The sequence below is a fragment of the Bombus fervidus genome, chromosome 12 (assembly GCF_041682495.2).
Source record: "Bombus fervidus isolate BK054 chromosome 12, iyBomFerv1, whole genome shotgun sequence".
Classification (NCBI taxonomy): domain Eukaryota; kingdom Metazoa; phylum Arthropoda; class Insecta; order Hymenoptera; family Apidae; genus Bombus; species Bombus fervidus.
The window spans coordinates 3311227-3362288 of record NC_091528.1 but is presented as its reverse complement, the minus strand read 5'-3'; the positions used below and the strand labels follow the sequence as shown (position 1 = coordinate 3362288).

General features: G+C 39.3%; 1 protein-coding gene across 2 annotated transcripts; it reads right to left on the bottom strand.

The window, feature by feature from the left end:
* Window positions 1–3093: 3093 nt before the first annotated feature.
* On the bottom strand, window positions 3094–49380 carry LOC139992764 (uncharacterized). 2 transcript variants are annotated; one of them, XM_072013943.1, is made up of 5 exons: window positions 46285–46432; window positions 16341–16401; window positions 12743–12915; window positions 5555–5758; window positions 3094–5024 (listed from the first exon to the last, which is right to left on the bottom strand). In XM_072013943.1, exons 1-5 carry the CDS (start codon window positions 46297–46299, stop codon window positions 4284–4286), a joined length of 1194 nt encoding a protein of 397 aa, XP_071870044.1. In that variant the 5' UTR covers window positions 46300–46432; the 3' UTR covers window positions 3094–4283. The 2 variants fall into 2 exon arrangements, with proteins under 2 accessions (XP_071870044.1, XP_071870043.1); XM_072013942.1 differs by lacking the exon at window positions 16341–16401 and having other exon boundaries at window positions 46285–49380.
* Window positions 49381–51062: the final 1682 nt, after the last annotated feature.

Sequence of the window (51062 nt, the reverse complement as noted above, 5' to 3'; positions counted from 1 at the left end):
TCTAACTCATAATCCTCCACTAATTATTCTGTAGAGGCAACATGAGTGCAACTTCCTCTGAAAGTTGCACGATCACGTCACAGACTTCTGCCAATCAACTCCACGCTAGGAACAATCGTTTCGCTAATTGTTTCGCGTTCGCCGCTTATCAACTTTGTTTGTCAGGGATTTTATGAATTACAATGATACTATTATCGTCATCGAACGGCGGACACATCAAGAGTAAGCTTGTTTCATCGACGCCGCACAATGCACAACGAGGAAGAGAAAGAAAAGCCGATTCTCTCTTTTTGAAACGTTATCATCTCGACGAAGACAGTGAACCGTACTCTGATCGCGAATAAATTATAACTTCCCTTGATTCCGCGCTCGAGCCGTGGCAATTTTATCCCCGCGAGACGTTCTTTCATTGAAATGACAAATAAATAGCGGAAGTAGTGTGGAAACGTAGGAGTCAGACAATGAGGCACTTGTACGTCACGTGTGGATTATTATTATCATCGCTACGATTATTATGGCTTTATGAGAGTTTCAGCGGATAGAGAGAAGCCTGTGCATTTATGAAGTGCCTTTTAGCTCGATTACAATAGATGTTGATGCGCGTGACGATGTTTGAAAGAGATTTGATTAGATTAGAAAAAGCTAAGTGATTTATTGGTTAAAATAATTGATTGATTGCGTGTATGTAGAATATAACTAGAATAGAATTAATATGAGAATTATTTCCTATTTTGGTGATTATAGAAATTTTAAAAAGTTAAGTTTTGAAGAGAACTATGCAGGCGAAGATTACATCGTTGTATTGTTAATGGACATTTTAAGGATATTCAGTAGAAACTTTATTCTTCAATTTCAATTTAATTTTTTTGTCATTCACTACGTAGTCTTCCACTACGATAATATATTCTTTTCGAAATCTATTCTTCAAACACTCTAAAGAATTCCTTAATGTATATGTATCTCCAAAATAAAAGGTAAAGAAGAAATAGGGAGGAAGGTGTTGTTAATTTTCCAAGCATAATGTTGATGGAACAAAGCGTGTAATGCTCAGTAATTTCCTAAATGAAATATATTTACGTATTTCTGTCTAAGGACTATAGAATAATTAGAGAAACTATCAAATGAGCTCCTTTCTTGTAATGATGCAGATTTCTAAATAAGCGTGCGATTATTATTGTTCACTGGTTATGAAAGGGTTAATGAAAGGATCGCTGAACACGGTTAATAGAACACACAAGTGTTTTAATTATACTAAATCCTCAAAAGAACTTCAAATGGAAAAATGTAGCTGTTTCTGCTCAGTGAATACGAAATGATTAATAAAACATTCTTGCAACATAATCGATAAGGTATAAAATGTAGTTTCCTGTGAAACGTGAAATGTGAATAAAATTTTAAACGAAACCAGTGTAAATTATTCAATCGCGCGAATAATATTTCTCATTTCTACATCTAAATCTCATGACTGAAACATTTTGGTCATAAAACTAATTAGTAATAACGTTTGTAATAAATACAATTTATTGCAACCGTAAAGAAATTATCCACGACTAAATAATCCTGAACCTCAACTTTTGGAACGTACAAAATAAAAGTCGATGATTTTTGTTGTATGTCGAGAATACGCAACCAGTTTCCGCGTGCATTATCAATTTCGTTCTCCATCACGTTGAACGAACTCGGTAGCGAGCATATTCGCGATTGCTCCAATCGAAAGTCGCGAATTAAATTCATAAATATTTATTAAATGATCCGGCCCGTTATAATCGACACCCGGGAGGGGGGAGGCGACCAAAAGCGTTAAATAAATATCCGTTTTTCTCGTGAATAATAATTGCATCGTGGTTAGCCTGAATTTTTCACGCGAATTCCGACCTCCAAGCGAAAATCAACGAAAATTTGCCATGAAATAAAAAGGGAAAAAATAGAAAAAAAAGAAAGGGAAGGGAACAGGTAAAAAGAAGAAGAAAGGGGGAAACAGCAAAAAATTGGCGGAATGTAATCTAGAATAAAGTGCCATATATAAAATTAACAGATCGCGCTTTGTATGTAAATTTGATATACGACGACGGAAAGTTGATATATCATTTTCTATGCATATTCATACGCGAATTCATACGTGGCCTCGGTATTTGTTTTACGAGGACGCCTATGGCTCCATTATTCTTCCTATTCCGCGAATTTATAAACGGTACGAATGTCTCTTTTAGTTTCTGCTGCAATTTTATCATACGTATAAACCATATTTTGTATCGTGTTTCATTGCAGTTTAGAAAAACATTTCTACCACACGGCTGTGAATATCATGCACTTTAAAAATAATGAGAGTATAAAATTGCAAAAAAAATTGAAGGATTTTGCGAAACGAAATTGAGGAAAATCGTAACGATATCCTCATGGTAATTCGAAGACAATGTGGAAGATTTAACGACAGACAGTGATTTATTTCAATGGAAGCTTTCTATTCAACTTTCACGATTTTCTGTTACTTTTCATTTTGTCCTTCCCTCCTGGCGAAATCCACGAAAATTGTGCAATTCGTACGGTCAACCGGTCGGCTAAAGTTATGCTAATTAAGTTATCAGGATTCATTCGGTTTCATTCCAATTAATTTCTGTCGTTTCGTTTAATAAACAATAGTGTATCGTGCTTTCACGTTGATGAATCTTTAAACGTAATTAAATATTAATCCTATATATGATATTTCGTGTTGCACCAACATATTCACGATATGACAAACAACTCGTATAAATAAATTTAGGAACGCGGCAAATTTTACAACTATATGGAGAGCATATTATGCCGGTTGGTTTGTTTTACCAATGCATCGATATGTAATATAAATTATGAAATAAATTTGATGCCCCCATAAATAAGTAAAATGATACATTATTGCTAACAGAAGGAAAAATTCGGACGTTCTCTGCATTTTTCATTTAATCATTTTCTTCGATAATCCTTCATCTTTTCCAATTTCTTTGTTTCAATGAAATAAGTTATTCGCACTTACCTTTTACACAAATCGATACGGATAATGCACAGGAAAGAGGAGGATCGAATGATGGATATATTCATCACACGACACTATGTATATAGTGTTGAGAATAAATTAATATATTTGAAATGAATATACGGTAGATACTGTCTCGCATCCCAGATTTTATGGCATCTCGTAACATCTTCTCTCTCTCTCTCACACACACACACACACACTCTTTCTCTGTCCCTCTCTTCTCCTCTTCGAATCCCCTTATCGATCTTCGATATCCCTCTCTCTCTCACACGCACACAAAATGCACCCTGGTATGACACACACAAAAAAAAAAAAGAAAAAAAAAAGAAGAGGAGAAACACCCCGTAATTCAGCTTTGTACCGCTTGTCATTATTTTCAGCATCCTTCACGCACTGTCTAAAACTTTCCTTTTATTCTCTATGTTATATACACGCGTACCAGGCGAAATCTCTATTGCTTTAAATAATATTCGCGACTCGACGAACACTTGGGTATCGACTACGATCAATTAAATAAAACGAAATCGTCCATACTTCGAGCTATTTACATTAAATACACGCGCAGTCTGTCGCTCTCTCGCACACGCATCCTTACTATCTCTATCTATCTCTCATCCTCCGTCATATCTCCCGAACAAAATCGTTCTAGAGCGAAAAAGAGGAAGATGATGCTTGTTTTATTGCACATTCTCGTCTCGATCTCTACACTCGAACACGCAGGACAAAGAAGAAAGTCGAACATCCTGGATAGACTCAACGTCACTCACGCACTCGATGCAGATATGTCGAAACTGATATAAGCTTCCCTTTATTCAGTCAAAAAATTCGTCGCTTTTCTCTTTGTCTCTTTCGAGCCACGCGACCGATGAAAACAGTCACGCTTCGACTGCGAAAACTCTCTGGAATCTCCAACTGGATTGTGGAATGTAAATCGAATCACTGTTCGTCATCCTTCGTTAAAGATCCTTTCTTCTTGACCAATCGAACGATACTAAACAATGTTAACCTTGCTCGACCTATCACGAAACCGTGACAAGTCTTCTAAGAAACGAAAGATCTAGGCTCGCCATCACGGGAACTCTTCTGTTCCACCTCGAACAGCGATAATAGGGTACAGTCCTAAACGTGTGGATCTCCCTAACCTCAACCTTCTCGTTGTTCACGATAATGTTCTCACGAAACTGGCCCATTACTTCGTTGTCTAACACTGAAACTCGCGTCGTTTGTCACCGGACAATCTCGACTGGAAGGAATTCGACTTCTTGACTCACTACGTGGTGGATGGCGAAGTGGGTACGGAGATCGGCGACGTGGGGCTGCTCGACTCCCTTCCGTTAGAAAGGGTCGGCGTCGAAGCTCTGTATTCGTTGTGGATTCCAGGGGTGCTGGTTCTGTTATTGCCCAGGAGACTGTCGATGGAGAAGGGGTTCAGCCTCTTTCTTTCTTCTCTCCCTTTCACGGACAAGTCTATGCTACTGCTTTGGACCTCTTCTTCGTTGGTCTGTTGCCTAACGGATGTTCTGCCAGGGTTGCTGCTACTGTTCGTTGTCTGGCGCGGTCCACCTGCACTGTTGATGTTCACTAGCTCTCTTCTTCTCTCTAGAAGGCTTAGACCCCAATGATGAATCCCTTGCTGATGGTTCAAGTGATCGAGGCTCAGGCTGGAGTTGGGACTCTGAAGACTCCCTGAGACCTGGTTCACCGATCTCCGAGGATCGTTCTGCTCGTTGCTGGTATTTGCTAGCCTTGGATAACACTCTCCGTCGATAGAGCCATCCGCAGCCGAATCGACTCTTTCGCTGCCGCTCTCGCTGCAAGAATCCAGACCACCCACCACGTCAATCTCCTCGTTCGCGTCGTTTCCGGAACCTGACACGCTGCTGCTCTCGTTGTTGTTTGTCAAGTGGTTGAACGAACTTCCTAGGCTGCCGTTCAGGGAATTTCCGCTGGATGCCGCGGCGCTTCGGGACTCCCATTCGGCGCGAAGCGTCGAGAGGTCCACGGTGATTCCCTGAAATCAGAATATTGCGTTCTTCCCTTCTGAGCTTATATTTTGGATTGCAGTAATCTGCGGATATTACGGAACTTGGATAGACTTAATTTTTTAACGAAAGAAATTTTATTTAAGTGATCGCCTATCCTTTGATGAAACGCGCTGAAGATTAAATTGATACTCGATAAGTAATAAGATTTGTTCCACTTTAACAGAATCTACAGTACGATCTTGATATGATGTAAGTTTTAATTGAAAAGAAATACTATCAAACTGATCGAAGGTAATAACATTTTTTCTGTTGAATTCTGTGAAGATTGAAATTATATTCGATAGATAATAAGATTCGTTTCATTTTAATAGAAATATAGATTATAATAATATTCATTTGCAAGTGACTAAATTGCTTTCGATTGTAATCAGATACTAGAAATTAATCTACGATAGAATTACAATTTCAGAGATTACCATCAATTGCTTTTTATACGTTCGTTGTATTCTGTAACTTAATATTGGATAACGCAGATTGTATTAAGTCTAGGAGTTACCTTCGCAGCTAATTTCCTCTGCTGTCGTTCAAGAGCTTTCAACAATTTCTTCTGCCGCCTTTCCCTCTCCTTTCTTCTTAGCTCTTCAGGTGGAATGGGTTCGCCGCTACAACTCTGAGGATGAGCGTTATGCGCCGGCCTTCCTGGACCCTTCTTCGTGTGCTCCTTCTTTCTCCATTTTGCCCTTCTGTTTTGGAACCATACCTGCAAGCAAACAAATCAGATTTGTTAACTGAAGAAAGAATCCCACTTCAGAAGCGTAATGTTTCTTAGAAGTTTATTTAAAATTCCCTAATTTTTAATTCATTTCTTTTAAGCAAACGCTCAACTTGTATGAAACATGAATGTTCCCTGAGAATGATAAATTTTCTGAAACTGCTACATTTTCTGAACCAAATGAAAAACAGTTCTCAACTTTGATCTTAAACCTTTGAAAGATGAATCTTCATCGGAAAGGGCGGATCTATTAAATTCTTACTCTCTATAAACCAAACGAGAAACAACCCTCAACTTTGACCTTACACTTTTGAAAGATGAGTCTTCTGTGAGAAAATCTATGTTCTGTTAAATATGCTTGCAATTCTACCGTCGAGTGTTTCATGGAATACCGCAGGATCAAAAGGGAGAACGCAGTATTTCACCGCGACGACTGCGACTTTATCTGTTTTACCTGGAGTAATTAAAAGCACGTCCAAACGTGGAGCGGTCACAACGGTTAAATATCGAAATTACACGAAGGAGGGCAGTCCGGGCGGAGGAACCAACGACCCCCTAGGGTGTCTTGATTCATGGTGAGTTTCAACCCTTTGCTCGCGTGAACGCTCGCGGCGTAAAGCACGATTTAAAGCCGGCGTGAATTTCGCCGCTCGACTAAGAGAGGAAGAAACATGGAAACAGAGGAGAAAGGGGTTGAAAAGGTGGTTGAAAACGATGAAGACATTAGTTGTGGCTGCGGCCCGGTATGTGGCGCTGTTCTCACGCGAGCTACAGATCAATACACCCCCGCCAACCCCTCTAACTATCCTTTGCACGTCACGTGCCCTTACAATTTTCTTCGCTTTCCTTTCTTCTCTTCGCTTCTTACTTTCCAAACGGAAACGAGATTCAATCGGAGGAACGATCGGATTGTTCCACGCGCAGCTGGCCATTTTTCACCGAATTCTGCCGGAGTTTGACGGAACTTTGTTTGCTCGAACTCGGTGAAACGAAAGTGAGGTGTGTTATCTTGAAAACTAGAAAATAGTTAATTGATGTATTTCTCACGCAATAATGGATTGTGAAATGCAATTCAATGTATTTGCAAAAGTATTTCTATACGATTCAGATGACAGAAATATTATAAACCGTAGAAAGCACTGAAATTTTTTAGCTTCGGATAGAGAAGTTTGCAGGGTTCAAGCAAAGTAATTTCTAAAATATTAATTTCTAAAATATTTCATACTGATGTGTAATATTGAGCGAAAGTGAATCATTTCAATGCAAGGAACTACGCCGTTCGACATTTGATAAAATATCAGACAGTCGCAAGTTCATCGTCAATCGTATGTCATTATCAGAAATAATAAGCGATGTCAATTGGTTGTTGAACATCATTCAATCTTATTCTCTGTCCTAACCCGAGATAAACCATTGTTTACGATCTACATACATACATTTTTCTTGGGAATATTTACTCGCCTAAACAGTGATAAATTCGTTGATATAAACGTCTGCATAAATAAAACGATAATCGCCAGGCTTCATGTTCGCAGAGTCTTTTAGTAATATAGGAAACAAAATAAATAGAATAAAAAATACAGAAATAAAGTGTTAGAAAATTTTCCCACGGATCATGTCCTGGTATCGCAGATGTTTCTATTTTCATTATTATCAAGGAAGAACGACTTACAGCTGCTCCACGTTAACTCGACCATCGAGAAACGTTATTTCGGCATTATTTCCACTATTCGTTAGGAATTATCGCCGGTTGATAACCGCTAACAAGCTACTCCATCGATTATTATGTGCTTTGACTGATGCCAAATGTGTAACATCTTTTTTTCTAGCCAGTTTACGACCGCCTTTCTTCTCCAGAGAAGCATTCATAAAACGACTGTATGGATAAGAAAACCGCCTTAAAACGTTGATATTCTCGAAATTCTAGAAAAAAAGGATATAGGATGTATTTCTACATCTTCACAAATATATAACACGAATAGAACGAGTAATTAGCTGAAAACACTCTCAACCTGATTTACGTCAATGATATCGTGAAGTGTGTCTCATAAAATATAATACACTATCCGAAACATCTTTCATGCGTGTATTCTAAGCTAATCGTTGTATCGATGTGATATGTTTTTGCGCCTTTACATTAAAATAAAGTTTCGTTTCGTGGAGATTATCGACTGGAATATTATCGATAAGATTAGCTACTGGCGGTTTTGATTTTTTGACCGGTGAAAATAATAAAGAGATCTGAACGTAAAAAAAATTTGACACTGCGATAATTACCCTGACGCCGTGCTAATTAATATTCAGCTCTCGTCGCTCGGTTTATTACATGCCGGCAATTCGTATGCACGAAACGTAGAACGCGTCGTGTGTTCTGTCGAATCGATTTACGCCGACAAAACAACGAACGCTCGTGAAACATCCATATAAAAAAGGTATAACTAGTAATTAGCCTTAGACAGAGGCAAGCGAGTGAATTATTTTTTAATCGACATACATCTTCATTGAGATTGTTTCAACGTTGCAGTTTTCTCCTTCGATTATTCTTCCAAGTTTATACTTACATTTATAAAGAACTTGTATTTCAACATATTAGTAAATACAATACGTTTAATTATGTTGTAATGTTGTAATTTAACAAATGAAGAATGCAGTGTGTGCTTTTAATCGATACAGATACGTATGTACGTATTTTCCATTTCACGCTTATACATCCAAATCGTACGGCGGCCGAACCAAAAAGAATGGCGAGAATCGTTACGATCCTCGGTGGTTATGCCGCAATACATAACACGCTCATGACAACAACAGGTGTCACCACTACACAAATATTGTATTTGTCCTAACAAATTAAGCAATGCTACAAAAAATGTAGAATAAAGGCTTGCAAAAGAAATTTTCGAAGAATTCAATGTTATATGAAAATTATTAATATTTGTCCCTATAATTATTCCTTCTCGTAATTTTCAAAACACTGAAACGGAAATTCAAGATATTCTCTCTAAATGAAGATGTATATTTTAATTAGAAAATTCCACCTTCTTACCTAATAAAGAGACAAAAAAAAAAAAAAAAAAAAAATAAAGAAAAGAAAGAAAGAAATAAAATTTCTCTTCACAAGATCAAGGATCATCTCCCTGAAAGCAACACAGGATTGAGAGGCCTTGGAAAATTTCTGAGCGGTTATTAAAATTGTCCCCATTCCACCCAAATGGACGCCAATCGTCGGACAACGTTAACGAAGTGGATCAAAGAGGACCAGTTCTGACACGACATCGTAAAAGAGTATTGAAAAAGGGAGAAGACCGTCGATCGTTCGTGTCGTTCGGAGTGCAATTGATTTTTAAGCAGCATTCCGCCTCCCCTGCACCAGTTTGTCCGATCTTCCTTCTTCTTTCACGTTCCCTCTTTCATGTCGAGGACAAAAAGCGTACAAGGGGGCACCTTGTTCGCTGGTTTTAAGTAAATATGATAATGATACCACAAGATCGTTCAACGACGCGTGCAACGATCGACAATCAACGAGCATGATACGTAGCCCTTCATTTAAATATAAACGGAACGGAACATGGTGGGCGAGAAAATAGCGCTGCTTCAACGAGCTGTCCGCCAGTTGATACTTTCGACCCTATCTTTAAACGCTTCAAGATTTCCTGCATACTGTTACTTTGTTAAGTAATTGATTTTTTAAGGTATCGCATAATTGAACCGGGAGAATAACGACTCAACTGCAAAATCGCAAATTTTTAATTAAGCCATTATGTTACTGTTCATAAACATATCTAATATTTTCGGCATGGAAATTCTACGATTTTAGTTTAGTAATTTAAGGAAATTAATTAAAGATACAAAAATATTTTCAACGTTTTGGAAGATCAGTTCTAAAGATTTATTAAATGAGTAATTATTATATGTATATTCGTTAGAATAAGCGCGGCACAAAAATACTTTTATCATTTAAAAAAAGTGCATCGAAAGAAGGGACGAAACTTCGGAATAATACAACCAACTACCAAGATTCTCGCTTTTCGAAGAAACCCACCCACGCTTATTTCAAGCTTCCCAGGAAGCAGAGGTACCCGTTTAAAGTCACAAAACGCTTCGTGTTCGCACGAGACTAATGAATTCGTTGCGATCGAGTAAGATACCGATCGTTTTCGAAAACGCACCCTTTCCGAAAGGCGACACCCACGTGTAAACCGACATGGGTCCCAGGCTGTCCTCGGCTTCCAGTTGCCCGTGGCGAACCGTGTCATCGATTTATCTCGTCGTGACAATATTTTTTAAAAGCCTTGACTAGCATCCGCAGGAGTTATCTAGCATGGGTATCAAATATCTAATCTAAGGACAGTCCCTACGAGAAGACGCACCGGCTGCAGCGTGACATCGTGTCACCAGCTTGGGTTATCTCAGGATCACCCCTGTCACCAAGGTCGCTCGGTTTTCGGCCCTACAAAGGGGATAGTCTATGTTCAGCTAGCAAAGAAGCGATCGAATCGCATATCGCGTGGGTTTCGCGCGGTGATTTCAACGCCTGGTTTCGCGTGTCGACCTACTACTACATTTGTACTACGCTCTCTATTATGTGAAATGAGAGAGAGATTTGAGTTATTATATAATATGACATGAATAATTCGACGATTATAAATTGATTGTTATTATGCGTATTATGAAAACTGTATTTATAATAATATTTTTCTATTGTTTAAATGATGGAATGATTATTAATAAGATGGTTTAGTATAATTGTAATAAAGTCGATGACTGACGAAGATTCGATTCAAGTGGGTTAAAGAAACTAAATTCGGAACAAATGATGTATTGCATGTGAGAATTAGGAGAGAAAATGAGGTACGATTAATTGTTAGAAAACAGTGGACGATTGGCTAGTACGTAGCATATGAAGCGTGTCTAAGCACATAAATATAAATATCTTATCGAGTTGGGGAGATGTGAGGGTAGCTTCGTATCCGATGGGCCGTGAAATTGAGGGTCCACCCTTCTTCGTCGGTCCCACAAAAGGCTACCAGCGTGTTATGGTGTCGAGTTCTAACAGAAGCGAAAGGATGTTGCGAATCTTTTCATCCGTTTATCGTAATAAACGAATGAATGCAACATTGTAGAATAATTCATATTTTAAAAAGTTCTTAATAATATTTAAGCTTATCTACTATTTAAAATCTACCAATAATTTATTAGAAATATAATAAGTCAACAGAAGCAAATCTTATCTTGCATAATTAATTTTGTGATGAGTAACAAAGCAGCGAACAGAACTTCACTTGGAAAAGAGAAAATCTGTTCTTTTTTCAAATTATAATGATACAATTTTCTGTAATGGAATGACTTAAGGAACCACCGTGGATGGTTTTTAGAAATATGGTCCGTCAATTAAAAGCAGAACATCGCTAATTATTTGAGAAACGGGCGCTAGTCATGAAAACAATTGTTAAATCGTATGCGTTTTTTTAGTTACATGCAATTCTACGACTTTCACGGAAAATGATTCGCGTGGTTCGCCAATTTATCCTGGCATCACGAGCTTCCGGAAGAATAAATTAAGAGAATGTTATCGTTTACTATTATTTTATTCCACGACGTACAAGATGGGCGTGTTACGTGTTAAAGTAGAAAAGAAAGAGTTCCGTCTGGCGATAACATTAAAAAACGTTTTCCCGCGAAATCGATTTCCTGCGACTGACGAATTGCCCTTTCACATGAAACGTTTCTCTATGCATGCGCCATGATGCATCATTCCTAATGTCATCCGAAGAATTTATAACTTTTAACCTTCTCATATTGAAAGTTTTTTATAACATTTTTCGTTTCAAGAGCATCTATTGTATGTGTAACAAAGTCGTAGTATCAACTCTTTCAACCATTTTCGAAAATATTTCAACGTGATTATCAATCTTTCCATTTGCGAAATATCTTTGTGATCAAAGAATTAAAAAATTTCTAAAAAATTTTACGGACCCTCTTCTTTTAGTACAAACGGCTTGACGAAAGAAACGACGTACATATAAAATTCAGTTCATTATTCAAATGGATACGGTCGACGAATCGAAGCTGCTGGTCCCGAGATAGATCTTCCTCAGTTTACTACCCTCCAACACCATTCGACCAGCACACGGCTCGGCCTTTGCTAAGGTAACCGCACTCAGAATCGAGCAGATGGACTAACTACTCCCGGGAGAGTAGCTCAAGGGCCGACGGTACCGAGATCAAACCACCCCCGTCCTCTGTCGGGCATCAACCCTCGAAAAATGACAACGAATTCGCTATAAATTCTCGCCTATCGGTATAGCCGATCTGGGGCACCAGATAATGCTACGCCAAACGTTAAATCAGGTCGCAATAAAAATGCATTTTTTTCGATGTTTTTCGATGTACATGCTCCTTTTCAAAGAAAATTGGGCCACTTAGGCAGAAAACAAAGCAGGAAGCAAAGTAATCGACTCTTTTTCTAAAAATTCTTTAATTCGGAATAAGATTCGATTAGAGATAATTCGATTAGAGATAATTCGATCAAAAATTAGATTTTTTACTTTGACTTGATTCTAGTGAAGGCTTTACATTTTTTCTGAATTTCAACTTAAGTTGTTGAGATAAAACTGCATTCGTGGAATATAAAGAATCAAAGAAAAATGTAAAAGCCTTCCTTTCAGGAAGAATAAGCGTAATCTTAATTTGTGTACTTAAGTTGACATCAATTTGCCACTATTTGTACCCAAGAGTCTTATAAATCCTCTTACATATTCTCAAATAATCTCTTCATTTCCTACCACGCAGTCAACTTCACTGACTTCGTAAAGTTCGGCGGATGTAAATTTAATGCCATTCGTTCAACCCTTCGTCGACTGGTTTCTTTTTCATAAGATCCGAGTTGCCTTTTATACCCGTTTTCCTCACAAGGGATTATCCTCCGAAGATTCGAGCGTTGAGTTTGTAAAAATACGAACGAAATATACTCACGGCCACGCGGCTCTCTTTCAGCTCGAGTCTCACAGCCAGAGCTTCTCGCATAAACACATCAGGATAATGACTCGAGAGAAATGCCCGTTCCAATTCTTCCAGTTGCCAGCTATTAAAGTTGGTCCTGCTCCTTCGCCTTTTGCTTCCACCTTCGTCCGATTCACCATCGCAGCCTGAAATTATGAACGTACCCATGTTAGAACCTCTGTAGATTTTTCGACAAAAAAGTTAAGCTACTTAGTCACTTATTATCCTTTCATTTCGGGATTAAGATCTTAAGCTTCACCTGATATTTGTTGGAGAATAATATTCAATTACATATTCGATATTATACGTGTTTCTTCTAAAAGCATCGTACATAGATTCGAAGGTTGTCTGGAGAGTGTTTTCTAGCTTTTCAAAAGGATAGTTAAGAAAATTGGTATTTATTCTTTTCGTTAGATTGTTATTGGAATTTTTAAATAGGATAATTTCGAAATAAAAGTTGATACACGGAATTTAGATGTTTCTTATTTCAGCAGTATGTGTTCTAATAATTCGACTTCAACCTTCTTTGTCTTAGATAAACTTCCACTAAAAATAATAATTATAGTATAGAAAACAGTTATTAGAACTCCGATAGAGAATAATTACCTACAGAAAAATGTTTTCAAATTTCTTAATAGAAATCAATACAACTATACATTGCTCGAAAAATTCTATCGAAATCTATTTCTCCCAAGTACGATCTGATTCGATATTTCCGTAAAAGCTGCACGTCTGGTAATTGCATAGAGACGTCAGTTTCCATGTGAAAGGGAGAAACATGCTAAGGCTTATCGTCGCGAAATTGTTCAAGCTATCGTATCATTCGGACCTATCGTCTCGTCGCAGATAAGACCGGGAAGTAAAATCCCGACATATTGAATAAACATAGAATTTCAGTGATTTTACGAGGGCTCACGTCTACCCTCCACCCTATCACAAGCAAAAATCTGCGGATCCTCGATTGTTTTGGCAGACGTCTCCGTCCAAGTATGCGCTGATACGTATGCTAATGCGGACGGAGTGGAATTGAAAAAAGATCGGCAATTATGATTGACTCTGCAATAAGGTCGCCGTTATCTGGATGGGGAAATGAAATAGCACGAGACGAAACGTTTCCCTAGATCGAGATGATTCGAAAGGAGCTTCATGTATAACATTTAATATCCTTCTAAATATTTTGGTGAAATTGTTAGGAATTGGATCGATAAGGATTTTATGAGGTAAAATTTAAATTTTTATGATTAACAATGTTAAGTATTATCAATGATTTTCATGCTATTTTAAGGTTCATTTTGGATTTGCGCAACAATCGATGAAATTTTTGTTCTTACTTAATAATGACAAGTATTATTAATGATTTCAGATAATTCAATTTCAAAAAAATTCTCCTTACAAAATTCATCGAAAAAGGGATAGATTGTAATCTCTGTTAATTCGTTATTTAATTTATCCAAAGATAAATGACTAAAAATCGTATTAGCGCAGAGAATTGAGCACTTACGTTGGCGAAAGAAGGAATTCGTGGTTGAGAGACACATTGGAGCGTTCGCTGGCGAAAAGTGTAGCCTGACACAGGCAATTTTTCTTCTTTCACGTCCGCGGCACGGTATTATTATCGGAAACGACTATCAAACTTGATAGATGATACAGGTAGCACGTTAAATAATTTATGAGAGAACGAGTTAAACAATTTTCACGTCCGGCTTGATCGCCGAACGTCCTCTCAATCTATTTTCGTCGCGTTCAACGGGACAGAATTACGTTTTCCTCTTTCCAGACGAGAAAGCACTGCCCATCTCCTGATAATATAGCCGATCGCATAATGAACTTGACATGATGATAATGATTCGCTTAATTCCGCGGCACAAGCATGACGCGTTCGGACACAATGATCAGCCGCCTCGTAATCATCGCTTCCGTAAATGGTATCTCTCAATTTATCTAAGAACGCATGACCATTTACTCGTCATTTATCGAAACAAAATATGTAATTGAGAGGATTGCCCGCCGCCATACTTGACATCCGACTTTTATTGCTTTGATTGGACGTTGATAGTCTTTAACTCGAACCGATCTATTGTTCCTGATTTAATTATATTCATTATGGATTAAGACGTTCTTCAGAATTATCCAAGTAAATTTTTATTACGGTAGAGGATTTTGCATATTTCTTGCCGGAGAATTAAAAATTCTGATCGAAAGAAACGATTGAACATAACACGTAATAGGTGTAGCGGCACATGAGGTAGAGGACAATTCAAATCATATTGTTGTTTTGCCTCGGAGTATCAGTATCGTTAGGAAATACATAATGTAATAATAAATAAACTCCGGGCAAAATAATGTTGCTGCTATGTGCAATCGTCAAATAAACTTGAATTCGAATTTTCCGGCTCTGCCCCGATCAGTATAAATAAACGGATGCGATCGCAAGCGAGTGAGTATCTATCGAGTATCTACGAGTATCTATCAGTTACCAACGAGTTATGAGTGAGCGATTATATATTGTCTTAGCGAATTTGTTAGTACGAGCGTCTTAACGACAGTACCTGTAATTATTTATTTATTTATTATTTTAAATACACTTGACGGTTCCAACAACGAGTTACATCGTTGTTTCAACAACCATCATACACAATCCTCTACATGGGTATGTATTAAGCATTGCCAAAGGACTGAAAAATTTCTACACTTTTTTTACGTAGATTAAACGTGTGGGTGTATTTAATAATGTAACGAGTGGATGAATTCGTAATAGTCCAATGTATTAAAATCAGTATAAGTACAAGAGATAGTGTATGCCGGTTTTAATCGTCGCTCGCTCAATGCTACTATGCCGATCGAAAAAAGGATAACAATGCTCTGTCTTAGGGAGCACGTTGATACATTTATATCGACGGACGTTACCACAAAAAGTTAACTTTCTTATGTAACTCTAGCTGAAGATTATAAGAAATGGCAATAAAAATTTGTTCGGAGTTCATTCGCCTTTAGACCTTGTGAAAAGTTAAACAACGTTTCCATTTCCATTTCCACTTGAACTTTTCCTACGCTCATATACCGCTACATTTTCAACAAGTAATTTCGTTTGGAAACGACCAGTTATCGTTTTTAGACATTTACATTCCAGTTCACAAATTGGTGTCGAATAATCGAGCAATATCGCTCGGCAGATATTTCGCACACGAATCAAACCGGCCCAAATCAGCGCATGGGAGCATGCAAGTTAATATTTCGAGCACGAAACATGCAATCAACCTATACACTTTCCCTTCAGAAATACAAGTTTCCCATAAAATATATACCACGTAAAATCCACAAGATTCATCCTGGATACGCCACTTCTCTTTTAAACTGAAGAAATAAGGAGATTCGTCTGCCAAACCAGCACCTTCGTGCGATTCATATCCCCGAGTTTAAAACGCGAACACGTTCCACGGCGTTTTGCGCAAAAATAAACACGCCGACAGCGATTTTCATGAAAATCGTTTATCCGATCAGGCAATCGTCAATCGTCGACAATTTTAAGAGATCGCGTTATGCACGAGCATACGTATAATTTCCTACTTACACATTGGCGAAACTGGTCCAAGGAAATTGACGTATCCCCTTGCGCCTCTCGTTCGTATACCCTATCGGAATATAGAGAGACAGTTAAAAATCTAAACAGCTGTAATGCGTATGTTTGTCACAGGAAACTTCAGGAACGTTGGCTCCTTCGTAATGATGAGTTTGCCCCACGTTATGACGGATTATGAATACAAATTACGCACGGCGCCAACATCGTTTTAATGGCAGGGTAATTTATTACGATAGCTCTATACTATCTCTCTCTCTCTCCCTCTCCCTCCCCCCTCTCTCTCATTCTCTCTCTCTTTCTCTCTCTCGAGCATCGGACTACGGAGCCATCTTTTCTTTTTCCTTTTTTCATCGGAACCTCGTCCTTCGAGGGGAGTCGGCGTTTAAGCTAATTGTCGCTGCACGCGAGAAGCAATTTCTACTAGAGGGATCATTAAGGGATCGAAATGTCTTCGTTCCGTGGGGAATAAAAAATTTTCACCGGTTATCGTAGGTTAAAAAGGCTAATTCAATACTCCGGAGAGGCATGCATACGAATTACCGTGTAACGCAATTTTATTATATGTATATATAAGGGAACAGACAACAGGCTATGGATAGACAAACCGTGGGACACTTCGATAATCAGCACGTTTCGTTAATAAATCTCCAACGATTACTATTACTTCGCTACGATCGTTTCACCGATCCGACTTGAGTGTAATTTTCATTCTAAGACACTCCTACCTCCTTGATGTAATCAAACTCAAAGATCTCCCGAATTTCCGTGAAATTACAGTCAATTGCTAAAGTACAGTCGAGTATTTTTTTGGAAGATTGATAGTTGTACAATATAGAAGTTTGAGAACCCCTGGCTCGTTCTACAGATACTTTTTGTATTATTTAATAGCTGAATATTTGATGATCTTATTATCCATTGCGTATTTAATTTTCAAGAAATTATTCAATTAATCGAACGAAAAATGAATAAATTATCGACATAATCGACGTACTGAATATTCACTGAAAGGAAAATTACGGCTCAAGGATGCAGTAAAAGATACTATACTCTATATTTCCTTCGTTAACACTAGACAATATTGCAAATCTAAAATCTACTAAAATACTGATAAAAATTGTTGCAGAAAGAACGCAAGATGCAAGAAAGAATCGATCGAATCGAGAAACGTATATTCAGGTAAGAAAAGAGAATCGGAACAATGAAAAACGAAATAGGAACACGGTGGATCATTCTCGCGATGGTGGAAGATTAAAACGTGCTTGTAACAAAACGTGTCTCGAATATAAATTGCTTTCATCCGAAACAGACGCCGCCGGTGTCCAGCTGCTATTTATTGCAGGCTGGGTCATCGCGATTCGCCCGCTTCTCTTTCGGTACCTCTTGTCCAATTAAGATTTACCAATCGACGATAATGTTCGCGAATCGGCCGTGTCGTTGTTGACGAGAAGCTAAAGAGAAATAAAAAATTATTCGGTCGCGCATTAATCAGCGTAATTAGATGCTATTTATCCATCTATTAGCTCTCTCCTCTTCTTTCCTTCGTCTCGCGAGAAGACTGTATGAGAGCAGGACGGATATCGATCGATCCGCTCATTATTGATAATCTATACTCCGCCATAATCGATCCATCCAGCTGTACACGGTGGCAACCTAAGGAACTTGCTTCTACGGATCGCTTTTATGCTCTTCGATGCTTCGAAATGCCGCATTTATTTTCTTTTTAACGAATGAGTTAATTTACGCGTCGATGTGGTGGAAATAGCGAGAATTCAATTAAAAAAAAAGACTGTTCGTTCATTGACAGAAGTATCGGGCACTGGTGTCAGCATTCTAAATAAGCGATGGAATCTAGGATTTAGGAATTAGAATTTGAAAATTTTGGATATATATTTGAACTGAATTTAAATTTAGATGTTCAATGGTATGATTGCTAATGCGAATTACATCTAAATTTAAAAATTCTTCCTTTAAATTTGAATCAAACTTAGGATCGACCAAACAGATTTAGGATCACCTCTAGTTTCAAATTCCGCTTCAAGTCGAATTTATTTCAACCATACCCAGTTATAAATCATCACGAAACAGTTGCAACTGACAAAGGATCGCTACTGAAGGTATCAAAATGCAATGACCGAATAAAAAGCCAACCGAACGTCTTTACGCCACGACCCTCACTCGAAGCGACTGTTTCAGAAAAACAGAAGGCCGAAGGAACGTTTAGCGTAAAAGCGGTTATGTGTTGGACTGTTATTAACATCTCCCTAGTGTACACTGGTCGTAACGGTAATAATAATAAGAACGAGCGGGTTTCAAGATTATAAAGCGTCGCGTTACTAAAGAGAAAAGAGAGAGAGAGAAAAAAGGGCGAAAGAAGCGACTGGGAACGAATGCGCCGCCCAATAGGGACTAAGTACCAATTCTTGGTCATTGCTGCCAATTCGGCCAGCCCTGTCTGGCTTCCATTTCCACGCGGTTGAGAAATAAGACATCCGCGGTTTTAAAAGGAAAAAGGGCTGCGTGTAGGGTCGCGTGCGTCGTTATGGGGCCCAACATGGCCGAAACGTATCATCATGCAATTACGCCACGCTAAGAACGTAGCTGGTCGTCGCGTATACACCAGTGGACCGCCATAAACGCGCACGAAACGCGCCGGGTCTCTTTCCAGTAATAATCGATCCTCGATCCCCTGGACCGTGAAGTTCACCGTAGCTTCCACGGATTTTCGTAATTTCGTGAAATTACGATATCGAGATCGGTTGCTATATACGCGTCTTAGAGAATTCCTCTTTTATAGTGGGTTTTAAGTCGATTGTTTTGAAAGTTCGATGATTTTGTAGCGAAGAATTTTTGCCGACAATGGGTTTTCCTTCTGATTCAGCATCCGCGTAAGGGTGGCTTAAATTAGCAATAAAATTTACCGATATCCGGTAGTGATTAAATACGTTTAATAATGGCTGATATTTTACAAGGCTATGCATGATGGAAAATGACCCGCAATTAAATTGAAATTACACGTATACCTGTACCCAATTGCACATGAATGCTTTTGCGTAGGTACTCGTGTATCGTGTCCTGTCTGCAGACGTAGATTTTAACGTGTCGAAAGTTCAGATTGTCCGGTGGGCCATTGATCGCAGCCATAAAAAAAAGAAAAAGGAAAATTAAGGGGAAAATACTGCATTTTATCGAGTAACATTCTTACTTGGATTCATTTCTAATTTTAACAAGGATTTTCGCTAATTTTGCAAAAGAAAAAAAAAGAAATTATTCCCGACACATTCCCAGAATTTTTGTTCTTTGATTTATTGATAATAAACCAGAAGTAAATAATTAAAAGTATACCTAAGCTGTTCATTAGGTGAAATGCATTCTCTTCGATTATGCAGTATGAATACATAGGTATAGACACCGGAAAAAATTCCATTACTGTAGCTTATGTATACTTCCGCGTGTTGAACGAAGACTATAATCATTTTCTTCGAGCAAAACTGTGCGTAATATTTGGATCTTCTCTGAAATTGGAAAGTTAAATGTTTTTCTTACAATTTTGCAGATTTATGGCGCAATTAGTGGCTGTATCGTTCGTGATAATTTTGTTAATTAACGTTTGTTAATTTTTGCATGAAAGAGAACACAAAAAGCGTGCTATGTCGTCACCGCGTTTTTAAATATTTCTTTTCTTTTATATTTTCATTATATACTGATCATATTACACTTTTATAATATTCTTCATTATATTTTATATTCTTTACTGCATATAGAGGTTTTACATATAGGGGTTTTTTAAGTATTCAAAAGTTTACCAATATTTTGATATTTTTTACAATCACCATTGACCTGACTCACTTTCCTTATTTCAATCGAATTGTCACGCTGAAAGGTGATATCTTCACGATCTCATGGCCAACCTCTCGATATCGCAGTCATTGAATGATCCAAACCCATCGAAAGAAGAGAAAACTGCTTCGTTTCGTTGGCCAAAATGCTCTCGAAACTGGCAGCTCGCGAATGAAATTACAATGATTACCTCTCGCTTTCCGTCAGACACATTAACCGTAATAACGGCGGCATAAAGCGTCTATGTGTGTGGGCTGTCATTTAAAAGCATCAACGGAAGGCTAATTTCGTCGATATAAAAACGAAATTGCCCCTTTTCACGAAATCCTGATGAATTGCGCGATTAATATCGTTCAATTGTTAAAAAGGGTCGCGCCTTCAAATTTCGTTCCCCCGTCTATACTATTATCTTTTTACGTGTGACCGCCAATTACACGCTATCCTGAAAATTCAAGAAGCTATTTACTCGAACGCATCGCTATCCGTTTTATACAGACAATGAAATTTTCCAAAATTGACCGATCTATCCCGCCAAAAGTGGCTCTTCCTCTCATATACAATATATTATTTTCGCGTGTATTGTGCGATTAGAAACGTAATTAGCAAAAATATTGTTGTTTCTTTGTGATTTATGCATATCTTCAAAGGTATTATTTAGATTGGTATTACGATTAGTTAGGTAACGTGTTCTAAATTTATGCGATAAAAGAAGGAATGATTCGAGGTTCGAGCGTAAGAAAAATTGCATACTGCTGGACTAGATTACTCTAATTAATATCTGCAATAGAGTCGATTTGCAGTTCTACGTTCGCTTAACTTTCCCTTTCAAAGTACCGATTAAATGTTAGATTAATGTAGAACATAATAGCGACTTTGGAGTCGTAATTTCCAGTGTATTGAAATAAATACCCAGGCTCTGGATATTATTAACAACTTTACTACCAGCTTATTATTCGCATAATTACTGCGAGACAACAGACTTATAGAATTTATGGAAGACGAGCACTGATCACATCAAAAGTGCTACTACGAATAAATTTCGAGTTCTATTGAACTTGCTATCTGAAATAGCAAAAAATATATAATTTCTAAAAGATCCTCAAAGAACAGTGTTATTGAAATTCTACATGTGGAGCACTAAACTTTCAAGAATACGATACAAATTCTATTATGAAGAACGAAAGTGGCATCGTCACTAGTGCATCCGCTTAATGAGTTACCCATAGAGTCGCGACGCGCGAGTTGGCTCGCGGTAAATCGCGTGAAACCGGTGAGAAACGTCTCGTCACGTGTCCCAGGGGGACGCACGTTTCAGCTGTCTCGGATGAATCGAACAGAAACGAAGATGGTACTGAACGAGGAGGCTCGGGATCAGCGCGAAATTGAGATTTTATATCTCGAATAAAAGCACGGGTCCCGAGGCACGGCTCTCTATCTGTTAATGAAAGAAAGCGATCGGCTGTCTGTTAGCGACGACGTAGGCTGCAATTAAACCGTAATTAACCGGAGGCCGAATACAGGACGCGCGTGGAATATTTTTGCGTGCCGCGTTTTACGACGCTGCCGTGCCTTGACACCTTTATAATGACATTAAACTTAATAGGCCGGCACCCATTTTCCAGTCGCATACATTGTACGGACTTAATAAAGTCTCTCGAGCGTCCCCGCGTTCCACGTGACGATTCTTAATTAAAAATTTTAATTGAACCCGTCTCTTCGACACACCGTACCGCGTCAACTTTCGATGGTGACTGATTGGAAAATATGTCTCTCATGCCTCGCCGATTCGCGAGGTTCGTTTGTCGCCGCAAGGCGTATGGGCGAACGTTGTCTGTAAATCAATCGCGACATGATATTCTGACTCGTGACGATTGACGTCTTTGCCAAAGGCTTTGCAAAAGAGAGAAGTTTGCAAAGAAGTTTAAGAAGTTGAAAATTTAAATTTTATGCTTGAGTTATTGAGCTGTTGTTGGAATAAAGACCGAACTGTTGATACACGATTCTTTTGCCTTTTTGATACGTACATATGTCTCACACTTCTATATATATCTTCAAATAGCTTCTAACCGTATATTCGTGTCACAAAATTGTCTCGTCACTTCTAAACACAAAGCAAGCTGCGATCACCACGGTGAATTAAAGCAACAATGAGCGTGAATCGATTCGACGAAAATTCACAGTGAAGTTGCATCGCGAATCCCACAAGGTGGACGGTTGCACGTACTTTAACAGCACTTACGACGGATGTAATTTAGAAGTGAATTCGAGTTCCGTAATCACCAGGTTGCCGTGTACCAGGCGGACCGGTTGACTGCAGAACGCAACCCTCCATTTAGAGGGTAGTCTCTTGTTAAGTGAGAGTCAACGACGTCATTAGCGTTAGGAACGACATTCTGGCACCCGTGAGACCGCCACTTTCTGCCCAGAAAGGGGATGCACCGACGAATTTCCACGGTGACCGTGCACGAGAATTTCTTCTTCACGTTCGGTCGGGCTATCTCTGAACCGCCCGCCGCCTGATTTATAATGATAAATTACAGGCTCCAGGAAATTCCGCTGCGCTACTTAGTAGGTTCGAACTGAATTAAGCGATCGGCAGCTGCGTTCCATGGTTCCTGGTATTCATGATGATTTTAGGACATTTCGGGAGGAGCATGAACGAATTTTAGATTCTAGTTAATGACATCCAGAGGGTATTTAAATAAACATTAACGGTAGAGTCTGTTCTTTTTTAATGAAAGTGGGAAAAGTTAGAGTGGGAGAAATCACAATAATTTCAACTATATCTCAAAGTTTCGAGTGAAAACGTTTAGCAATTTTTCGCAATAAAGTTAATGTTGATTTTTATTAAGAATCAAACGTTATGTTATTTTGAACATACTATTTTAATTAAAATTATTTAAACATAGCATACTTAAATGTATGTTATACGTCTTGTCATCTAGCATCAATCGTTCAATGGAATAAAAGAAACAAGATTAAATACCTTTCCTATTTATCTCTTAATGTCACTTCTCTGCCATCCGAAATGATCTTTCCAAATCCACATTTATCAACGCTAAAACAATATACGCGAAACGAGGAAGAACCGGAAACACAGCAAACGCAATTTAAAACGCTCAGGAGTGGACTTCTTGTGGTTCAACGTCTAACGAGGGACATTTTAAACAAGAGCCGCTCGTCAGACAACTGGCTGGTTCGACGATTAATTTTAACAGCCATTCTATAATCCATCGTGTATGCAAACGGGTAGCGATATCTCAGATCTACCCAAAACATTAATATAAACTTCATTACTGCAGTGTTTAACGAACTGAAGGATCCTTGTACGTCGGATAATTTCTCCACCTTCCCGTACGGCTCGATCATCGAAACCATGTCGTAGCGAGACTTGAAGGGCCACCAGCGGGGGTATCGCAGGAAAACAGGGCTAATAAAGTAATTTAACCGGCGCGAGAGAGTGATAAAGTGCGTCGTCTGAAGGGGAAGATGGAACGAGTTTCAGCGAACAGGAAAAACGGGCCAAGAAGACGGCAGATGGAGAAAGAGAGAGGCAGAGGAGGGGAATAGGAAAGGAAGGAGGGGGGAGAGAAAGAGAGAAGCAGATAGGCGAAGAGTGGGAGCGCAGATGTGACGGAAAGGTTGCCCGGAAAATAGAAAAATGACAAGTCGAGGAATCAAATTTTAAAAAATTGAGAATTAAAAAAAATGTAAAAAGGGAGAGAATTATTGAGAGGAGAGAGGAGGGGGGGGGGAATTACACTAATACTTACATATGGGAGAGCATGATGCTACAGAAAATGTGTATTACGCTATGTAAAGGAGAAACCAGAGGGAAAAAATGTAGAAAATTAAAAATAAAAAATGGAGATGAAAGAAACGACGAACATTAGACAGGAAGAAAATGATTAGCACAGAAGGGGAGATGAAATTATAAGAGGAAACTTGAGTAATTTATTAGAAGATAAGAGAAAGATGTATGGGATAAAATTGCATAAAAAAATAGAGAGGAAGAAAGAAGACGAAGGAATAGGTACTTACATAGGGATGAAAGAAAAGACGAGAAAATCGGAGAAGGACAGAAAAGATAAAAAGAAGAAGAGGTGGACAAGGAACAAGATTATTAAGCTGTAAGGCGTTAACTGGCATAAGGCGTCGGTAGGTGGATACGTTGCTTGCGTGCCAGACTGACTGCATTTGCATCTAGACGCCATCAATCCTCCTGACGCCCGGTTACACTGCCCCTCTCCCGACCCCGCTAACCCTCTCAACAACCCCTCCAGACCTTCCCTTCATCCTTTTCTCTGCTCGACTCTCCGTGCCTCGACTTGGACGATCTTAAATTAAATATCCAGAGTAATAAGAGTGTTCGAGCGACGTATTGTGGCTGGTGCTCTTCAGGAACCCGTATGATTAAATGTATTTTTCTACATTTTGAGACTACGTTGCACTTAGTGTTTTTAATTTTTTTAAATAGTAAATATTTTCATTTCGAGAAATTTTTATCAGGAGTTATCCCATTCTTGACATAGCTAAATTTGAGAGTTTAATTCAGGCGATGTTGATTTTCCGAAATATTTACAAAAATCTTTGTTTTAAAGAAAAATATTAAAGACAAATTCAGATATAAATTTTTGTTACTATGAAATTGAATTTGAAATTTATGTTCAGAATTTTTCATTAAAATTTAATCGAATTTGAGTTACTTTCTTTTGAGGTTTCGTTAAAATCTTACTTTTCCTTTAATCGGGCGAACTTTCTCAACAATTAAATACCCATATATTATCTAAATAAGGATGTGCTTCACTGAAATCAATTAAATAATATGTATATATATATATATAACACCAGACACCGAAACGAAAGGAAACGGGTGCCAGGAAAAATTTATAGTCGCGAAATTCGGACGGTTCCTCGCGAGGAACAGTGTGATTTAATGCGTTCCATCGTCGATCGAAATCTTATCGACGATCGGGTGACAACTAATCCAGATGTGGAGCATATTGCGACACGCAACACCTTGTAACACATCGGTGAAGTCTCACGCGCTAAAGGAAGCTAATTAAAAAAGGACACTCCGGGAAAGACAGCGTTGTTACGAGAAACGAGACTATGCTCCATCGACAGGTGCGAGCCAGTTGTCTCAGAAAGAAACGTCAGTCGGCCCAGTTCAATTTACCATAATGCCTACCTTCAATTAAACGTTAAACATCTATAAGCAGGATATGAGTTATTGTATTTTAAATTATTACACATGATGGATAGTGTCTTTCGTATGTTTGTTTGGGATAAGGCCAGGTTGAATTCTGAAACAATTTCTTTCTTATACAAACCGTATGACAAGATAGAATGTATCATTAACCTGGTAATTTAATCAGGAAACATGCTATGAGTTAGCTTATTCACGCCTCCAAGAAATCAGAACGATGAATAGAAAAGATCAGAGAATAATTTCATAGACCATAAACCACGCAGGATTCATTCTATTTAGCAGGATTCTGTTGCATTTGGCATTAAAGCTATTAACGACAAAAGTAGAAAGCTTGTACCAAAAATATCAAAATGACAGGTATACGAATAAACATGTAACATAAAAAAAACTTTCATCCACAAATTCCTAAAAATGCACCGTCGTAAATTTACCAAATTTGTATAACAAAAATAACTCCTGTAGTTGTAGTGTTAACAGTTCTAATAACAGAGGCATAGAGTAACGACCCTAATAATGCCTAGAAAATTTAGTGATCACACAAACATGGTGGTAGCAATTTTCCGCGATTTTTGAAGCAGGAACTTGGATCGTGTTCCGTCGGGTAACGAAAGTAACAAAAGGAGGAACGAGAGAAAAATGACGGGACGGGAGTACGGAAAGGCACGAAAGGGAGAGCAAGAAGGGACGAGGTTGAAGAAAAAAGAAGAAAAATAAAGGCCGGCAGCGGTGCAGCAGCTCGTCGAACGAGGTACGAAGCCACGTAAAGGGTCTTCGCATAATATGGGTAGCCCCGGTATCGGCGGCCTGCTGGCCGATAAGGAGGTTTTCAGATACGATCTACAACCAGGCCGGTTAATTATATATTAATACCTTCGCGTGCAATCCTTGGCTACGTATAGCCAGCATTAAGAAGCCAGAGACCCTTCCGGGGGTGGTTGGTGCAGCGTAAATGCATGGGAAGAGGAAGCCACTTCTTCCAGAAGACCGGCGAGCAAAAAGCCAACTAGATAAGGAACTGACCAACGCTTTTGTGACTCTTGTTTTGTCACAGATATTCGGGAGACGTGGCATATATTGTTTTTACTAGGAAATTTATGCTGTTTCGAAGAATAAGAAAATAAGATGCAATTAGATGTGGAATTGTCTTTCTTTGAAACAATTTTTCCTAGTTAATTCTTAGTTGAAATAATTCATGTAAATGTAATGTAAATATACTGCAAATTACTTGGATTACTAAAAAATATATCACTGAATTAGGATTTAGGAATTATACAAGGTTTTTCAGAGATGACAAATTTTATTCATTATCGTAAAATTTTATTAATTATCCTAAATGTAGATGCAGGAAAACGTAAGTTTGAACTGAATTGAATCCCGGCTAAATCGCAAATTAAAATAGATTATAATTGAAAGATTCTAACAAATAGTTCTGATCAAGATTCGAAGAAAATAAGACGAAGCACAGTACACTTCGTTGAACTATAATATAAAATACTTGGAGAAACAATTTTCCAATCAACATCCTTCAAATATCTCAATAAAACCGTTATACACTACAATATAATAACCATTTCAAAAAACACTTCTCTAGCTCGTACCTATCAAGAACATGGAAAAAGTCAATCAATTTGCAGCTGGCCATTGTTCGATGAAACAGTCCGCCGAGCACAAGAGGCAACAAGAAAATCTTTCAGTTCTCTAACAAGGCTACAACAGCGATCCGTTTAACCTTTGATCGATCCGCGATTACGCGGCGATCGCTGGAGCGTTTTATTATTGCCGTTGGAAATTAGATTTTTAGATGAACTGGACGGATTAATATCGATTCGCGAAACCGTTTCGATCGTGGCTAGAATTCCGACGAAAATTACAGGAACCCACCGTGATGAATCGACGATATGGGCTCCGGGCTGTTTAACTCGAATATATGGAGTGCTAATTTAAAAAATCATAATTAACATGTTCGATGCGTTTTCCGAGATCACGCGATAAATTGCGCCGCTCGTGAGATCATTTTAATTATAGGCCAGTGTAATCTAATGGAAATAGAATTATCGCGCTTCTTTATTTTTTTCACTTCTCTCGTTTTTCCCCTGTTCGAGCAGCTGATACGCGCTACGCCGCGGATAATTGTTATACTTCTTATACAGTGAAAAATTGTTTACCAGGTATACAGACGAGGAGAGAAGATGAACGAAGCTTCTTTGTGTTACTGAATAACCATTTTCTTGATGTGCGTGGATTCGAAGGCTGGTATTATGTGCACGATATGATTAAAGTTTCATCGTACGAGATGGCTAACTTTTATTATTTCGCTTTTGCAGTCTTCCTTTTTATCTCACACATACACGGGTTAAAATCCTTTAATTATAGCCAGCGGTTATTAAGAATCTGATTTAACACGCGTGTTTTAATCCCGTAACAAGGTATTCAATATTCTCTATTGCCACTTTTAACGCGATTGCAGGAAATCAAGCCTTTAAAAATAGAAGAATGTTTCTTTTTCAAAATTGCTAGACATTCGTATGTCTATGTAGGCAGTTAGGTATATGAACGTTTCTGCGATTTGGTACCATAGTTAAGTGCAGTATAATAAAAGGAATCGATATCATGCTCGTGATAAATACCATATAAAAATAAAACAGACCCTGCTGCTTCATTGCGCGATTTAACTCCAAGATTACCCGTAGCGAAATAACCACATCGATGGAACAAAACGGAAGCAAGATCGATATCTCCAATTAAAATTATTCTCGGAAGGAGACTGTATAATTTTTCAGGTTCGCGATTCTTCAACGAGATCACTTAAGAAACTGTGTATTTCCCGCAAGCAAAACAATGCCCGATTACTGGACTTCCTCAATTTACGCAACGTTGATGCGAAATCACGCAGACGGTCTCGTGTATCGATTACAGACCCTATAATATCGGACGACAATTATTACATAACAATTCGAGTGCAAATTTCCATACTCGCAGAAATTGCGATGGATCCGATCGCAAGCGTTTCAATTAAACCGACGATATGTTCCACACCGGATGGCACACGCACGCGTATCGATACGTAATTGTGGTATGGATGCTTGGAACAGACTCTTGCGAGCCATAATTTACAAAAATTGAAGAAGCAACGAGGAGATCGATGTTCATCATCGTCGTGATAAACAGAAGAAAAAGACGAGGAGGCGACTGAAAAAGAAAAGGAATAGGGATAAAAAGGAAAAAATGGAAGGGCAGTAGGACGTTGAACGTCGTAAATCGTCGTAAATCAATAAAGAACGCGCGTTCAGCCCTGTTGAAATTTTACCGGAGACACGATGTCGGCTAATTAAAATATTTCCTGTGGATTCGCGTCGCATTGCCGACAAACTGTAACGGTTAACGCCAATTAAATTGGCCTGACGGTTTTTAGATCGAATTTCGATATGGACAAACACCGGCTCGTGGACGAGTGATCTTTGATTATTCGAAGCGGAAGCTTCCGGTTGCTTGTCGAACGCGATGGGACAAAGCGCTCTTAGGAAATTCTCAACGCTGCAGTGAGTAATTTGTGGTTATTATCAGAACCGGGATAATATATGCTGCTTATAAAGTGTTATGCTATTAAACAGGTAAAAATTGGTTTTGCTATAATTACAATCCCAGGTACTTTGGAAGCAGGAAAGTTTTTATTCCGAGAATATTTAGTAATACCATGTGTAATAGAAATACAGATATTTGCATATTAAAGTGAAAATTATTTAAATGTTCGCGGATATAATTAGAAACAAGTAAATCTAGTTCTGATGTTGAATTCCTAATTTTTCGAGTAATGGTACGAGAAATAAATTATGGTCGAGCACAGACATTCTAACGTAAAAAATGCAGTGAGAAACGTGTATTGGTATAGTATAAGGAAATGATTTTCAACAAATTTCTTTTTTTCTTCTTCATTTTTCTTTGTCATAAACCAAACACGTTTGTATCTTAGAAAAGAAAACTTAGAATCTATATTCGTACGACCCGTATCCATCACAACGAAAAGTACAATACGATGCAAAGTTTGCCGATTTACATAATCTAACAAAAAAACTTCGAATCTACAAATAATATATAATACCTAAAAATGTAAAAAATCTCGACTCTCTTTCAAGATTCTCATTCTTAAATTTCGATGCCCATTTTAAATTTTCATTTAAATTTTCATCGCCAAAAGGAACACGAGAAAGCAAATTCTCATTAAAGGTGCAAATTGAATAAAGCCAAGTTCTCGGTAATGTAGTGATTATAATTACACAGATTCTTCTCTGATTAATCTACTTACGACTGTATCTCGACGAATCTCATTCTGCTGATTCGTCTATGAAATGTTAAATAAACGTCGGAAAATTATTTTTTTCTTGAGAGACAACGTGCTCTCAGGGGGTCTACGATCGATCAAAGGATTCGATAATCTCGATGGTAGAGGAAGCCAAGAAATTATATCCTGCTGTGCATATCCTTAATAAACGACGGATAGAGGAACATTGTACATATCCTGCGTAATGATAGCAGACCATCATGTAAACAAATTAAGAAGCACCAACGTCCGTACGGTGGATCACGATAAGTAGCTCGATGCGCATGTTAAGTTTATCTGGATCGAGATCTCGATCTTTGGTTAATATTGAAATCCTATCCCACCGGGGGGCGCGTTTCTCTCTTCTTCTATCTTCTCACGTAACTTTCTCGCTTCGTCTGGCCTCCGATTCCACCGTTTTTCTTCGCCAACGGAACCGAAGAATCGCTCGATTCGAACGTGACTAGAAGGAGTCGTCTTACGGCGATTTTATCACGACGAATCGTCAAGATTTCGCGTTTATGCGCTTCTACAATCAGATCTGTTTTAGCGCAACGATAATTAACGTTACGTGATGTCAATGCAAACGAACGTGCATGGCTGCCAGCCAGAGTTGTATTTACGGACTCGGAGCAAATGATGCTATGAAATTGTCTGATTTAATTGCTGGAGTAATGGTCGTGGCTGGAGATCGGCGAGGTTTTATTCAAATGGTGATTTGATTGATCAATTACTATGACCAAATGTTGGCAATTTGATCGATCAAACTTGAATAGCTTGTACTTGAAAGATCGGCAAATGTAAGTTATTTGATGAACACGCGTATAATCGAACGAACAAAACATCAATTACATAAAATTTCTAAAACTTATCTATAAAAAAGCGGGACGGGGGATGTGAATATTAATTACCAAATAATTTTTACAGATAGGACGAGAAATAGGAATATTCCGAGCAATACATTTACTAAAAGATAGATAGAGGTAATAAAGATGTCGCAATATAAAATGGAATTAATTCGAGCGTATTTTAATTATCCAACTAATTCGTGCATAATACGATAAAGCTCAAATTACGAATGATTGCTCCGAAGATATCGATTTATATGAAATTAATTCGAGAATGTTTTAATTAGTAAAACAGTTTTTTCCACAAGATCACGAAACCGCCAATACCTATTCGAGAATGTTAAAAACGGCAAGAGTAGAAAGCCGATAGAAACGTATGGTCAATTTGCATGCTAATGACACATAAGTAAGTACGTGATAAACATTTCTTTGCTGACCAACAAATTCTTTCGAAACTACAGCATCCGCGAGACACGAGGGCAATCTATAAAAAAATAAATAAATTACACTCAATCATAAAACGCAACGATAAACTATCTGAAATAAAATATCTTTAAAACAATTTTGCAAGTTCAGTATTAAAATTGTACAATCTGAATGTTATCGTTGAATAAAGTGAAAATGTGTGGCAAGCAACTTTACTACGTGCCAAAGCACTTTATCACCCTCTATTGAGCTTATAATTAATAATTCGATAGAGGCGAGCTTATCAACGAATCCCTACTTACACTCAACAACGAGCGATCGTGAAAAGCTCCGAAGAAAAATGGGAATTCGCGTGCCACGGCTATAGTTAGCCACCGCTATTCTCTCGCCACCCTAATTACTAACCATGGGTTGTTACCCCATGGCGTGTCATTTGCCCGGCAATATCGTATCAACGTCTTCGCGTGCGATCTCTGCGAGCCCGTTGCAGTCGATTGTTTTAAAGTGTCGATCGTGGCTGAATATCTTCATCGTCGAGATCAGTGCGATCTTCGTGATGATTATTCGAATCGTACAACTGCTATTCTTCGATTTTACGTACCATTATTACACAATCCTGTACATTGATCTTGTGGGTTACGAAAAGAGAGAGAGAGAGGTTACTAAATATCGAGTTCATATACATATTCGTAATTTCAAAATACACCAGTTAATTAGATGCAAGGTACAGTAATTAATTATTTTTAGAGAGCTACGTTTCGAATAAATTTCGCACTAGCGCTCACAAATTTTAAACTTTGAAAGCTGTTGGAAATTTCTAAATTTCCCCAAAATTTAATATTTCAATATCCATCTAAATCATCGATACCTAATTTCTCTAGAAATGTAAGCGCTACATTTTGAATAAATTTCAATTTCCCAAAAGCGTAAGTTACAAGATATTTCTTTGCTTTGAATGAACAATTATCAATATCATTAGTAACAAAAGAAAAAAAAAAAGGAAAAAATCGCCAAAATAACCAATTCCACGTATCCAAAATTAATTTTCCCGAGAGCAGAGTTCACTCCGCGATCACGATCTTCTTGACAACAAAACTCTAAGTAGACTGTCCACTCTCTCCCGCCAGCATCGTTAGCACGTTATCCTACGCTAACGATGAATTACGCGAATCCTCGAGAGCAACAGCGACAAACCTCAGGCGAAGGACCTCAGAGAGAATAACTCCTGGCAGATTATATTTCACCGGTCCGACGGAACTCGTAACGACCGATGAAATACGTAGCGTGTACGGGAGACTGGAACTTGGGCTTCGATTAATTCAAGCAGCCCAATAAATTCGCGTTTTTACGGTACTTGCTGCCAGCCGAATTAACATTTTCACCGGCTTGATACAATCTATTAGACAATCGACGACAAACGACCGGTCTAACGGCGGATTAATGCGTTGACCGCGCGAAACGATTCACGTATCTCGGAAGACGACGTCTTATTAAGATACCGCGTTGCAGATTATTAAGATTCAGCTTATTTTCCAGCTTGATTACGTTAATATCAGTAGTTAAATCGTCGTTCTTAAGCATTATAGGTTCCGATCATTTTTTCTTTTCTTCTTTTAATATAATGATAGTGGAAAGATGGAGATTCACCGTGGAGATAGTTCAAAGGATTATTAGATAGTCGATGGACGTGTGATTTCGTTGCTTTCGTTTATGGAGGGAGAAATGATAATTCAGTGGCAATAAAGTTTAACTACGAAAAATGGATGAATATTATGAGCGGATAGAATTTATTAGTTTTTTGGTATGGTAGAATTACGTATTGGTTCTAGTTTCTCTTAAAGTGGAAAAAATTCCGGTTGTTTATATAATACAGTAGGAAGGAGTAAAGTGACCAATTGACGAAGATTAAAATTTCTGCTGAGACTGTAGTTTTATTCTATTCCGGTACAGATAAATTTATGTCGGTAATTTAAATCAATTTTCTCTTCGTGTTCCTGGTCAAACCTTTCATGGAGCAAGTCCTGTCAATTTTTGCACTCCTTTTTGCCTATAACTTTAACGAGTGAGGTTCATATAACAAAAGGGATGATAATAAAAGTCGTCATAGCCAATCGCGAAGCAATAAGATTTTCTTCTTTAAAAAAGGAGTTCGTCAGAAGTCAACCACGTCGATTAAATACAATAGAACGAATAAATGCTAAATATCGACACAAAGTATCATTATAAAGTGTGATTATAAAAATCCTTCGATTTGGTATCTCATAAATTACTTTAACTTCAGAAAAATATTTCCGGAAAATTTAGAAATCAATGAAATCATAAAAACACAATTTTTCTTCCTTTTATAACCAACGATCTCTTAAGTAGAATATTAAAAATCAATAAAGTCATAAAAACACAATGTCTCCTCTTTTTTAAATAAGTAATTTCATTATTGCTAATACGATTCGCAACAATGGCCTCACTGTTCGCGCAATCTTCCACTATTCTTGCACCACTATCGCCGCCATTCCCGCTCAATCTAATCGTCGCGAGCATTTTAATTTAATTACCAGAAAAACATTGTTCTTCTGCCGGCTGAGAGGCGCTTTGATAGCGCGTGCAACGAAGTTGATAAATCCAAGGAAATCGGAATTTAATAACTAATTGCACGTAGCGAGTTACGAGGATAGCGTTTCGCCTACTTGCTCGCATGATTTAGACACGTCTTGATAAATGATTGGTGATTCACATCCGCTCACCGACACCGCGATAAACAGCGGCCAGTATTAAATTTCGCGTACGTTCAATATAATGATGCGGAAATTGCACGATTAAATAATTGGAAAAATGCTCGACGACAAATAAATTTATCGAACACAAAAGGAGTTTCCACAGCGGTAATCCGGCGATTTTCGTACGATATACACGAGTGACTTGAATGATGGATAAGGAAGGCGCGGGAGAAAACAAAGGCGGATCGAAGAATTTCGCGTTAGGTAATTTGTTGAGTATGATTATCGGTTGTTGACGGTTTGTCAGTTTAATTCTGAGTTCGTGGTACCCTTTGTTTGGTATTTAAGTTTGCATGATACACTTCATCGTAAACTAGACGCAGATCAGTTCAGCGTTCTTGCGTTATTACCGTATGTTGCAACGTTTGGGCTACCTCTTCGTCTTTTCTTCGTGTTTCATTATGAAACAATGTTGCTTTTAGCTATTACTATAAGTTCACGATGATGAAGATAGTAGATCTATGAATTCGTTCCTCCCTTTTACTTATGCTGTATCATTCTAAACGTAAAACGATCTATAAAATTTCCGATCAGAGTTCGAACGAGATAGCCAATAAAATCAGCATCGCGAGAGAAATTTGAAACGGTCATCGGTAAAACTCTGGAAATTCAATTTATTGTAAACGTGAAATGTCGTGGCGGTAATTCACAACGTCTACGTCCATGTTGGGCAAGCTAGAGGAGTCAGGAGATCCGTCATAAATTTCGTGCTATTAAGTTGCATGCGAGCGCACCGCAATCATGCCGCGGTACTACGATTTTGCCACTGTACTGCAATTTAAACGTCATACCACAATTACGATCAAGAAACGTTTCAGCCTTTAAAGGCTTCTTTCGAGCAGCCGCGGACTTTCTCGCAATACATCAGAGCCAGAGTTTCTCGTGAGCGAAACAATTCCAGAAGCGGCCTGAACGCCGTTCCCCCGGCTTGATATCTTTATCAATGTTGCAACTCTGTGGGTAGACTTCGCAGAAACGATCATTAACACCGGCAAAATAGACCGTGTGCTTTACATTTAATTTAGATTTATGGAAAATGCTCGCGTCGGCGAGACTGTCAGAAATTAAAGGGCCGGGCAATTAGGAACTTCGATGCCCCGAGGAATAATGGAGCTTAATTTCTTTCAGATCTCCTGCACTCCAAGCTGGGGAGAGTGAGGTTTTTGACACCGAGGTTCAAAGACTTTCAACATTTTCAAATCACAGAAAGAGTGCACACTGAGTTCCACACGCAAACTTAATTCTTATTGTTCGTGTCCACTTTATTGCAGAAGTGAAATTCCTCACGGCTATGATTATAACTTTTTGAGATGGAAAGATAGGAAAGAATAAATATTTTACAAAATTTCTCGATGGCAATTTTTTTTTTAATCCATCGACAAAGGACTAATCATTTACTTAACTTTTATTTAATTGATCTTAATAATCTAATCTTTACTCAATTTATTTATTTAATCTAACCAGTAATAATAAATTTATTCGATGAAGCATTTAAAATTTATGGCTAAGCAAATTTAGCGAATTACGAATGAATTGCTTAACTCGATGTTTCACTAATCCTGCTTTACTCTATTACACATTTTTTCCGACAATATGCATAAATATTTGCATGAAACCAGATTTTTCAAAATTTGTCAGTGATGATATTTCAATTCCCTAAACCATTTAAAAGCGTATATCACCGATGAATGCTCTATCTTTCTCTTCGAACGACGCTAGTCATAGGAACGTCGAAACGAGGCAATCGATATATCAAAAATCAGTGCGGAACGTCTCGAATCGGTTAAAAATAAATCAAAGCTGGGGGCACTATCATTGCCGCCTCGTGCAGCGAAAAGCAACCGTCAATTTCCCCGAGGAAATTGATCTCTTCCCGTTTGCAGTGATAATCTAGCGCCCGTGGAATCACACGTTTCGTCCGTACAATCGTTGGCCCGGTTTTTATCGGCGCTGTCATTAAAAACAATATACGAGGCCAATGCCGCGAAACAAATCGCTGTAATGATCGCTACGCCGGTCGAATATACGTGGCCAACGATCGGGGAACCGCGTGTCTTTCGCGATTTCTTCCGTAAACCGGTCCGACGTGCAGCCGACAATTTCCTTTTTTACCATCAACGGTCGCTAAGTTGTCCGTGTACAGGGAAAATCGAGGATTCTTCGGTTTCTTCTTAGGTTAACGGAAGAATCTGGGGCACGAGTTCCTTTTGGTATGGTCGAAACGACGTTCTGCAAGATACTAATCCGTAGAAGGGACGTGGGAAGCGCGGGGGTTGAGGTGGAGTCTTGGTAAAGTTACAGAGAAGCTAGTCAGAAAGTAATAAAAGGGAGATCCTTATCATCAGAGACAATTAGCGAGGCATATAAATACATGGCGTATTTATAGTTTGTCGGCCGTATCTTTCTCACTGCTTCTTCGACGATCCCTCGCCTTCCCACTCTCTCTCTCTCTCTCTCTCCCTCTCTCTCTCTCTCTCCCTCTCTCTCTCTCTCTCTCTTTGTTATTCTCTCTAATAATACCGGCTATTTAATCGACGTTACTTTTGTCTCGCTGGACGTACGACAACGAGTGAAAAACAGTCGATTAAATTGTCGGATAATCGCTATTTTAGGTCTGTATCGGGATCGCTATTTTATGATTAGACTCATGGTAAAATGTAAGACTTTTAGCCTGCTTAGTTTGGATTATTGGAATCGAAAATGATTCTAACTCCTTGCGTGATCAATAAATTGACTTAAAGCATGCAACAGCGAATTGTTCTTTTAATTTTTACTTGAAATTGTAAGTAGTAGTAGGAAAGTAGTAAACAATAATCTAAATTATGTTTGTGTTAACTTAACGACTTTGAAATTTATGATTAGAACAAAAGTGGTTCGAGTCAGCGTTTTGCTGACAATTATTAATTCGACAAGAATCGCTGATAAGCACTTGCGTAACATGCTGATATCGTTAATCGAACAGTTAAAAGCGACAGTCGATGTATCTGGTGATTCCAGTTTCAGAACAACATCCGGAGCCATAAGTTTTTATCTTATCTTCGAGAGAGATATAAAGCTTTTAGATCCTGCGTGTAATACCCACTCCGTTAATTTAATATTCGTGTATTCTACCCCAAAATCCTTTTCCAGCCATCGAACGCGAGATTCTGTAATAAAAGAATCGACTATTGATGCGCTTTTTAATAAAGCACTGATATTAAATCGCAAGCAGTTATCTTGCACGATAACTGAATAACAAGAATAAAACATGTAAATTAAACATATTAATACATAATTCAAAGGAAATCGATAACAAGAAGTAAACAACATGTTTCGCAATATTACAAATCTATATCTGTTTTAAGTTTTAAAGAACAAGAGAAAAACGCAAGCTATTACTCAAGACGTCAACCAATTCTTTTAATTAGTATGCTGATTCAGTAAAAAATAATCTGAAAAATAATCGAAACACTTTTCATGACACAGCAATCGTTAAGAATAATCGTTATACCAATTTAGAAAATACTATAGGAAAGCTACATACAAGAAGTAATAGATCCGCTAAAATTGTACGGAAGTTACAATCGATGACCAATTAGAGAACCATAGAAGTCGAAGGACGATTGAAATTCAATCGCGAGTCAACATTTCCCAAAGCAATTGAAACTAGACAAATTTACATAAAAAAATTTGCCGTCCCGAGTTTCTAAGACGAACTATCGTACGATTATCGCAAATGTTATAAGACAACGTATGTTGTCTCCGACAGTTCTCGATTACATATTTAATACAGTTAAATATTTTAAAATATATCCTACAATTCATGTCGTTCGCTTAGCACGCATATCTTATTAAAAAATTGCAAAAGTTCTCGCATATATAAAATTTTACGATATATAAATAGATCGTAAAAAACTTATTCGTTACCATATACCGTGATAAAAATTCGTTCAGCATCAGTGAACGTGTTAATGACACAGGGGTATGGCGACTACCTTTTACACTTACTCCGGCGACTTTCAATTTCATGGAAGCGATGAAATTACTTGCTACAAGTGTGTTACGCCGACCAAAGACATCTGCCCGAGTGCCAAACTTCAAAGGTACCCATACACTATACTATATACAAACCGCCGCTTAATATATAATGCATTTTTCGTGATCCTCTTTAAACCATCCCATACAACACGATCCACGAAATGACCGCAAGAAAAATCATTAAAGAAGACTCGGTCGCGTGCAACGAGCTCGTCGTTGGCGAGTATCAGGGCTGGTAACGTGCGAGAGACTCACCTCGTCCAGCTTGAAGAATCCGAGAGCGGACGAAGGCCGAGGACGATTCAATTTGTCGGTCGCGGCGCGAGCGTTTCTGGGGGCCCGTGGCGAGATTCACAGCGTGGCACGCAAGCCACGCTCGAAAATTAGCTCGTGACCGAGCCACGCCGTTAGCATTAGTAGTAGTAACACCGTTGGCTGGTGTTATTGCCGATACCAGAGGAACGCGAGAAGCGGAGGATGGTGATCCGCACGAGTGGAAGAAGAAAAGCGAGACGAACCGAGAGGAATGAGAGAAAAGAGGACGGGATAGAGAGAGAAGAAGGAGGAAAGGGATAGACAGTCAGGGGTGAAAGGGATCCCATTGGAGATGGAAGAGGGGGCGAAAGAAAGAAAGAAGTTTTGAAAAGGGACTAACGACCGGCAGTTAACGACGGCTCTGAAATTGCTGGTTGCCCGCTGCATCTTCCACGGCCGACCTGGCCGAGAATTATTAAACTGTAGTTTAGTTTAAATTAAGTTATTACCCGGAGCCGTCCTCGTTTTGTTTGTCCCTTTTCTACACGACTATGACCCCAAGACACCCTCTCACCCCACCCTAGCCGATGGGGGAGGGAACCCGCCGCCGATTTCCAGCTTCTTCCCTGGCGTTTTTCTCAACCGAGTCGACGGGGATCGAACCTTCTCTCTATCGTCGAGCCTGGGTTAAAGCTATTATCGCTTTTCCATTTCAACTTTCTTGCCTCGAATCCTGGGAGAATTTCCGACGAATACCTGAGAAATTCGTAACGATATTGGGATAAGAGCGTGTATGTTTTCTTGACTCGTAACTAGGATAACGATCGATTTGTTAGCAAGTTTTACGGGAGTATTTTCCAAATTACGACAGAAGTAAAAATTACCGATGCGCACAATGTCTCAAGACGGGTATTTTCTATAGTAGCGCAAAAATGAAATATGCTAGGGTGTGATAGACTTCACTTTACCAGACACGGGTTAAACATATGGAAAAAGAATTTATTTTACGCGTTGATCGAGTTTCATTTCTGTTTTTGTGCTTTTTGTTTTACATGAAGTAGTTAGGTACTTGCTAGGGTTTGGTTTTGGAATCTAATACGTGGAAGGAATGACGCTTCTTATTTCGTGGCATCCAAATGACTTCGGCTTCTTTTCAGAAGCGGTCGCGTTATCGTGGGGCATCCTGTCATTATTTTACGATTAGACTGAACGAACGAACTAGCATTAAGCGGGTTGACACAAAAACCACTGATTTGTCGAGTTGGATGAAAGCAGTGGGTAAGATGAATCGATGGGATCGCGGTAGATATAAAAAAATAATCTTGGAATTAACGATCCTCCGTTGAGATCGCTTACGGAAGCTCGAATAAATCACATTATCAACATGTCTTTGCGTTACGTCTCAATCTGTGGATGAAAAGATCCATCATCGTAGACACGTAACGTTTTACAAGCTAATACTGTAACGCAATAACAGATCTTTGCGCGTGTATGAATTCCTTTTTTAATTACATCGAGAAGATATAGTAGCAACACCTGATTCTTTAAAAATACGTTGTCGTGGTTTTCCAAAACTACCCTTAGTCACAATCAAGAATACTATACCAAATTAAATGATTTAAAGAAAAGTTCACAGACGTGAACAAAAACTAAAATCGCAACAAAAACGCAAAAATTAAAATCCACAGTCCGTCGAATATAAAAGACCGATGAATACTAAAAACGAAGCGAAGGAGAAACACGACGTCATCAATCATCGATCACACATGCAATTCCACGGACAGAAATTAACGCGATATAGATCGGAACGAACGCGTTCCCGCTTTCATCGTCGCGGAGGACTTCATCCGAGCCGGCCGGGCATCGCTCGGGTGTCGCGAACCGGTCATTATTCACGCGTTTCCACGTAATCTGTACCGAGTAGATCGTGCAATTTCCACGAACGTAGTCGCGGATCGAGCGATCAAGACGGATCGCCGCGATTTAGAAGCCGAGCTTCGGGGAGCAAACACCGGATAGGCGTGTACCGACGCGACGGCAAAAGGCCAACGATTTCTCGCCGGTGCTCTAACGATCGTCTGAAGAACTTGAACGATCGTGTAAAGCGTACGCACGCGACTATGCGAGCATCCTATCGCGGGACAATTATGTAAACTAGAGTTTTCTTCGGCGTCTGGGATACGTGGCCAGGAAAATTGTCGCTGCTCCACGTCCACAGGCGAAAACGTTCGTTAGAAGCTAGAGGCTTACACGTCGCCGTGCGTGTAATTAATCACGACGTTTGAGACGTTCGATCGAGATTCGAAGCAGAACAACTTTGATAGATAGGATTCTCAACTTTGATTTTCTTCGAATAATACGAACAATGAGATTTATTGTGATTGTTCGATCGGAGATTTATGTAGAAGGTGATACTGGGTTTTTAGAAGTAATCTAAGGTCTACTCCTGTGTCCCGAATTTGAGTCAAATTGATCAGTTTCGCTCTTTTAAAAAGATTTTAATTTCAGTAGTGAATTATACGATCTGATCTTTAGTTTCATTTTTGAGAAATTATGTAACTATACTTAACACGGTTGGCTGGTTTAGATCTTGTGTAGCTCATTTAACCCTTAGTATACTATGGGGATGGATTCACTGACATTTCATATCACGTATGATCTCTAAAAGTTCTCTTGTCTGTTTATCGCCATGTTAGATTTTATACTAGAATGATTAAAGCGTATATTTTGTAAAGATCACGAATTTCTAAACACTGATTTTTTCGCCACAATTTAAAAGAACAGAGTTGACTGGTGTAGTTTCTGTATGGCTCATTTAACCATTAGTAGGTTACAAGATATGACAATATTATAGATAAAAAGGCATTACAATACCAAATATGATCTCTAAAAGTCCTCTTGTTTGTTTATGATTGTGTTAGATTTTATACCAGAATAATTAAAGTAAATATTCTGTGAAGATCACGAATTTCTAGACACAGATTCTTCCACCACGACAATCTAGGAGAACAAATTTAAATACAGTCCAATTAAGAACACCCAAGCATGAACAGTTTCGAGGTTTAAACAGGTAAACCTAAATGTGTTTGTCCAAAACCCAAAACTGACATACCGGAGCGAATTAAACTCAAGTTTCGAGCAATGAACAACTAACTTTAGCGTCCGCCACGTCGCAACTTTGGTCTTTCGCAGTAACCTGGACCAATTCACCGATTGCAGACACTCAAAGCTATTATAGGTCTTGCCAGTAGAATTATCTCACGCAGAAATGTATACGAAGCCACGGAGTGACGGATTATTTTTTCTCTCGTTTTCTTTCGATTTGCCACTTTCTCGCCGGTTTATCTGGATTTTATCCCCGAGCGGAATATTAATTAAGCCACTGTCACTGATCAACGCATCGACGATCCTCCGAACGTTAATTTCCTATAATGTATTTGCTGTAATTAGCCGCCGCTCCGGGGCGGTGCTAATAAAGAGGAAATTATTGGATTCCATCGGTCGATTCAGATAAATGCTTTCGCGATCGCTTCATTAAACGCCGTACCGCGTCGACTTCTGTTCAATTGTTATCTCTAACCGAAGTTTAGTTGCAAGAAGTAACTTTTTACGGTGAAGCTTGTTTCTTACGCTACGTTTCTTCGCTTTATTTCTTGTCATTCGCTGAAGATTGGAGGAATGCAATATTGGCAAAGTGTAACATCAAAACTGGAAGATGATGATGATCATTAATCAGCGAACGAGTTTAGCGACGCGGATTTAATTAAAGTTACAACAGGATACGCGCTATGCATCGTGGCTTGTCGCGAGATTAAGTAAATAGAAACAATTTGCGCAATTTTCCGCACGTTCTATTTCGTGGCTTGTTGAATAGCGACGATTAGATAGTACGGTTTAAATAGATTAGGCGTGAGGGTCGAGTGTGGGAACGTTGATTTAGAATCGTGGTTTCTAAATACGATTCAGATCTATTATTACACAGAGTTAATGATTTTGAATACATTTATTCCCGATACATTCGGGACCACAGGAATTTTTTAATTGAAGTGAAAATCAACGACGAGAGAAAAGTGGAAAGAAAAAATGTAGAAAGAAGTAGATACGCGACATAGATCGCTTACATAATCGATGCAACATTGTAGTAAATAAGCAAAAATATCACCAATCTATCTGCAGAAGCTATAAATTTCCGATTACGAAAATGGATAGATCTTTAAATAGAAGAATCGAAAACTTAATGTCAACAACGTGATAACGCTCGTAGAATCATGATCAAAGAACATAGTTTTACCTGATCGATGTTGCTTCTAAAGGGATGAACAACTCTTATAATTATAGACTGGAAGGTAAATTTAAGAGAAGGCCGGGAATACACGAAACTATTCCGAAGCTCGGCAGGAAAATAATATATATAAAAATAAATTTACGTGTATCAAACAGTGGCCCATCAGAAAGCAGACTTCCAATTACAATTCCACGAAAACCGATCAATTTCCTCAAGCTATCCTTATTACTAAAATAACTCAATAACTCCCGAGCGTGGACTATAATCAGTTCACAATAATTACTCGTCGTGAACAGTCCCTCGGAATTAATTGCTCGTAGGAGATCGAATACAAAATTTCACGTAATTTCCCAACAAGAAATCGACTAAAGCAAGGACGATAAAACGGCGGCGCAACAATAAAACCACCGACGATTATCGACGGCTGAACTTCGATTACTCCCTCGTCTAATTAAATGTCGATGGGATCCGGCATTCCCGATAATTTACCAGTTTCTTGTCAGTTACTTTCTAGTCTATTATATCATTTTATCAATTACACACAAATTAAACGTCTAAAAAGATACCTTACATTCGACGTCTACGGAAGGAAGTACCGTAAAAATGTAATTTATACTACATTGACTGAAATTACGACACTGTTTGCCAATCTTTTACGAGTACCACATATTCTCTGATTTTTTTAATACTCCCTCCGATACTTTCCCTTTAATGTTCCAATTTTTCTTTTTTTTTTTTTTATTTTAATACGCTTTCCGACCGTTTTCAGACCGCATCGATGGCTATTTACAAGATGCTGGTTCCTAGAGATCATTCGAAATTGATTGCGATGGCCAATAAATTCAGTGAAAACGAGGCTCGGCGAGACGTTCAAAGATACGAGGGAAGAAAGAGGAGAGGAGAGGAAATAAGACAACTTCGCGGAGCAGATCTCTCACGGCTGTCAGGCGTGACACGTTTATCTTAAACAGCGTTACGTTCAACACTCGCGGAACTCATTAGTTAGGTTGCGCACATGCAGTTCGCGTTACGTGCGCTTGCCTACGCTGGTTGGCCCATTAGCGAAATTAGAAAGAGAAGTATTTTAACCGCGCCGCGTGCTATGAAAACGCTCGAAAGACTTACAAGTATCACTTAAGCGGCCCCCTATCGTCCTTTTTTTCCTAATTTTCGCGCTGAATTATTTTTGGACGATTGTTTTCATGACCGCAGTAAGTTGTGTCAGTACATCGTGGCGAAATGTACTTTATTTCGCTCGTTATTACATTTTTATTACATAATTTAGAATGTATTGTAATAATATAATTATTACATAATTAAGCTAATAATTGGAGAAAATTTGTTTCACACCTGTTTACTATTGCATCATTTTATGAGGCGGCCTTCTTCAAAATTTGAATCTGAAATAACCAAAGTCGTTACCCTTTCAGAAGATAATTGCAAGCTACCTAATTTAATTTTGCGATTTTGCGAGGAGTACAGAAAGTATATAGATGGCAAGTAATATAACAGGACAAGAACTATAAGATACTATTTCACTGATTAATAGATTGTTCATGTTCACAGCATGACACTATATATGTATTTAGGCAATGAAATACGACGATAAGGAAAACTTTTTCAGACACAAATTGATAATATTAAGTCTATGACGCAAAAACCACGGAAATTTACGAGCAAAAAAGATTCTGCATCGCGGTAAAGAAAAGAATTACCAAGCATTTGCGCGTGCAGGACTCAGAATATCGCTTGGACGCTAACAACAAAATTACCTCTGAAAAAAGGAAACAGTTTGCTTCTGAAGCTATATGACGCTCGTAAATCTATGATGATTCGAGCACCGTTTTCTAAAACGACGACTCATCTGCCACCAATAAATAAGGCAGAAATCGTATGAGCGAAGACATGGTTTCAAGATCGTCGTGGTTTTACGCGAGATTTCACGAAACGGACAGAAAAAGTTGCGCCCAAAGTCGGACAGGGATGGAGTTAAGTGGCGCTCCCTTCGAGGCATAAACAAGCGTTAGGGACATGAATGGGATCACGTAAAAAACAGATTTCCACCCTCGATCTCGTACACGAAACGTGATTTCAGGCCGTCAGCTCGGAGGAAGGGTGGAAAAAGGGCGTTGCGGATTGGGGCTAACCCTGTAAGCGATCCCAGGGGCTCGTCAGGAACGATCTTATGATTGACCGTGTTACGACACTCCCTATAGACCATTTTCCGAACGTATCTCGAAAATACGTTCGAGTCAAAGGCTCGGTTGATCTAGCAGGAAAGGTACCAAACGGCACATGCATCGCCGATATTAGATTCGAACGCGAGCCTTCTGGTATTTGGGGTGACCAGCAGCGGTATCGTAATCGAGCGTATTTGGTTGTTAAACGTACTTTGAGATGACGAAAATTGCAACGTGTAAGCTTGTCGGTGTGGTTTTAGGAGTAAACTGGTTTTAGATATTGAGTTGATGTTAAATATTAATAGGAGATATTCCGGTGTATTTACGTATTATAAATAACCCAGCTTATGATAATTACTTGACTGTGCTCTGAGTTGCGGCCAGACGCGTAACAGTAACGTTTATGTCACCGTGCAAAATGTTCAACTGAGTTATACATCATGAGAAGAATAATATAAACAACCGTAGGACAGCGTGCTGTAATGGATGAAATTACTTTGCGTTTATTACGTAGAAATACGCGAGTCTGTATTAAAATTTCAAGCAAACCTTTTTATTCTTCTTGTTGATACGTTATACACTTAAATATCTAAGAAAAGAAAGAAAGGAAAACCGAACCTAGTTAATAGTACTATCGTATTACTAAGACAAAAGTTTCAGTCGAAGAATCTGGAAAATATATGAAATGTAAGGTGTTTATAAAAAGGATTCGTTCGCAATTATACTGTTAACTGAATTTTTCGATGTGAACCTGTTCGTGATTTTATCAGACATGTAAAGAGGCTAGTTTCTAATCTTATTAATATAGAGTAAGATTAGAAGCACGAGAATAACACAGCGTTTAATTCGCACTGTAAATCAAGCAACAAAGTAGCAAGTAACCTGCTAGTTTACTATCTTACTTGCCTCAAAATTGCAGCTTACCGTGCTATAAGTATGCAAACTATCGTAGCAAGGAAACGTGGCAATGAATTTGAAATTGTGTTTCAATTTAGTGCAAAAGTGGATCAGATATCTCTCGTAAAGTTATTCTGCATTTTCCCCTGTAAACATAGCAGCTTAAAATAGAACATATCAAAACATCATATGAAGTAACGAATCTAAAAATAACACAAGCAAGAAAGACTCGTAATAAAACTAGGAATATTAATGCCAAGTTTCCAAACAATCATTCCATCAATAGAACCAAAGTGTTCGAGAACATCACTATAGAAACACGGTCGATTTTAATCGTAACAATAATTATACTGCAAAAGGATATTAACTTTTCTGAACTCCAGTAAAACTGAAGCTACGAACTTGTACTGCGTATTTCAATATATTATGCGATTATGATTATACTGACACGAAAATAAACAAGGCAAGCTTTCGCTTGGGATTTGTATAAGACATTTTTTACTTTTAATGAACCTCGGTATGTTATTTCCTAGTAAAATTGTTAATACACTGATCGCTTTCATTATCGTATTATATTTTCAGTTTATCTCAAAGATAAAAGATCTGAACCCTTTCATTCTAACATGTTCGATAATTCTAGCGTTAATATCGCAAGGAAGACAGCAATTTTGCCGAAAACACCTGCGTATTGTCGGCAATATCAAAAATAAAAACCGTAAAGCTGATTCATCCTGACATGTTTGACAGTCCTAAGGTTAATTCAGGAAGAAGATGTTAACAACCGAAACCCAAACAAGCGTGGCCATCCTCGCGGCGATAGTTCGCAGCTGCGCTCATTATTTCAAGGTGCTTAGCTTGAAGTGTAACGCGAAAAAAAGCCACTTACCTTTCTTCTCGTCATCCTCGTCGGCGTGATCGGCGCCGTGATGAAGATGATGGGCGGTCGGATGGTGGCTAGTTATCGCCGGCACCAGGGGGTGGTTCCCTAGTGCCGGATGCGGATGATGAGGATGATGATGACTGAGGAACCTGACAGCGGCCGCGGCTGCTTGATGCTGAGCTTGCATCGTCTGCTGTACCTGGCTTTGAACCTGTCCGAGGACCGGATGATGTGGTGGCCATCCTGTCAGATGAAACGGAAACACGGGTGTCGCCCTCTGGAACAGTCTGGCCGGAGTCAGGAGGGAACCACCGGAACCAGTAGAACCGCTACCAGGAGGCAGTGGAAAGGACAGACCACCTCCTGGTTCCAGGACCATGTTTGGGACCAACTTGACGACTGGCTGTCTCTCCACCGGAGAGATTTCACTTATTTTGCATCTATATCCCTCTGCTGTATCCTCGATACGCTATACTTTCGACGATCGTGGTTTCCTCAACTTCATGGGAACTGACATTCGACGAGAACAGTTATTGCAGGTTTGGACACCTCAATTTCAGAGTACGACGCACGTGCGAGGTTAACGAGATAAGTTTTCGATGATGTACCAAGGAATCGTTTGTTTACATCTTACATGAAAGGTTTAAGTTTAAGATTGATGGAATTTAGAGGTTCCTTTTAGATATATGCAGCGAGATTGATCATGTTTGTTGAAGATCGGTAATCGTGAAGGTGGAAGGATGGCGAATGTGTTTGCGAGTGAACGTGCTCGTGGTAAGTCGACAGCCGTCGGAAGGCGTGATTCGAGGTTTCCGTCAATGGCAATGGCAATCGACCTTTTTGCCTTTTAAGAAAATCCTTGCACCGAGGATTCCATGTAGATTCTTTCTGCCAGTATTTTCAGCTTCTATGTTTCAGTCTTTTATCTAATATTCAAAGTCCTCGGCGATTTTCTCCCAAATCCCAAAAAATATAATCCCACCAAGTTAGTCAAGCAGAATTTCATGAAACACGTATTTCGAGAGTCCATTTAGTCCTTTCGCGAGTACAGTCTCGGTAACTAACACTCCAATTTCACGCCACGATTTCTCATTGTCGGCCTTTCCAAGATCAAACTTTCGTCCGGGATCTAATCTTCACTCTGAATGCTCATGTTTCCATCAATTTTGCAAATGAACCCGCCAAACCGCAAAAGTCACTAGAGAAACTGGGCCATCGTTGAAAACACAAGTCCACAGTGCACTGGTCGACGATCACACTTGTTAAAAACTGTTTAGAGGTGACGGTGTCGTCGTACCTGGACATTAGGTTACGCAATCAGCAGCAACGAAAACACCGATCAGCTGACGAGATTAGAGAAGAGCACGGGTCGTATTTGTGTATTTGGCAGTCCGTGGGGTGAATTCGAGCGCGCAACGGAACGGATTCCAGGGATTCCTTGCTGGCAAGGACCTGTTAGTGTTAGGACCACTACGGCACGAGCCAACGGCACAGCACTATCTGCCTGGAGAGTGAAGTCAACGGCTCCCCTCTGTCCACGGAGTCAAAACTGGTTTGGGTCGCCACCCAGAGGCTTTGGATTGGTCGGACAGATGGTGGGTTCACGGGTGCCACTCTATTCCTGGCCAATGAGGACGGATGGATTACGGAGCGAACTCCGCCTCGTAGACGGTTTTTTTGCCCTGGAATTGAATCGACGCCCCTTCCTTGCAGTAATGGTGGTGCCGTAGTGGGGATGAATCAATTGGTGGCTGCCCTGAAAGCAGCCACAAGATGGCTCCTCCCTTCCCCACAGCATTCGGCAAACCACCCCTGTCGTGGAGCCTAGGCAGCAGCGTCGACCTTAGCCTCTAATGCCGTCAACGAGATGCGCACTTCTACAAAGTTCAAATTTTTTCCACCACAAAAGACTATCCTCCTTCTTTTATTTCTCCTCCTTTCTTCTTTCACCTTCTCTTTTTTTTTTTTTTTTTTTTTTTATTAAACAACTCGCAACTGTCCTCCGGAGGATTTCACGAATACCGACTTGAAGAGATCGACGCAGAAATATTCTGGGAAAGCCAGAAACGATCGAAAGCACGATGAAGCTTGATCTCCGCCGTTGTTCATCTTCGAGGGAACGAGCCCGACAACGTTTCCCTTTCTTCGCGATCGTTCTCCGACGATTGTTGTGCTTCCACCACTCCACTCCCACCCCCACCAGACGAGTATCTTCCACCCCTCCAGCCCTCGAGGGCACGATCCTCTTTTAATAAGAGGAGCTCTGAGCTCGGAGGCGTTAAGTAATTACATCTATTCTCTTCTGGGGAGGAAATTACCTGTGCCTCGGGGTGGGAAAAATTAGGAAATTAAAATTAACCCCCGCCACCGGGCGTCGTGTCGCCTCTCCCTCCTCCTACACCTCCTCCTCCTTCTCGTTCGCCATTCCTGTTCCCCCTCAGCCTCTATCATCCTCTCTTTCTCGCGCCTTGCTTCTCGACTCGGTGCACTCCGTGGCTGGAACTCTTCGTACTCGAATTTAGGAGGAGCCGGCGGCCATTACCGCTTACGTAATCTTTTTACAGTGGCGGCAGCACCTTGTTAAGCAAAGTTATTTAACGCGGGACGTCGGGCTAGCTTGGTTACCGGCGTGTCCTCGTCTATTTCGATGAATAGGTGAATGTATTGCGCCGATCGACGCCGGAATTCGATGCTTTTCAACGATCTTGTGCTGACTGAAGATCCATGACATCGTCTGTTGCTTCGTATTTTGTTACTTTGTATTACGGAAATGATGTAATGCCTTTTCTCAGTAAGTAAAGTTGAATAAGTAATTTGATAAATTGTTTAACTTTTACGTAGACTTGGCTGGGTCAAGCGCGAAGTAATACGTTGACGAATGTTGTTGCTTCGTGAATCGAGGAATTCACGGTGAACATATTTTTAGCAATTTGAGTTTTCTCTATTGATTAATCGAATTATAAATATGCTTATTAACGTTAACAAATATTCTGAAAATCGATGAATTGAAATTGACCCGCCAACCTCATCGTTCGTTTCTTGTAAGAAAATAACGTAAAAATATAAGACGATTGGAATAAAGATTCGTTTTAAGGAGACTGGTTCATTGCGTAGAATTATTTTCATCTACGCTATATATTCCTTTTCCTATTCCTCCATGTCCGTACTTCAAATCCTGTTCCAAAATTTCTCGCCTCTCCTCGAAGCTCAATGAAAATCGTGTCTGACAAAATTCAGCGTTTCTACTAATCCATCGACTGCTCCACGAACCGCGCGTCCCACCCCGTGAAAACTTACCGGTTTGCTTCTTGAACGTGGTAGACAAACTCGTGTACACAGTCTAGAGGGAAACTGGCGAGTTCCTAATTTACACAGCCGCCACATTCTCCGAAGCCCTTTTGGACCAGACTCCTGAGTGCCGTCGGAACTTTGCCGACGATTAAAACGCTTTAGTAATTAACTGGGTCTCCTCACCTTCCGCGGTAACAGTTACCAACCCACCGGTATGCTCCTTCTGCCAACCAGTGGCGAGGATCTCTCCTCTCTCACCCCGATTCTCCCTTTCCTCTTCTTACAGGCTCGACCTCTTCTTCTCACCCTCTTTTCCCTCCCTCTTTCACGCCACTTCTGGCCTGCTGGCGCATATTTAGGGATCGCCGGTTAGAGGTTGCCCGGGCAACCAACGTCGAGAAACCCTCTGTCGTTGCCAGGGCAACCTTCTCTCGCTCCTTCATCTTCCCTCCAGAAACTGCTTCACCACCACCGGGCTGGATTCAATTCGTGAGAGCGAGAACGAATCGACTCTGGCTTCGGTAGGTGAAGAGGGTGTGTGTTAGACGGTGCATCCGGTCGCTACGGGAAAAGGAAAAAGACGCCGCACGTTCGGTGATTGTATTTGATAGCCCGACCGTGGACGTGGAGAATGAACATTCGACCTTGATTAAAGCGGAGCCCCCGGATTCTTTCCGTTTTCATGGAATCAGCTTCTCTGAGCTAGCCGGATCTTTGCAGTGGAAATTCTTCGATTCCGGAGAATTTAAAGCTGCAGGTACCTGAAAAACATGTTGATTCGTTATTTCTGGCGATAGAACAGAGATTTTTGGTTTAGGCGAATGGAACTTGTCGTTCCAAGGGAAGAAGATTTCTGTTTTCACAAAGGAAAGCATAATAGAAATAATATCAGAATCGTCTAATTATAAATTATCGCTTAAAGAGACATGTTTTGCTTCATGGCGTATGCTTGGAAAATCTTAAAGCTACTGACCATCTTAAATACCACAAACATCAAGTTAAAAACGCAGAAAATCCTCGCACGCTCTAAGAAAAATGTATTTACTCTATGTAAAATTCTAAATTGTAGGAAGTTTTCGAAAAACTGTAAGATATTTCGTACTCGAGATTTCCGATCTTACTCCGAATAATGCAAGGAGAATCGTCACGCGTCCGATAATCGCGTCGGAGGACATATGAGGCGATCGTCTGGCCGATAAAAAAAAGCAGCGTCTTGCCGCGTGCATCTTTGTTCGCGTTCGTAATAAAGAAAAACGGGCGCGGAGACGGGGCGAATTTCCCTGACGTTGCGTGAAAATTCCGTGGGTGGTGGCGCGGTTTTCGCGAGAGCGGACCGAGTCATGAAAAATTGATCGGGCACGATATCTCACGTTTAGGCGAATCCGTTGAAGGAAAGCAGGACACGCGCCGCTCGTCCATCAAAAAGCGCGGCAAACGAGTAGCGGGGGCCGGTGCTTTAATATAAAACTTAAATAACGATACAGCGCGGCGCC

Coding starts and splice junctions, on each gene's coding strand:
- LOC139992764 (XM_072013942.1), bottom strand. CDS start 46,657: ATGGTCCTGGAACCAGGAGGTGGTCTGTCCTTTCCACTGCCTCCTGGT. Junction 12,916..46,284: donor CGAGGATGACGAGAAGAAAG/GTAAGTGGCTTT, acceptor TCATAATTTCAG/GCTGCGATGGTGAATCGGAC. Junction 5,759..12,742: donor TGAAAGAGAGCCGCGTGGCC/GTGAGTATATTT, acceptor GTTTGCTTGCAG/GTATGGTTCCAAAACAGAAG.